General features: G+C 51.3%; 1 protein-coding gene across 3 annotated transcripts; it reads right to left on the reverse strand.

Annotated features, from left to right (window-relative positions):
* Positions 1 to 11,217: 11,217 nt before the first annotated feature.
* PFKFB4 (6-phosphofructo-2-kinase/fructose-2,6-biphosphatase 4) lies at positions 11,218 to 53,313 on the reverse strand. 3 transcript variants are annotated; one of them, XM_003818402.5, is made up of 14 exons: positions 51,441 to 53,296; positions 44,891 to 45,007; positions 44,637 to 44,733; positions 38,339 to 38,405; positions 34,466 to 34,540; positions 34,023 to 34,079; positions 33,265 to 33,386; positions 31,029 to 31,236; positions 30,285 to 30,431; positions 20,299 to 20,403; positions 18,433 to 18,562; positions 18,269 to 18,331; positions 16,714 to 16,778; positions 11,219 to 14,534 (listed from the first exon to the last, which is right to left on the reverse strand). In XM_003818402.5, exons 1-14 carry the CDS (start codon positions 51,535 to 51,537, stop codon positions 14,475 to 14,477), a joined length of 1,410 nt encoding a protein of 469 aa, XP_003818450.1. In that variant the 5' UTR covers positions 51,538 to 53,296; the 3' UTR covers positions 11,219 to 14,474. The 3 variants fall into 3 exon arrangements, with proteins under 3 accessions (XP_054965850.1, XP_003818450.1, XP_054965849.1); XM_055109874.2 differs by lacking the exon at positions 11,219 to 14,534 and adding an exon at positions 15,849 to 16,211 and having other exon boundaries at positions 51,441 to 53,313; XM_055109875.2 differs by lacking the exon at positions 30,285 to 30,431 and having other exon boundaries at positions 11,218 to 14,534; positions 51,441 to 53,309.
* Positions 53,314 to 56,930: the final 3,617 nt, after the last annotated feature.

Raw genomic sequence — 56,930 nt, forward strand, 5'->3', positions numbered from 1 at the left:
TGACAGTTCCCAGGCAGGATGCCCTCTGGGAGGGTCTTAGTGAGGGACTGGAGTCACATCCTCCCTGACAGCCCAGCCTGGTTATCCCACCTCTGCCTCCTGAGCGCCACTCTCCAAAGCTGGGTGCAGCCTAGGTCCCCCTTCTGCAGAATGGCCAGTGTATGCTCCTCATGTCCAGCTCTAGAGCCATCCTGTGTTCCACACCCTGGGTGCCCAGCCCTCTGCCTCCCTAAAGGTTGCTCATTCCACTCTGCACCATCCACAAGCTTGGTTTCTTGTTCCTTGGTTTTCCAGTCCCTGCCCCCTAGCCAAGCTCCTAAGAGTTGTTCTAAGCCTGGGCAACATAAGGAGACCCCATATCTACAGAAAATTTTAAAATTAGCTGGGTATGGTAGCACGCACCTGTGGTCTCAGCTACTTGGGCGGCTGAGGTGGGAGGATCATTTGAGCCCAGGAGATGAAGGTTGCAGTTATGATTGTGCCACTGCACTCCAGTCTGGGCAACAGAGCAAGACCCTGTCTCAAAAAAAGAAAAACAAGGCCGGGTGCGGTGGCTCACACCTGTAATCCCAGCACTTTGGGAGGCAGAGGCAGGCAGATCACCTGAGGTTGGGAGTTTGAGACCAGCCTGACCAACATCTCCATGTTGGATAGACATGGACCAACATCTCCATGTTTAGTAGAGCCCCGTCTGTACTAAAAATACAAAATTAGCCAGGTGTGGTGGTGCATGCCTGTAATACCAGCCTCTCAGGAGGCTGAGGCAGGAGAATTGCTTGAACTCGGGAGGCAGAGGTTGTGGTGAGCCAAGATCGCGCCACTGCACTCCAACCTGGGTGACAGAGCAAGACTCCATCTCGAAAAAAAAAAAATGAAAAAAAAAGAATTGTCCTTTCCCACCTCCTATGCTTGCCTTTGGCTTCTCTACTCTGCTGCCCCCAACCCCAGATCCTTTAGGGGCCTCTCACCTGGCCCCTTCCTCCCTACTTTTTTGGTCTTTGGCTCTCCCACACCCTCTTATCTGCCCACAGCTCATGGTTGAGCTTGGTGGGTGTTTTGGGCTCCACCCAGGGCTGTGCATGGGCAGGAGTGAGTGGAGGCTAGGATCACCCCAGTGGCTTGGAAATCGCAACCATGCATCTCACAGGCATGTGCCCATGTGTGCAGGCATTTTCTGTGGGTCTAAGGGAGGAGACCACCCCTCATATTGTCTTATGCCCCATTTCTGCCTCCAAAGAAAGAAAAAGTAAAAACTAAAAGGCAGAAATGAAATCCACAAGCAGACAGCCCGGCGCCACACCCTGGGTCTGGTAGTTAAAGATCGACCCCTGACCTAATCAGTTATGTTATCTATAGATTACAGACATTGTATAGAAAAGCACTGTGAAAATCCCTATCCTGTTTTGTTCTGACCTAATTACTGGTGCATGCAGCCCCCAGTCACGTACCCCCTGCTTGCTCAATCGATCACGACCCTCTCACGCGCACCCTCTTAAAAGGGACAGGAATTGCTCACTCGGGGGACTCTGCTCTTGAGACAGGAGTCTTGCCGATGCCCCCGGCCAAATAAACCCCTTCCTTCTTTAACTCGGTGTCTGAGGAGTTTTGTCTCTGCAGCTCAGGCTTGCAAAGCCTGGAAATAAAAGTTGCCTGGGGAAAGTGACCCCTCCAAGGCAGAAACCAAACTTGGCCCAGATGCTGTACCAAGGCTAGGACTTGGCCCAGATGCTGTACCAAAGCTAGGTGGCTCCCCAAACCTTCCTACAGCTCTGTAAACAGCAATTTCTTTTGTTTTTTGTTTTTTTTTTTGAGACAAGGTCTCACTGTCACCCAGGCTGGAGTGCAGTCACAGCTCACTGCAGCCCCAATTTCCCCAGGAAACTGGGGTGATCCTCCCACCTCAGCCTTTGGAGTAACTGGGACCACAGATGCACACCACCACGCCCAGCTAATTTTTGTATTTTTTGTAGAAGTAGGGTTTTTGCCATGTTTCCCAGGCTGGTCTCGAACTCCTGGGCTCAAGCAATCTGCCCGCCTCAGCCTCCCAAAGTGCAACAGCACTTTTATCAAACTCTCCTCAAATACCCAGTTTGATAAGAATGACTGTTTTCTGCGGGGACCTTGGTTACAGTTTGTAGGTGAGAACTCTGCATCAGGCTGGTGGAGCAAAGCAACACCCACTGATGCTTGTAAAGCCCAGGGTGAGAGTAACCAGGTGACAATGAGGCCATCAGCCCAGCCCCAGGACTGACTGCAGGACCAGATCGGTGAGTTCTACAGTGGAACGCTTGCTCAAGGATCCTTGCCATTCTTCTTCATTCAGCACCTGGTCCCCTTTCCTCCACATCAGAGGAGGAACACGCTAGATATTATCTTTTTCAGATTCCTTTGCCCCAGGGCAAGAGCTTTTGCCCAGCCCCAACCAATCAGATGTAGCCTCCCTGGAGTCAGTCAGGGGTACTGGCGACCAGCTTTGATGGAAGGCTGCAGCAGTCCTGGCAGAAACATGAGTCTGCACCTGTGGGGAGGGCTGTGTGAGTCACAAAGGCCCCTGCTTCCCCCTCTTGGCAGGAGCAGTGGCATGCTCACCAGGCCAAAGTAGCACTGTGGTTTGGGCTGGAGATGATACTGCTTCGACTTGGAACCTTTCTTTCCAGCCGCCTTGTTGGCTCTGAGGGCTCCACAGTTGCTTTTCATAAATTGGGTTTCTGATTAAGTTGGGCAGAGTCAGTTTCCTCCAACTGACAGAGAAGTTCTCACCAGGGCCGGGCACCGTGGTGACTCATGCCTGTAATACCAGCACTTTGGGAGGCAGAGGTAGGCAGATACCTCTTGAGCGCGGAGTTTGAGACTAGCCTGGGCAACATGACAAAACCCCGTCTCTACAAAAAATACAAAAATCAGCTGGGCATGGTGATGCATGCCTGTATTCCCAGCTACAAGGGAGGATTGCTTGAGCCCAGGAGGCAGAGGTTACAGTGAGCTAAGATTGCACTACTGCACTCCAGACTGGGCAACAGAGCAAGACTCTGTCTCAAAAAAAAAAAAACCTAAAAAAAAAAAAGAAAACATCTGGACAAAGTGGCTCAAGCCTGTAATCCCAGCACTTTGGGAGGCCGAGGCGGGTGGATAACCTGAGGTCAGGAGTTCAAGACTAGCCTGGCCAACATGGCGAAACTCCATCTCTACTAAACATACAAAAAAAATTAGCCAGGCGTGGTGGCGTGCACCTATAATCCCAGCTACTCAGGAGGCTGAGGTGGGAGAATCACTTGAACCAAGGAGGCAGAGGTTGCAGTGAGCCGAGATCGCACCACTGCACTCCAGCCTGGGTAACAGAGCGAGACTGCTTCAAAAAAAAAAAAAAAAAAAGAGAAAACTAGGCTGGGCGTTCTGACTCACGCCTGTAATCCCAGCACTTTGGGGGGGCTGAGACGGACAGATCACTTGAGGTCAGGAGTTCCAGACCAGTCTAGCCAACATGGCGAAACCCCGTCTCTACTAAAAATACAAAAATTAGCTGGGTGTGGTGGTGCATGCCTGTAATCCCAGCTACTGGGGAGGCTGAGGCATGAGAATCGCCTGAACCTGGGAGGTGGAGGTTGCAGTGAGCCAAGATCGTGCCACTGCACTCCAGCCTGGGTAATAGAGTAAGACTGTATCAAAAAAAAAAAAAAAAAAAAGGGAGACAGAGAGAAAGAGAAAAATAAAAAATAAATATTTTTTTTTAAAAAATTAGTCCTCATCAGGAATGGTAGCAGATGCCCAGGGAAATGGGGGTGTCCGACTTGTCATCTGCCTGGTTGGAACTAAAAGCAGTGGAAGTCCAGGCCTGAGGAAGGAAAGGGCTCTGGCAACTTGTGGCAGGCAGAGGAGACCGAACTGGTAAAGTCACTGCTGGTGGTGTTGCACGATAAAAAACTAAATATTTAGTTTTAGTTCTCCATTCCTCACACAGAACTCCTTAACCCCTTAGAATTTACCATCCTTCTGATGCAAATGAGATGACTCCTAGCAGAGGGCCACTAGATAGCTTCACGATATCGGCCTGAAAGACCAAATAAGTTGCCAGGCTCAGTGGCTCACGCCTGTAATCCCAGCACTTTGGGAGGCAGAGGCGGGCGGGTCACCTGAGGTTGGGAGTTCAAGACAAGCCATGGAGAAATCCTATCTCTACTAAAAATGCAAAAAATTAGCCGGGCGTGGAGGTGCATGCCTGTAATCCCAGCTACTCGGGAGGCTGAGGCAGGAGAATCACCTGAACCCGGGAGGCGGAGGTTGCGGTGAGGCAAGATCGCACCATTGCACTCCAGCCTGGGCAACAAGAGTGAAACTCTGTCTCCAAAAAAAAAAAAAAAAAGAAAGGAAAAGAAAAGAAAGAGAAAGACCAAATAAGGATAAGAGTTTTGGAACTTTGAGTCACATCTCCCAAACTCTGGGGAATGGAGGGAGGCTAGAGATTGAGTTCAATCACCAATAGCCAATGATTTAATCAACCATGCCTTTGTAATGAAACCTCCATAAAAATCATTAAATAGTGGGGTTTGGGAGCTTCTGGGTTGGAGAACACATTGAGGTGCAGGGAAGATTGGTGTGCTCAGAGACGACATGGAAGCTCTGTGCCCCCTCCCCTCATACCTTGCCCTGTGCATAGCTTCATTTGGCTTGTTAAAAGACAAAATTACAATGAGTGGTGGTTGCTTCTAATGGCACCAAACAGCTTAAAGAAAGAGAATGGCATGATGAGGTCAAGTTGTTAGCTGCTTGCAACAAGGCACAAACTGAAAACTTTTTCAACTCTGCTAAAATGAGCCTCTTGCAGCCATGGGGCTGAGATGGCTCAATATCTAACCCAAGGGCTGATTCTGTGTGTTCCAGATTAAAATATTGGTTGAATCACAGCCTCACTCAGTCTTTTTCTTTTTTTTTTTTTGTTTTTTGTTTTTTGTTTTTTGAGACAGAGTCTCACTCTGTCGCCAGGCTGGAGTGCAGTGGCACGATCTCGGCTAACTGCAACCTCCGCCTCCTGGGTTCAAGCGATTCTTCTGCCTCAGCCTCCTGAGTAGCCGGGATTACAGGCACACACCACCACGCCCTGCTAATTTTTGTATTTTTAGTAGAGACAGGGTTTCACCATGTTGGTCAGGCTGGTCTCAAACTCCTGACCTTGCGATCCGCCCACCTCGGCCTCCCAAAGTGCTGGGATTACAGGCGTGAGCCACCGCGCCCAGTCGTTATTTTCCTTTCATTGTTGACCAGGCTCACTCAGTTTTTCCTGTGAAAGTTAGGCACTGATCAGGACAAAGCATGCCCCTGGGAAACTGGAGCCCACATGCATGTCTACATCCAGTGGTCAGTTCTCTGTCTACCTTCCCTGACCCTCCAGCTTCAGTGACAGGGTGGGACACTCCCGCTTCCATCACACACTCCTCACACTGCTGCTTCTCAAGCTGCACTTTTTTTTTTTTTTTTTTTTTGAGATGGAGTCTCACTCTGCTGCCCAGGCTGGAGTGCAGTGGTGTGATCTCGGCTCACTGCAACCTCCGCCTCCTGGGGTTCAAGTGATTCTCCTGCCTCAGCCTCCCAAATAGCTGGGACTACAGGCACACGCCATCATGCCCAACTAATTTTTGTATTTTTAGTAGAGATGGGGTTTCACCATATTGGTCAGGCTGGTCTCGAACTCCTGACCTCAGGTGATCCACCCGCCTCAGCCTCCCAAAATGCTGGGATTACAGACCTGACTACTGTGCCGGACCGGGCATTACATCTTGAACCCACCTTCAACTGCCAACCCCAATCCGCAGCTTGCTTCCCCCACGGGCTTCCACATGTCCATAAGTGGCAACTCCAGACCTTGGGATTATCTCTCTCTCACATGCCTTCATCCAAATCGTCAGCCAAACTTGGCTCTACCTGAAAAGTATATGCAGAATCCAACCACTTCTCGGCAGCTCCATCAGGAGCTCATTGTCTCTCACATTGCAGCAGCTTCCAGATAAGTGACCTAGCTTCCACTCAGCCCCATTTCAGATCGAGTCTTGATTCTGCAGCAGCCAGAGGAGTTCTTTTTATATGTTTATCAGATCAAGTCACTGTGCTCAAAACCCTTTCCCGGGCCCCCCATTTCCAAGGCCCCACATATTCTGTATCCCATGACCTCTCTGACCTGGTCTTCCTCCTCCTCGTCTCTCTTCTCCAGCCCCACCAGCCTCTTCTGTGTTTTTTGACTGGGCATAGCCACACTCAGAGCCTTTGCATTGGCTATGGAATGCTCCATGGCCTCCTTCAGCCTTTGGTCACCTTCTCAGTGAGGCCTGCTTGCAACCTCCTCCCATGCCTGTTCCCTCCATCCCAGCACCCTATATACTCTGTGTTTTACTTATTTGCTTACTGTATCTCCTACCACTAGAACATTATCTCTCTGACAGCAGGGTAGTGCTTACTCCTGTATCCCCACTGCTTGGCACATGGTGGGCACTTAATAAATGTGCTGAATCGGCTAGGCATTGTGGCTTATGCCTGTATTCTGAGTACTTTGTGAGGCCAAGGTGGGAGGATCACTTGAGGCCATGGGTTTGAGGCCAGCCTGGGCAACAAAGTGAGACCCCCATCGCTACAAAAACAATATTTTAAATAATAAAAAAAAACAAAAACAGGCGGGGTGCAGTGGCTCACAACTGTAATCCCAACACTTTGGGAGGCTGAGGTGGGCAGATTGTTTCCACCAAGGAGTTTGTGACCAGCCTGGGCAACATGGCAAAACCCCACCTCTACAAAAAGAAAAAAAAATTAGCTGGTTGTGGTGGTGTGCACCTGTAGTCCAGCTACCAGGGAGGCTGAGGTGGGAGGATCACCTGAACCCAGGAGGTTGAGGCTGCAGTAAGCTGAGATCACATCACTGCACTCTGGCCTAGGGAACAGAATGTAACTCTCTCAAAAACAAACACAAAAAACGCAAAGAACCCCCACAAGTATGAAATTAATGACTGAAGTGGAATGAAGATACATGAAAGAATTCAGAGGAATTAGATCCCCACCAACCCCTAGCCTCTTCTGCACCTCCCTTGCCTGCTGAAGCAAGGTGTCCTCCCCTGAAAGACACCATGAACATCATGAAGGAGTTACCCTGTAAGAGGAAGCTAACTCTTCTCATGGCCCCTCCTCCCAATTCCTTATGATTTCCAGAGCTTTTAACTAGAGAGATATTTCAGCATGTCTGGAGACCCTTTCACAAAGTCAAGCCCAGAGCGGGAGGCTCACATATCAAAAGAGTTGCAAGACTGTTATTTTATGTTGGCCAAAATATAGAGAATATGTGTGGGAACAGACTGAAGTCCTAGACCAAGGAGATAAGAACATAAGTTTATATTGGGCTGAATTTATCAATATGGGTGCACTTAGCAAGGATTTGGATTCCATGCACCAGCTCAAGCTGTTGGGGGTTGTTCCACACGTCTATTTGGTTGGCTGAATAAAAACTGGATCCCGGCCGGGCGCGGTGGCTCACTCCTGTAATCCCAGCACTTTGGGAGGCCGAGGCGGGCGGATCACGAGGTCAGGAGATCGAGACCATCCTGGCTAACACAGTGAAATCCCGTCTCTACTAAAAACACAAAAAAATTAGCCAGGTGTGGTGGCGGGCGACTGTAGTCCCAGCTACTACAGAGGCTGAGGCAAGAGAATGGCGTGAACCCGGGAGGCGGAGCTTGCAGAGAGCCGAGATTGTGCCACTGCGCACTCCAGCCTAGGCGACAGAGTGAGACTCCGTCTCACAAAAAAAGAAACACAACAAAACTGGATCCCACTCAATGCAGTTAAGGTGCCAAAAGCTCCCTGATATAACACAGAGGAAAGAATCCAAAGCCTTAAGAAGATGTATTTATTTTTATTCATTCAAAATAAATGTTGAGGCCGGGCGCGGTGGCCCATGCCTGTAATCCCAGCATTTTGGGAGGCCGAAGCAGGTGGATCACCTGAGGTCAGGAGTTCAAGATCAGACTGGCCAACATGGTGAAACCCCATCCCTACAAAAATACAAAAAGTAGCTGGGCATGATGGCGGGTGCCTGTAATCCCAGCTACTCAGGAGAGCAAGACTCCATCTCAAAAAATAAATACACACAGGCTGGGTGCAGTGGCTCATGCCTGTAATCCCAGCACTTTGGGAGGCTGAGGTGGGTGGATCACCTGAGGTTAGGAGTTCGAGACCAGCCTGACCAATATGATGAAACCCTGTCTCTACTAAAAATACAAAAATTAGCCAGGCACCTGTAATCCCAGCTACTCAGGAGGCTGAGACAGGAGAATCGCTTGAACCTGGGAGGCGGAGGTTGTGGTGAGCCGAGGGGAAACAAGAGTGAAACTCCATCTCCAAAAAATAATAATAATAATAATAATAAATACATACATAAATATATAAATGAATAAATGTTGGACTGAATTTGTCATGGACAACTCATCTTTTCCCTAACCAATCCCCTGGATTGAAGGGATTGAAGATTCAGAAGATACTCCTTTCCCCAAAGCCTTGGGAAATTCATTGCTGAGGGGTGCATCTTTAAAAAGTTTTAGTTTTAGTTTGCTATGGCTACCATGACAAAGTCCCACAAATTGAGTGTCTAAAACAACAGAAAATGTATTGTCTCACAGTTCCAGGGGTTAGAGGTCTGAGATCAGGGTGTTCGCAGGCCAGTGTTCTCTCTGAAGACACTAGGTTATATTAGATTAGGGGCCATCCTACTGCAGTCTAACTTTGTCTTAACTTATTACATCTGCAATGACCTTATTTCCACATAAGATCACATTCTGAAGTACTAGGGGTTAGAACTTCAACATATAAATTGGTGGGGGGTGCATAGTAAGCACCATGGTCACTCTTCTCCATAGGTTAGGGGTTCTAGACTCTTCTCCATAGGTTAGGGGTTCTGGACTCTTCTCCATAGGTTAGGGATTCTAGTGGGAGACACTAGAGTTGAAATGGCTCCTTGATTGCTTTTTTTTTTGAGGCGGAGTCTCACTCTGTCACCCAGGCTGGAGTGCAATGGCGCGATCTTGGCTCACGGCAACCTCCACCTCCCGGGTTCAAGCAATTCTCCTGCCTCAGCCTCCACCAGTAGCTAGGATTATAGGCATGCACCACCAGGCCCAGATAATTTTTTTGTATTTTTAGTAGAGACAGGGTTTCACTGTGTTGGCTAGGCTGGTCTCAAACTCCTGACCTCAAATGATCCACCCACCTCAGCCTCCCAAAGTGCTGGGATTACAGGCGTGAGCCACCGCACCAAGCCAGCTCCTTGATTTCAATGCAGATACAAGGAGTCTGGGGTGACAAGGGTCAAGCAGCAGTGTTGAGCTGCCAGAGGAGAGAGAGGAGCAGAGACTGGGAATGCAGGATTTACAGGTTATCTGAATGGTCAGACCTGGAGGGATCTTTAGCAACCTGCAGGAATCTTTAGCAATAGGGACCTGATCACCAGACCCCTAGTACCAAAATAGATGGAGAGGCCAGTAGAGTCCCACCGATATAACAAGAGAGTGTGAGGTCCAACTGACAGAGACTCTACTGCAACAGAGAGGAAACCCTCACTAATTTTCTAGATAAAAATCAGTTTGCAATCCCAGGGGCCCCTGAAGGAGGTGGGGCATGCACCCTTAAGGAGGGCCCTGTAAAAACAGCACAGATTCATCCTGGCATTTTCCTCACAATCTCCCCAAAGAGACCTGTGGCCACCAGCCAGGTGTGGCAGATATACTTGTGGTCTACCACAAAGCCATTTTTCACTTTTCTGTTTTTTGAGACAGAGTCTCGCTCTGTCACTCATGCTGGAGTGCAGTGGCAAAATCATAGCTCACTGCAGCCTCAACTTACTGGGCTCAAGCAGTCCTCCCCCCCTCAGACTCCCGAGTAGCTGGGATTACAGGCACGCATCACCATGCCCAGCTAAGTTTTTGATTTTTTTGTAGAGACAAGGTCTCATTATGCTGCCCAGGCTAATCTCAAATGATTACAGCCATGAGCCGCTGTACCCCACCTCATTTTTCACTTTTAATAAAATAGTTTTGCCAATACAGTGGTACGTGCTTGTAATCCCAGCTACTCAGGAGGCTGAGGCAGGAGGATCGCTTGAAGTCATGAGTTCATAACCAGCCAGAGCTACAGAGCAAGATCCTGTTTTTGTTTTTGCCTTTGAGAGAGGGTCTTATTTTGTCGCCCAGGTTGCAGTGGCCTGACCCCGGCTCACTGCAACCTCCAACTTCTGGGCTCAAGTAATTCTCTTGTCTCAGCCTCCCAAGTAGCTAGGACTGTAGACACGTGCCACCACACTTAGTCATTTGAAAATTTTTTTTGTAGAGATAGGGTCTCATTATGCTCCCCAGGCTGGTCTCAAACTCCTGGGCTCACGCAACTCTCCCACCTCGGCCTCTTAAAGCCCTGGGATTACAGGTGTGAACTACTGTGTTCGGTGCAAGACCCCGTTTTTACAAAAATAAGATAAAATAGTTTCGTTTAAACAATAATGTACCCAGTAATGATCAGTCTAAACCAAATATGGCAACACTCTTCTCTGCAAGTAAGAAGTATTATATATGTTTTTTTAGATATAAATCCAATATTGCTGAAACCTACCTATGTCTTTGCAACAATATTTGATTCTATCCAAATATTATCTGATCCTTTCAAGCTCATTCTTATTGGTGTAAGAAAAAATGAAAATAGCCAGGTGCAGTGGCTCACGCCTGTAATCACAGCACTTTGGGCGGCCAAGGCGGGCAGATCACCTGAGGTCAGGAGTTCTAGACAAGCCTGAACAACATGAAGAAACCCCATCTCTACTAAAAATACAAAATTAGCTGGGCATGGTGGCGCATGCCTGTAATCCCAGCTACTTGGGAGGCTGAGGTAGGAGAATTGCTTGAACTCAGGAGGGGCAGGTTGCAGTGAGCGGAGATCACGCCATTGCACTCCAGCCTGGGCAACAAGAGTGAAACTCCGTCTCAAAAAAATAAAATAAAATAAAAAACAAATATCCTGTGACCCTATATGATGGCTATTATTTCCCAGTAACCCAAAATGCTACTCAACATAATAATATAATTGCCCTTTCTAGGTTATGGTACAACACTGGACCTGAAGAAAAACTCTGATATTGTTATATTTCATTCCTTTTATTGTTTTCTACTAAAATCTTCAAAACCTTCTTCCAAAAGTGCGGAGAGGCCTCAAAGGGAGTCAGGTGTCCACCCTAGGAACTCAGAGCCAAGAGACAGGTGAGGACCCCCGAAGCTGTCCCCCAGGCTCTCACCAGGCAGAGGTTAGTCACCACCTGAATCCTGCAAAGCTGCCTCTCCCTCAGACACCTTGGCATAGTTGGAGAAGGCAGAAACAGCGGCTGGCCACCCCAAACCACCCAGAAGCAGCCCAGCCACAGCCATCCTCTGCCCTGACACACTGGGAGGAGCACAGGCGAACACCCGGCAATGCCCCGCCCCATCTTGTCCACAGAGGAGCCCCTCCCTACAACCCACTTCCCGGAAAGCCAGCTCCAGGGCAGGAAGTATGGACAGCCCATGATGTTCTGAGGCATGGGAAAGAGAACACCCAGCCCCTTGTCTCCACCTTCCCGACCCCAGATGCAGGTGACAAAGACAATACCAGAATAGGCCGGGTGCAGTGGTTCACGCCTGTAATCCCAGCACTTTGGGAGGCCAAGGCGGGTGCATCACCTGAGGTTGGGAGTTCAAGACAAGCCTGACCAACATGGAAAAACCCTGTCTCCACTAAAAATATAAAAACTAGCTGGGTATGATGGTGCATGCCTGTAATCCCAGCTGCTCGGGGAGGCTGAGGCAGGAGAATTGCTTGAACCCGAGGCGGAGGTTGTGGTGAGCCAAGATCGTGCCATTGCACTCCAGCCTGGCCAACAAGAGTGAAACTCCGTCTCCAAAAAATAAAAATAAAAAAAGAAAAAGAAAATACCAAAACACTGGTCAGCATACTGTCACCACAGCCTCACGCAGCCACTACATCCTTGACCCAGCTCCCGGGGCCTCCTCCCCAAGAATGCCGCATTTGGAGCCCACGTTCCCAGGGACCCCAGAATCCTTCCCTTAACAGTGCTCCACTCCAGCTGCACTGCCCCCTCCACATCCGCCTCATGTTCAGGGCCAAGGGCCCCGTACCCCACGTCAGCCCAGGGAAGACCCAGGCCGCCTGCCCATGTATGCCAGGCCAGGACTCACTCCAGGGCAGCATAATTCCTCTTCAGTGAGAGTGAACATGGGGGTGGAAGCTGAACGAAGGATCCCAACACAGACCTGCGAGGAAGACCACAGCACCAGGTGTCGACAGAGCAGGCCAGAAAAAAAACACTTCACAAATGGAGAACTGGCTACCAAATACAACCTGAGATTATTTTTTAAAAAGTATTTATTGCAAAGAATGCTGGACACAGTGTTGCATGTGGCTGAGATTCAATACCATCCATTCTGGGGAACTCTGGAAAATATCTGCAACATGGGCACGCCAGCCAGCATGGCCGAAATGTGGCAGCCAATCAGCTACACCTCAGCCCATGCGGAGACCATGCCAGGGCAGAGGCCGGGGGGTTGCCCCCACTCATGCCCTGATCCCTGGATGTCCCTCTACCCTGTCCCCAGTCCTCGTAATGCATCCAGTCCAGCAACTCCTAACTCCCCTCTGTACACAGAGAGAAAAGGCCTCGGTGGTCTCACCTCAGATGACATCCAGAGGTACATGCACTGTTGCTGACCAAGGGAACCCACTATGGCTAACAAATGAGTGTGTCCAGGTGACAAAAGTCACCGAAACTCCAAAATACACAGAAGCAAAGGCTGCAGTCCTAATGTCCCAAAGGCATGGTCCTTGGGCTCTGGGCCTAAAGGGCTTGGGGCTCTGACAGATGAGTCTGGAAGGATCTTGCCCCGGCTCCGCCTTGGACATCTCTTAGCGGAGCAGCACACAAGGATGAGAGACCACCGGCCAGGGCCAGGGACGCTAACTTCTCTCAGGGACGGGTGGCATCTGCAGGCTGCAAAGCTCTGGGAGGCTGGAAAGATGTGCTACCCTCCAGGCACAGGCCAGGAAAGGCTCCGGACACAAAGGACTTGGGATCCAGGGGCCTGGCTTCCCCAGAGTCCACCTGTGGACAGCAGGGCACCCGATTACAAGTCCAGACACTTTCTGACCCAGCCCCACAACTTGCCAGCCAGTCTGTTTGCCAGCTGTAAACAGACTGCCCAGGCTGCCTCTCTGGGACCAAAAGAACTCAGGGGCATGACAGACACTGGACTTCACAAGGCCATTTTCACCAGACTCACATGCACATGAATGGAAGGCTGTGCTGCGGCCGGGAAAATCCTCCCTTGCCCAGGGACTGCCTATGGGTTCTGCCTTCTCCCTTCCTCAGACCCACAGGCAGAAGTCAACAAACACCAGACAAGTTTTACAGGACCATACAAGTGTTTCTGAATTATTTATGGCAAATGCATGTCTCTGCCACCAGTGTACACTCCTGTGTGGACACGGGCAGCAACAGGGGAGAGGCCGCCTCCCCATTGGCTGCCAGTGTCCACAGCCAGGGAAGGGGAGAGGGGGCGGCAGCCTCTCCCTCGAGCACTTCGGTGTGTGCATCAGGAAGGTAACTTCCTGCCCTGTCTTGAGGTGGTTTCACTGTGAGAGCAGGCCTGAAGGGGCACCCCTGGCCGCCAGCTCCCCTAAGCATACCTAAGTAGCCGGGTACATGCACAACTGGGGAGGGGCGACCACAACTGCCCCCCTGCCCACACGTTTCTGTGCATCCCAATGTGCTGAAGCAAGCGCGTTGCTTTCATGAATGCCCACAACTAAGGGTGATATGGATACAACGGCCTGGCCAGTGGCTGCCCAGGAAGCATCTGCTGTGGTTGGGGCTCTAGTTCCTGGTGGGTAAGGATGGGAAGGGCTCTCCCTCTCACCAGAGGCAGCAGCAGCTCAGGGCCCCATGAAGACCTGGCCTCTGGCTCAGGAAGTGGCCACAGAGAGGATGGTAGAGGCCCTGTGGAGAGTCACCAGGTCCATGCTGGGCAGCTGGGCCACAGTAGGAACATCACAGCAAGCACTTTCCTTTCACATTGTAGGGTTTCACACTTCACAAAGCCAACTGAGCTGGCGAGAGTGAACACCTAAGAGCTGCGCCGGAAGAACCTGGGGCTGGGCAACCTCCGCGCAGCCCATGCAGATGCAGTCTGGTCAAGTGACTCTTAGCAGCAGGTCAGGAGCCATGCACAACCTTGTCGCCGACTGTCAACAAAGAGCCAGGTGGGCTGGGGTGGGGGTTCTGGGTTCCGCCAGCCATGTGTGGCTTCAAGAATATCCCTGCATGGCATGGTGACTATCACACACACTGGAGGGCCTGGAATGACCCCCTCTGCAGAGAGCAGTGCCTGCCTAGTGGTCACAGTGGATGAACATGGTCACTGGTGAGCAGGCACCGTGACAAGGGCTTCCTCTGGAGGTCTCGAGATGTCCACGTTCTGTACAATAAAAACACAGAGCGTTCACTCCATGGCAGGAATAGATGAGATGCCTGCTGTCTGCCGTCCTCATCACTGTGGTTCATCAGGCTTCACATTCTCACTGTAGCAGCCACAGCCGCAAGACTCTAGACCACAAGCTTCCCTAAGAATACATGGCCAAGAGCTTCGTGCCACACAGCGGGTGGATGGACAATAGAACAAAGGTGCGGTGGAGGATGCCACCTCGTTTCCTGCTCCACTGCAGCCAGGTCAGGCAATACCCAAAGCAAGGCCGCTCCCACCTCCTATCTCAGGACTGAGTCAATTGAGGAGGAACCCCTGGCTTGGGGATTTTATCCTCATCTGTGGGGCAGGGAAGGGGTTCAACTCCTGGGGGTGTCTCCTTCCTAGTTTAAAGTGTTGGCACGCAGGTGTCAGAGGTGCCCCAGAAGCCTATGGGCATTTCCTGGTCTGCAGCCTGGTCTGTCCCCTCAGAACTGGGGTACAGGGCCTCCTGAAGCCCTCAGCTATAGAAGGACCCCACCAAACTGCAGAGCTCAGTCCCATCCTTGGCCTGTCGGGCTCAGGGAGTCTCAGGCCTGAGGAATAGGGAATCTGAAACTTCCCTTAGCTCTCTGAGGCTGTCTTATGTGCCCCAGAGCCTGGTGGCTCCTCCTCCCAGCTGTGGGCCCCGGAACCATCACCTGCAGGAGCAGGTCACTGATGACCTGAGCTGCTGCCCCATGCAACATGACATGCCCAGATCTTCAGGGAGAGAGACATGGCCCCCATGGCCCACAGCCTGGGCTCATAGGACCGGCCCCTGGAATTGTAGGGGCAGGTATAATTCTTATTGCTGGGCAGGCTTCCTGAGGCGCCCCTTTTCCACCACAGCCTGCCCCAATGGATGGGCCAGAAGGGAGCCATCCAGGAACCTGGGGTTAGTAGCGGTTTGCCTCTCAGAAGCACCCACCCATAGTGGGCAGAATGACCGCCAGCCACACTATGGTGATGGACTGGTAGGGTCAGCTCCCAAGGGCTGCCAGGCCCAGGGACCTCTCTTACCATCACCCTACCAGCCCAGGGGCCTCTCTTACCATCACTCTGTCAGCACTGGGGGCCCAGTGCCATCTGGGCCTTCCTTGGCCCAAAGGATGCCCGTTGGGAGGTACCTTCCCCTGTGACTTGTGGGTACCAAATTGGGCCTGGGCTGAACTTGGCCAAGACATGCACGGACTATCAGAGCAATGGGAAGAGAGGCCTGCAGGGTAACTGGTCCTGCTTGGGGGCAGTGGTGTTGGGAAGGGACAGGACACATCTACACACCTGTGCTGTGAGGTCCAAGGCCAGATGTCCTGGTCCAGCCCAAGGCGTGCATCCTCAGCAGAGACCCAGAGCCCAAGCAGGCCCCATCATGGATGGCAACAGGCATGACTGAGGCCCAAGAGCCTTCTCCGTGCAGTGGCCTCCAGGAACTGGGACCAGGGCTCCCAGAAGTGTAGGTCCTATCCTTGGCCCCAGTGGGAGAGGGAGCCAACATTGTGGAGGGACCCCACATGGGACCAAGAGTGGTTCTGAGCTACACTCTGAGGAGCTTCTACCTTCCACAAGGCACTTGGGGAGCACAGGTGGTGACTGCTCTTCTGGACCAAGGTCTCCACCCCATGCTGAGGCCCCTTCAGTATCTGCATGGCCCTTTCCCCAAAAGTACATGATCCCATTTTAATTTTTAAAGGTGCTGGGGTTAGGAAAGGGGCTCATGAGGCCTCGGCTGCAGGGATGGGGAGTGGGAAGAGTGCCCACCTGCCCTCAGAAGGCCAGAAGCCTCATTCTTAGCCTCCAGCCTCATTCTCACTGAGCCCAAGGGCCCCCTTGACTTAGACCTCCAAGTTGCTGCCTGGGAGCCCTGTGGCTCCTCAAGTCCTGGGGCTCCAACCACACCCAAGTTCAGGCACTCCTGAGCCTGGTGGCCCAGAGTCAGGGATTTCCCCATCCCCAGGGCAGGTGCCTTGGGAAGGCCTGATGCAGGCCCCACCCAGAGCCAGGGCCCCGCCCTGCTGATGGGACAACAGTCTTGGCAGAAGACTCAAGCTCCCTCTGGCAGGTGCCGCAGCTGGGCCTGGCCCTGGAGGATGTGCAGTCTGGACACCCCCACATCAGGAACACCCCGCTACCCCAGCAGTGACCCCATTGCTACCTGAGGCCTGTCCCGGTGCGTGTTCACAGCGGCCACGTTCAGGAATATGGACTCCACTTTACAACCTGCCAAAGGGAAGATGCAAATCCATCCCCACTCCTGAAAGGCAGCTGAGCTGCAGATGCTAGAAACTTCTCTTGGAGGGGGGTCTGGGCGTGTGGAATGGAGCAGCCATCTCAGCCTCACTCTAGTTCTTCCACTTTAGGCAGCTCTGGGGAGCCCCGGGAGGAAGGATGAGACACCCTTCAGACCCACGCATATCTGTATGTGACGGCCCAGACAGGGCCACACAGAGGCCCCAGGCTCCCCAACCCCAGGACCGAGAGGGATCGGGGGAACAGCAGGCCTAAGTTGAGGTTACTGACTCTCAAAGTCTTCAGGGCCCCCAAACCACCCACATTCCAACTCTACCATATAAGGCCCAGTCAACCGTGTGCCAGGTGCACAGTGCAATGGGGGATGAGGCCATTGTCACACACTGGAGTGACATCAGCTGCCACTGGGCTTCACAGCCATTCCCCCAAGAGCACCTGTGTTAAAGGTGAAGAGCTAAGTAAGACCTGAGAGATGAAGAAGTTGCCTGAAGTCTCTGCTGGTATAGCAAGAGGCAGGGTGGGGACTCACACTGCCCTGCACCCAGAATAAAGTCCAGGCCCTGAGGACCAAGGGGCCTTGTGGGGGTTCAGAAAAATCAGTAGAAAAGCCCCTCATGCAGGTAGGCAATGGTTAAGCAAAGTCACTGGGGAGGTCTTCTGTGGCCACATAAACTTTTTCACAACAAATTTTTTTTTTTTTTTGAGACAGGGTCTCGCTCTGTCGCCCAGGCTGGAGTGCAGTGGCGCGATCTCGGCTCACTGCAAGCTCCGCCTCCCGGGTTCACGCCACTCTCCTGCCTCAGCCTCCCAAGTAGCTGAGACTACAGGTGCCCGCCACTACGCCCAGCTAATTTTTTTGTATTTTTAGTAGAGATGGGGTTTCACCATGTTAGCCAGGAGGGTCTCTATCTCCTGACCTCGTGATCCACCCACCTCGGCCTCCCAAAGTGCTGGGATTACAGGCATAAGCCACCGCACCCAGCCCCAGAACAAACTTTTTAAAAGCAAATTAGGGCTGCTGATGGTAGCTCATGATGGTAGCTCACGCCTGTAATCCCAGCACTTTGGGAGGCCGAGGCAGGTAGATCACCTAAGGTCAGGAGTTCGAGACCAGCCTGACAACATGGTGAAACTCTGTCTCTACTAAAAATACAAAAATTAGCTGGGCATGGTGGCAGGCGCCTGTAATCCTAGCTACTCGGGAGGCAGAGGCAAGAGAATCATCTGAACCCGGGAGGTGGAGGTTGTAGTGAGCCTAGATCACGCCATTGCACTCCAGCCTGGGTGACAGAGCGAGACTCCGTCTCAAAGAAAAAAAGCAAATTGGGAAAGGTAGTGGGGTAGTAGGTGGAGGAATGGGCTCCTAACACAATTTTCAAGGAATTCGGAGAAAATCATGGAACTGTGCAGAGATCCAAGGTCATGGCTACCCATGGTCAATGTGCAGGAAGCTTCCTTACCATATGCCACAGGAGTCAGCTTCAGGACTGTGTGCAGCGGACACTTCAGGTAGGGCAGCTGTTCTGTAGACACAGAGGGGGATGGCTAGCACACCAGAAATGCCTGGTGACAGTGCCTACCTTCTCACACAACCTTCCCACCTCCCCCGGGGCACAGCCCACACCTGCTGCCTTGTCGAGGAAGTAGGCCAGCAGGCAGCGCATCACAGCCTGGTGGCAGATGACCAGCACATTCTCTTGCCTCTCCAGCTCCATGATGACAGGCTCCAGTCTCTGGACCAGGTCCTCGTAGGACTGCAAGGGCAAGCAGAGAGGGGTCCCTCAGGCCTGGCTCCGGGGGAGGGACAGACACATCCTGGACACTGGGCCACCTTCCACTCCTGCAGCTACTCACCATTCTGGGAAGCTGTGGCTGGGCCTCCTCCAGCCTAGCCTTCTGAGGCCATGGGGGTAGGCAGCTGAGGAAAGGGGCCACCTTTCCCACCTCAGGGCTAGGTCCTGGTAGGATTGAGAGCGCAGAGCTAGGCCTCAGGCTCCATCCCAGGGTCCACCTCAGTGCCCACCCATGGGGCTCTGCACTGAATCCTCAGCTATAGAATTCATGTGACTGGTGGAGAAGACCTCGCCTGCTTCCAGCCCACAGCAAACAGAGTGCACTGACAAGAGCGAAGGGGAAGAGAGCAAAGACCTGGAACTTTCTGGAGTGTGACTCATCAGAAACAGCTGGGGTCCCCAGGAACTATCCTCAGTCTACCTGCCCAGTATCTTCCCCCTATGCCTGCCGTGATGTACGGTTTAGGCCCCTGCTGGGCCTCTCAACCTGGCAGGTTTAGAGATTTTCATCAGTTTCATCCTTCTGCACACAATGAGTGGTCCTTCAAAAATGGCCTCCAGCAGTCAGAACTCAACGTGCCCCAAGCTTTGATTAGGAAGCAAATATGACACGCTGATTTGTGCCAGTTCCTGGTAGTTCTGAGAAAATCCTAGACCGGTTCTTTTGGTAACATGAATTTCTCAACCAATTCTCCTCACTGTATTCTCAAGTTTGAGCAGCCAGCTGCTTTGTTTCTCCTGACCGTTATCTGGGTTGGTTCTAAATCTGAACTTGGCCTAACATAATGTGGGGAATAATTAATGTTCCCAAGAGCTATACTATCCTGAGGATGGTACAGTGTAGAGACCTGTCAGCCTGGCTTCTGGGTGGAGGTGCTTCTACATGTGTATATATATGTGTACATATGTGTGTTGACGGGGTGTATTTTTATTTGGCCCCTGCCCCAGGCCACCTCCTGGAAGTGGAAGGAGATGCCTCAGTCAAAGGTGACCCTCAGTTTCTGACCTGGGGCCTGGGCTGACCTGTGTCAGAGAAGGTGACAAGTGCAGTGGCTTGTGGTAGCCAACTCATGTGTGGAAGGTCTCCCTGGGTCTGGTGCCAGGGCTGGGGGTGGTGCCTGGAGCCACAGGAAGGACAGGATGGGCTCAGCCTGTGACAAGAGGAAGCATCCAAAGGAAGGATGAGGCCCGAGACAGGGACTCAAGTGAGCTGAGACCCGAGTCCCAGGCCTGCCATGGTCTCCCCAACTCCCCAGCCATTTGAGCGCCCCGGAAAGGGCTGACAACTCGCTGGGAAAGGAGCTGGCCTGGGAATGCCAGGGGACCGCACACTGTCTACAGGGGTCCCAGGAAAGCCTAACTCCGCAGATCCCCGACCTCAGGCCCCGCCCTTCCGAATTCTCCACCCCTGGGAAGGGGAAAGACAAGAATGGAGAGCAGGGAGCCAAAGGTCTCCGGGTTGAAGGCCTGCCCTACACGGCACTGCCCACCCCACACCTGAGGAAGGGACTAAGGCCTGGGCTGCATAGCTGGGAAGGGGTGGAGATGAACCACACACACCCAGGCTGGCAGGCCTCTGAGACCAGGCCCCTTCTGCTACCCACGCAGCCCCTGCAGAGCCCCACAGGCCCTCAGCCACAGGTGGTACTCCCAGACGGGCAGTAGGTGGCTGGGACTAAGCCCCAAATCCCACCTACCTCCCCTTTAGGGTACCGGTACCGGTACTTGTCCTGGTCCCGCAGGGCGAACTCCAGTGGATAATTATCCTGAATTTCCTCGTAGGTCATTTCCTCACAGACGCCCTAGGGAGATACCACAGTCATCACACCTCCTACAGGCCCAGAAGATGAGCCTTGGGGACATGTGGGGTGAGGCAGCATCAAGCAGAAGAGACCAAGTTCACGGGCATTTCCTGGGTGAAGGGAACAGAAACCTGTCTAAGGAGGGGAGGACCTCTAGGAACACTGATCATTGGTGGTTCCTTGCTTGTAAAAAGCTACCAGGATGGTCTTGTCCACCTATCCATAACCCATCCAATACACACAGAGATGCTATGTGTTTTTTCTTTTCTGTGCTGTCGAAATAGTACTTGTGAGTGTAGGTTGTTATGCAAACTATGAAGGAAAACTTCACTTGTGTTATTTGGGATACACACACACACACACAGAGCATAGATCATCTTCTACAAATGCCATTAAAAAAAAAAAGCTGGCTGGGCGCGATGGCTCACGCCTGTAATCCCAGCACTTTGGGAGGCTGAGGCAGGCGGATCACTTGAGGTCAGGAGTTCAAGACCAGCCTGGCCAACATGGTGGAGGCAGTGGTTGCAGTGGGCTGAGATTGTGCCACTGCACTCCAGCCTGGGCAACAGAGAGAGACTCCCTCTCAAAAGAAAAGAAAAAAAAAGAAAAGTTGGCTGGGCGTGGTGGCTCACAGCTCACGGCCTGTAATCCCAGCACTTTGGGAGGCTGAGGCAGGTGGATCACCTGAGATCAGGAGTTCAAGGCCAGCATGGTCAACATGATGAATCCCCGTCTCTACTAAAAATACAAAAATTAGTTGGGCGTGGTGGCGCATGCCTGTAGTCCCAGCTACTCAGGAGGCTGAGGCAGGAGAATTGCATGTACCCAAGAGGTGGAGATTGCAGTGAGCCAAGATTACGCCACTGCACTCCAGCCTGGGGAAGAGAATCTCAAAAAAAAAAAAAAAAAAGAAAAAAGATGGGGACATATTGGATTAGAGTGGGTCCTAAATCCAGTCATTGGTGTCCTTTTAAGAACGCCATGTGGGCCGGGCACAGTGGCTCATGCCTGTAATCCCAGCACTTTGGGAGGCTGAGGCGGGTGGATCATGAGGTCAGGACTTTGAGACCAGCCTGGCCAATATGGTGAAACTCCGTCTCTACTAAAAAAATACAAAAATTAGCCAGGCGTGGTGGCTCACGCCTGTAGTCCCAGCTACTTGGGAGGCTGAGGCAGAAGAATCTCTTGAACCCGGGAGGCAGAGACTGCAGGGAGCTGAGATCATGCCACTGCACTCCAGCCTGGGTGACAGAGCGAGACTCCGTCTCAAAAAAAAAAAAAAAAAAAAAAGAACGTCATGTGAAGGCACAGACAGACATACATAGGGAAGAAAGCCATGTGATGACCGTGGACAGAGGTGGGATTGGAGTGATGAGGCTATGAGCCAAGAAATACCAAGGACTGCCGGCAACAACTGGAAACTAGGAAGAGGTGAGGAAGCGTTCTTTATTAGCACCTTCAGAGGGAGCATGGCCCCGCTGACGCCTTGATTTCAGACTTCTAGCCTCCAGAACTGTGAGAGAATCAATTCATGTTGTTTTAAGCCACTCATCTGTAGTGCTTTGTTATGGCAGCCCTAGTAAACTAATACTTTTTTTTTTTTTTTTAACATTTAGTGGTTGTTTTTTTTTTTTTTTTGAGACAGTCTTACTCTGTCACACAGGCTGGAGTCCAGTGGTGTGATCTTGGCTCACTGCAGCCTCAAACTTCCCAGGCTCAGGTGATCCTCCCACCTCAGCCTCCCAAGTAGCTGGGACTACAGGTGTGCGCCACCACACTTGAATACTAACACATATTTTGGTACCAGGAGGTGAAGTGCTGCTGGCTGCTGTAATAAAGAACTAAAAATGTGGAAGTGGTTATGAAATGGGATAGTGGGTGGAGGCTGGAAGAATTTTGTGGTGCATGATAAAAAGCTTAGACTGTCTTGAAGAGACTGTTAGTAGAAATTTAGACATTAAAGATTATTCTGGTGAAGGCACAGAAGGAAGTGAAGAGGATGACAGAGAAAGCGTCCATCATCTTTTTTTTTTTTTTTTTTTTTTTTTTTTGAGACAGGGTCTCACTCTGTTGCCCAGGCTGGAGTGCAGTGGTGCAATCTCAGCTCACTGCAACCTCTGCCTCCCATGTTTAAACAATTCTCCTGCCTCAGCCTCCTGAGTAGCTGGGATTACAGGCACAGGCCACCACGGCTGGCTAATTTTTTGAATTTTTAGTAGAGACGGGGTTTCACCATGTTGACCAGGCTGGTCTCGAACTCCTGGCCTCATGTGATCTGCCCATCTCGGCCTCCCAAAGTGCTGGGATTACAGTCATGAGCCACTACGCCCGGCCAGCTTCCACCATCTTAAAGAGCACATATATCATCATGAAAAGAACGTTGATAGAAATATGAACATTAAAGGTGCCTCTGTGAGGCCACAAGGGGAAATGAGGTACCTTTTCCTGGACCCTAGAGAAAAGGTAATCCATGTTATAAAGTGGCAGAGAATGTGGCTAAACTGAGTTCCCATGTTGGACGGCTACAACCAAGACTGATGGTAACAAGCACAGGCGGGTATGTGGAGAAATCAGAGCCCTCACACACTGCGGGAGGGAATGTGAGATGGCGAAACAGTGTGGCAGTTTCTGAAAAGGTTGAATGTATAATTACCATATGACCCAGCAATTCTACTCCTAGCGTACAGTGAGGAGAAATAAAAATATAAGTCCGCACAAAAACTTATGCCGGATGCGGTGGCTCATGTCTGTAATCTCAGCACTTTGGGAGGCCAAGGCAGGTAGATCTCTTGAGCCCAGGAGTTTGAGACCAGCCTGGGCAACATGATGAAACCCCATCTCTACAAACAAATACAAAAATTAGCTGGGTGTGGTGGCGAGTTCCTGTAGTCCCAGCTACTTGGGAGACAGAGGTGGGAGGATTGCTTGAGCCCAGGAGATGGAGGCTGCAGTGAGCTAAGATCGTGCTACTGCACTCAGCCTGGGCAACAAAGCAAGACCCTATCTCAAACAAACAAACATAGAAAACACCTTGGACATGAATGTTCACAGCAGCATTATCCACATAGCCCAAAAGTGGCAACAACTCAAATGCCCATCAACTGATGAATGGATACATAATGTGTGGTATATTTATATAATAGGATGTTATTTGGCAATGTAAAGGAATGAAATACTGCTACATGCTACACGAATAAACCTTGAAAACATTAGTGGTAGCTTAAGGCAGAAGGAAGGGTTAGAGGGAAATGGGAAGTGACTGTTGATGGGCACAGGATTTCTATTTGGGGTGATGAAATGTTCTAAAACTGATTGTGGTGATGGTTGCACAACTCTCAACACACTAAAAACCACTGAACTGTATACTTATTTATTTATTTATTTATTTATTTTTTAGAGACTGAGTCTCGCCTTGTCTCCAAGGCTGGAGTGTAATGGCACGATCTCAGCTCACTGCAACCTCCACCTCCTGGGTTCAAGTGATTCTCCTGCCTCAGCCCCCCGAGTAGCTGGGATTACAGGTGTGCGCCACCACAAATGGCCTGAACTGTATATTTTAAATGGGTGAATTCTATGGTATATGAATTATATCTCAATAAAGCTATCATTTTTTTAAAGGAACTATAAGGCAATAAATTGTGGATTAGACTAAGAAAAAGTCATAATGTTGGAATAGAAGACAAGCCCAAGGCTGTTTATCAGAAGATAAACATGGAAAGATGATTAATGGATCATAAAAGCTGTAATAGTTTCAAAACTTGAAACATAAAGAAGGAAATCCACAAGAATCTTGGAAAATAATCAGATTAACTTCAAAGGAAAAAAACTGGGGTGGCTGCAGGCTTCTCTGCAAAACTGAATGTTAGCATCAAATCTATATATTTGGAGGGAAGACACTGTCCTATAACCTGCCTCAGGTAGCTGCTGTTTGTGTGAGAAAGAAATCAGTGGCTGGATAACCCCCACCAAGCACAAAATGGGTTAAATGAGCTACAAAATGAGTTATAAAAATTGCTTACTTTTTTGAAAGAGATTATCAATTCTGAAGAGAAAGAATAGATAAAAAATAAAACCACAACTTGAGTTCAGGAGTTTGAAACCAGCCTGGGCAATATGGTGAAGCCCCATCTTTACAGAAAATACAAAAATTAGCCAGGCGTAGTGTTGCACACCTGTGGTCCCAGCTACTCAGGAGGCTGAGGTGGGAGGATGGCTTGAGTCCAGGAGGCGGAGGTTGCAGTGAGCTGAGATGGTGCTACTGCGCTCCAGCCTGGGTGACAGAGCCAGACCCTGTTTCAAAAATAAAATAAAATAGGCCAGGCATAGTGGCTCACACCTGTAATCCCAGCACTTTGGGAGGCCAAGGCGGGTGGATCACCTGAGGTCAAGAGTTCAAGACCAGCCTGGCCAACATGGTGAAACCCTGTCTCTACTAAAAATACAAAAATTAGCCAGGCATGGTGGCTCACAACTGTAGTCCCAGCTACTCGGGAGGCTGAGGCACGAGAATCACTTAAACCCGGGAGGTAGAGGTTACAGTGAGCTGAGATTGCGCCACTACACTCCAGCCTGGGAAACAGAGTGAGATTTGGTCTCAAAAAATAAATAAATAAATAAAAATAAAATAAAATAAAACCATGATGCTGTACTCTGCCCAATTACATTGAAAAAACAGAGCAAAAAGGAAACGAATGGCAATAATACAATATCATCAAGGTCAAAAATTATTTTCCTGTGACAGTATGAGCTTTGTTAAGTATATTTCAATTATGTGCATCCAGCCTGAGAATGTCTTTGAAAAGTTTTAAGGTAAAGACTATTGGAATAAAAACATTGCCTACCTTTCAAATAACAAAAAAGATCATATCTACACAGAAAAATTGGAATAAAGAGAAAATTCCAAGGTATTGAAAACAAGATCAAACATACCAGTAATGATAATAATAAACCTAACTGGTTGCAGATGCCTTGATGAAAAAAGCTCTTGGGCTAGGCTAAAACTCAAAGCAAGTATATGCTTTTGTTTTGTTTTGTTTTGTTTTGCTTTGTTTTGTTTTGTTTTTGAGACAGAGTCTTGCTCTGTCACCCAGGCTGGAGTGTAGTGACATATCTTGGCTCACTGCAACCTCCTCCTCCTGGGTTCAAGCAGTTCTCCTGCTTCAGCCTCCCACGTAGCTGGGATTACAGGCATGCGCCACCATGCTCAGCTACTTTTTACATTTTTAGTACAGACAGGGTTTCACCATCTTGGACAGGCTGGTCTCAAACTCCTGATGTCAAGTGATCCACCCACCTCAGTCTCCCAAAGTGCTGGGATTGCAGGCATGAGCCACTGCGCCTGGCCTATGCTCTTTATTCTAAAGAAAACGATACAAAAATGTTAAAAATAAGAGGGAAAAAATATAATAAAAAAATATGGACAGGTTGGGCATGGTGGTTCATGCCTGTAATCCCAGCACTTTGGGAGGCCAAGGAAGGAGATCACTCAAACCCAGGAGTTCAAGACCACCCTGGGCAACACAGCAAGACCACATCTCTAAAAATTTTTTAAATTTAGGACAGGGGCAGTGGCTCATGACTGTAATACCAGCAATTTGGGAGGCCGAGGTGGGATCACCTGAGGTCAGGAGTTCAAGACCAGCCTGACCAACATGGAGAAACCCCGTCTCTACTAAAAATACAAAATTAGCTGGGCTTGGTGGCTCATTCCTGTAATCCCAGCTACTCGGGAGGCTGAGGCAAGAGAATCACTTGAACCCGGGAAGCAGAAATTTTTTTTTTTTTTTTAATTTTGAGAGGGAGTTTTGCTCTTGTTACCCAGGCTGGAGTGCAGTGGCGTGATCTCAGCTCACCACAACCTCCGCCTCCCAGGTCTCCAACTCCTGACCTCAGGTAATCTGCCCACCTTGGCCTCCCAAAGTGCTGGGATTACAGGCATGAGCCACCGCACCCGGCCAAAAAAAAATTTCTTTTTTAAATTTAGCTGGGTATGGTGATGTGTGCCTGTAGTCCTAGCTACTCGGGAGGCTAAGATGGGAGGATTACTTGAACCTGGGAGGTCAAGGCTGCAGTGAGCCATGATGGTGCCATTGCACTCCAGCCAGGACAACAGAGCAAGACCCTCTCACTTAAAAAAAAGAAAAAATATATGGACAGAAAGCAGGAATAACAAATCAAAACCAAGAGGCAATACCACACCCATTAGGATGGCTACTATTAAAAAAAGAAAAGAAAAGAAAAGAAAACAACAAGTGTTGACAAGGATGTGGAGAAATTGGAACCTGTGTGTACTTCTGGTAGAAATGTAAAATGATGCAGCTGCTATGGGAAACAGTACAGCAGTTCCTCAAAAAAATAAAAACAGAGGCCGGGTGCGGTGGCTCACGCCTGTAATCCCAGCACTCTGGGAGGCCGAGGCGGGTGGATTGCCTGAGGTCGGGAGTTTGAGACCAGTCTGGCCAACATGGTGAAACCCTGTCTCTACTAAAAATACAAAAAAAATTAGCTAGGCATCGTGGTGTGGGCCTGTAATCCCAGCTACTCAGGAGGCTGAGGCAGGGGAATTGCTTGAACCAGGGAGGTGGAGGTTGCAGTGAGCTGAGATCATGCCACTGCCCTCCAGCCTGGGCGACAGAGCGAGATTCCGTTTCTAAATAAATAAATAAATAAATAAATAATAAAAACAGAATTACCATAGGATCTGGCAATTCCACTTCTAGGTCTACACCAAAAAGAATTGAATTGAGAGCAGGGTCTCAAAGAGACATTTGTATCCATGTTCACAGCTGCATTATCCACAATAGCTAAAAAGTGGAAGCCGTCCAAGTGTCCATTGGCAGATGAATGGATACACGAAATGTGGTATACAATAGAATCTTATTCTGCCTTAGAAAGGAAGAAAATTCTTAAGGCTGGGTGTGATGGTTCACATTTGTAATCCTAGCACTTTGAGAGGCCAAAGTGGTAGAATCGCTTGAGGCTAGGAGTTTGAGACCAACCTGGGCAATATAGTGAGCCTCCCTTCTCTACAAAAAATAAAAAAATTATCTAGGCATGGTGGTGTGCACTTGTTAGTCCCAGCTACTAGGGAGGCTAAGAGTCCCAGCTACTAGGGAGGCAAGAGAATCGTTGAGTCCAGGAGTTTGAGGCTGCAGTGATTTCCACATTGCACTGTAGCCTGGGTGACAGAGTGAGATGCTGTCTTAAAAAATAAACAGGAAGGAAACTCTTGCACAAGCTACAACATGGATGAACCTTGAGGATATTATGCTAACTAAAGTAACCAGTTACAAAAAGACAAATACTATATGATTTCACTTATATGAGGTATATAAAGTAGTCAAAGTCATAAAGACAGAAAGTGGTTGCCAGGGGCTGGGAGTAGCAAATAGAGTTATTGTTTTTCTTTTTAAAATTTTTTTAGAGATGGGGTCTCACTATGTTGTCCAGGCTGGAGTGCAAGGGCCAATCGTGAATGAAATCATAGCACACCACAGCCTCAAACTCATGGGCTCAAGCAAGCCTCCCACCTCAGCCTCCCAAGTACCTGGGACTATAGGTGTGAGTCAGCACATCTGGCTTGAGTTATTGTTCAGTGGGTACAGAGTTTCTGTTTTACAAGATTAAAAGAGTTCTGCAGATGCATGGTGGTGAGAGTTGCATAACAATGTAAATGTACTTCATACTCCTGAAACGTACACTTCAAAACAGCTATGATGGTAAATTTTATGTTATGCATATTTTACCACAGTAAAAAAAAATGGAAAAACAAAAGCAGGGGTGGTAATATTCAAATTAGTCAAAGTATATATCCACAGAAAAAGCTTTTCATATTGAAATGGGAACCACCCATAATAAAGACCAAGCCATGATGGAGCACTGGTACCAGATTTGCTCTGGCCCCAACAAAAACAACTATTATTAAAAAAGGACAAATTGGCAGGGCGCCGTGGCTGACACCTGTAATCCTAGAACTTTGGGAGGTCGAGGTGGGTGGATTGCCTGAGGTCAGGAGTTCAAGACCAGCCTGGCCAACGTGGTGAAACCCTGTCTCTACTAAAAATACAAAAATTGGCTGGTGTGGTGGCGGGTGCCTATAATCCCAGCTACTCTGGAGGCTGAGGCACAAGAATCGCTTGAACCTGGGAGACGAAGGTGGCAGTGAGCCGAGATCGTGCCATTGCACTCCAGCCTGGACAACAGGAGCAAACCTCCGTCTCAAAAAAATAAATAAATAAAGGGACAAATCAAACAACTGTTTTTAGACATGAGACTAGGCAGGACTGTGATCCTTGAGAGAAGGGAAGCAAGCTGAGGGGAGGAGGCAGCAGCTTACTGCCCAGAGGCACTTCCTGGACTGCAGAGCCAAGCATAATGAAGAAATAATGGAAGATTCAAAAAAGGAACAAAATGAAATTCCTGGAGCTTCAAAACACCACATCTGATATGAAAAGTTCACTGGATGGGTTTAATAAAAATGCAGAAGTAAAGATAAGTGAATTTGAAGACATAGCAGTAGAAACTATCTAAATTAAAGCTCGGAAGGAAAAAAAGACAGAGAAGAAATGAACAGAAGAAATAAAAAAAACCAGAAGTTCAGTGACCTGTGGGATGATACCAAACAGTCTAACACACATAGAGTGGGAGTCCAGGATGGGAGAAGGGGTGGCAGAAAATACCTTTGAAGAAATGATGGCCAACAATTCTTCATATTTTATATTTAGAAACCCAGAAATCCGAGAATCTCAATAAACCCCAAGGATGATAAACATAAAGAAAACCATACTGAGATACATCATAATCAAATTGCTAAAAATCAGCAATAAAGAGAAAATATTCCAGCCTAGGCAACATCATGAGACTCCGTCTCTACAAAAATTAGAAAAGATTAGCCGGGCATGGTGGCAAGTGCCTGTAGTCCCAGCTAGTCAGGAGGCTGAGATGGGAAGATGGCTTGAGCCCAGGAAGTTGAGGCTACAGTGAGCTATGATTGCACCACAGCACTCCAGCTTGGGTGACAGAGTAAGATCTTGTCTTGAAAAAAAAAAAAAAAGAAGAAAAGAAAATATTAAAGGCAGTCAGAGAAAAAGGAGATAACATTATATCCAGAAGAGCAAAGATGAGAATGACAACAGACTTCTCTTAGAAACAATGCAACCCAGAAGTCAGCAGAAGAGCTTTTTTTTTTTTTTTTTTTGAGACAGAACATCACTCTGTTGCCCAGGCTGGAGTGCAGTGGCACAATCTCAGCCCACTGCAACCTCTGTCTCCTGGGTTCAAGCAATTCTCCTGCCTCAGCCTCCCGAGTACGTGGGATTACAGGTACCCACCACCATGCCTGGCTAATTTTTGTATTTTCAGTAGAGATGGGGTTTCACTATGTTGGCCGGGCTGGACTCAAACTCCTGACTTGAGGTGATCCGCCCGCCTCAGCCTCCCAAAGTGCTGGGATTACAAGGGTGAGCCACCGCACCTGGCGAGAACAGCATCTTTAAAGAGACAAAGGCCGTGCTGGTTCACCTCATTTGTGTCTCCAGATCCCTGGGAGGTTGGCTATGGCTGACTGCAGCTACCAAGCTCCTGTGGCCGCTGATTTCTTGTTGAGCTAGACCATGAGGAACCCTAGCAGGAGGCCACAGGGAGGGAGGAGAGTGAGGTTGAGGTGTCAATTCCCAGGCTCACTCCTGAGAATGGTCTAGGGCTCACCCAAGGTCCCATCCTGTTAGGCTGCCTTTTCCTCTCTGCTCCCAGCCCCTAGGTTCCTGTATCCTTTCTCTCTCCTCTCCTTTGCCCAAGGGGAGCAATGGTCACTGTTGTTACAATATGATGCAGCAGCCCTGCGGTATCTGGGAGGTAGACAGGGAGGGAGGGACGGTAACTACCGCATCGATCTCGTTGAGGACCTTCCACTGTTCATAGGGCACACCCAGTGCCTCAGCCGTCTGGATTGTCCTCTTCATCTGGCTTGTCCAGACCTTCAGATCCTTGATATTTTGGTCACTGATGAACTGGGCTAGACTCTTGGCAAACTGAAATACATCATAAGCAAACTCAGACCCACAGGTCCTGGGCTGCCCTTAAAGCATCCCATAGCCGCAGGGTCCATGAGATCACCCTCGCCTTGAACACTCGCTACAGGTTTGGTAAAAAGCATGAACTAACTTGTCGATGACACACATGCTGGCACACAAGAACACAAGTGCTGTTCCTGTGCACCCTCCCAGACCCTGAGCACAGCAGCACAGTTACAGCTGAGACTCATCAGGGCCACTGCCTCCCCACAACCAGGTGCCCTGTGCTACGTGACCACTGAGGTCTCCCCTGGACTGTGGCACAGCTATCTGCTACACTGTATGGACTCAGGTCGCTCTAAGGGTGGCGTGCCTCTGACAAAAGGGGCTCAGTGAGTGACAGCTCACATGGAAACCAGAGATCCAGGCATTTGCCTGTTGCTTGATGACCTTCCCTACATGATGGGAAGATTCTAGGTTGAATGAAGGTCATTCACCTCGACTGCACATTAAAAGAATGGGAGCCTAGCCCCAGCGCACTCACACATGCATATACCCAGCCACGCAGGGTACAAATGCAGGCCCGTGTGCACACGCAGGCACACATGCACTGACCTCCCTGCCCCGAGGGGACAGTCCTGGGTCCCCGCCAATCCGGCCCTTGAGGTTGAGCTCGCTCTCCCCGTGCCGGCAGAGGTAGATGGAGCGGGGGGTCACGTGGATGTTCATGAGGTAATATACGATGCGGCTCTGGATGTGGTCAGCCACACGGTTCACCACGTAGCTCTGGCCCACATCCATGATCTTGATATAGGACAGGTCCCTGTCCAGAGAGAAGGTAGAAAGAGGCCTGTGAGTGTGGCCAGGGTTCTCACAGAGCACATCTGGCCAGCCACGGAGTCTAGCTGCGAGGCCTTGCACCTCCAACCACCAGAGATTACAACCCTCAGGACCGTCAGCTGGTGTGCGAGTGATGGGGGTGAGGCGGGAGCAACACAGTGCGTGTGACGCACAGGCAAACCCTGTGGGAGACGGGAGATGGGAGGTGCTCGTCACTCATCATGCTTCCCAAAGGTGACATCCAAAGTGGGGGGTCCGCCATACCACATCGTGACTTCCTCCGCTGCTCATGTGTCCCTGGGGCCCCTGTTGGCCTATCTCCGCACTCTCAATACACTGTCTGTAAGTTGAACCAAGAGACAGTTTTCCCGAGGGTTGTTGACTTGGGAGTAGCTGGCAAACGCTCCACGCCCTCACTCTTCCTGGTCAGCTGTACAAGGACCTGGCCTTTCCTTCCCCAGTGACCTCCTCCCACTAGAGCCCAGTCCTGGTCATCCAAGTGTGCTGAGCAGCTGCCACACCCCATCCTGGGCAGCTGGTGGATGAGACAGGAAGCACAGGAGGATGGTGCTGGTGGTGGCAGCCGATAAGTCCAACTCAGCCACTTTCCCCACTCTGGACCTATGTGGCACTGCAGCTTGGACAGCACATTGATCAGTCTCTGGGTGTGGGGGTGCAGGGTGGGCTCTGGTTCAGGCTGAGAGTCCTCTGGATATTCTCAGTTGAGCTCTCACTGTCTGGACCTTGGGACCTTGGTTTGGGGGTGTTACGATGACACCACCAATAAAAGCAAGAGCAATGCTTACTGACAAATCCAACAGAAGCCGCTCCAGACAAATGGATCACATCACAGAACCATGAAGAGAAATGCTGTGCTGGGGGACCATGAAAGCCATAGAGAGGCCCAGGTGGCAGGTGCCATTCAGCTCAGGCCCGGCCTGGGCTGGCTCTAGAACCCAGCTGAGGACACTGCTCTATGCACACCTCAAAAGCATTCATCTCAGAGTTGCTTGTGTTTCTTGGTTCATGTGCATCCTTTTTTTTTTTTTTTTTTTGAGACAGGGTCTCACTCTGTCACCCAGGCTGGAATGCAGTGGTGCAACTGCAACTCACTACAGCCTTGACCTCCCTGGGCTTAGGTGATTCTCCCACCTCAGCCTCCCGAGTAGCTGGGACTACAGCTGTGCACCACCACACCAGGCTAATTTTTGTATTTTTTGTAGAGACGGGGTTTCACCATGTTGCCCAGGCTGGTCTCAAAATCCTAGGCTCATGCAATCCTCCCGCCTCAGCCTCCCAAAGTGCTAGGATTACAGGCATAAGCCACTCTGCCCGGCCTGTATTACACAATCTTATAGAATTACAGAACCTAAGCACAAGTTTGTATTCCAGCCTTTTCACTGAATGCAATATTGTATTTTCCCATGTCTCTCCACAATGACGAGTTGTAATGATGACTGTAATACTTCACCAAGGGCTACATTATTATTTACCCAGCCACTGCCCCATGTGTTCTGTAAGACAGGATTTGGTAAACTGTGGCCAGTCAGTCGAACTCAGCCGTGGGCTGTTTTTATCAAGTTTTACTGGAACACAGCTATGCCCATTGATTTACATATCATCTATGTTTCATTGGTACTGTGACAGCAGAGTGAGTGCCTGCAACAGAGACTGTACATCCTCCAAGGTCTAAATAAAATATTTACTCTCTGATCTTTGACAGAAAATATTTGCCAACCCCTGCTTTAAGACCCCCTGCATAGAAATTCGGCTTGATTTCATGATGGAATAGTATAAAATCCTGACTCGCAGAGTTTTGGATGAGGTAACCAGTGTTCTGCAAGTCACCTCTGACCAAACATTTCTGCCCCAAGGAAATAAACAAGAAAGGTCAGACCATCTCTGCTTTTTGGTCCTCCAGCCACCACCATGGGGAGCCATAGGAGGCAGCCAAGTATGACCCCTGCCGCCCACCATCACACCTGCAGGGCCTGGCGCTGCCCTGACTCACCTATCCAGGTCCTCATCTAGCGACTCGTAGGAGTTCTCATAGCACTCAATGCGCCTCATGAAGTCCTCCGTAGCCTCATCACTGTCGCGGTTGACATAGTCAGGGCTGCCCAGTTTCACTTGCTGCCGGAGCCAGGCACAGAGCAAGGACATATCAGGGTCAGGAGCCAGGCGGGGCCAGAGACCAAGGAGACTGCTGGGCAGGGGGCTGGAGGAGGTTGCACCGGAGACCAGTGCGGGAACCTGAGGCTGGAAGCTGAGGTGGGGGCTGGTCCAGCAGCTCCCTGGTCTGAGTTCTCACACCAGTGCCAAGAGGGTATCACTGAGGGGCCAGGGATTGAAGTCCCTCATCCTTGTGGTACAGGGGGAGGCCTGGAGGCCGTTCCCCACCCTGAACTCTCATTTTCCCAGACCCAGATGGCCATTCCTCAGATAAACTGGGGGAGGGGAAGGAAAGAATGAGTCTTTCTTTCTCTGAAATATAAAACATGCCCCTCACCCACCCTTCCACCCCTGCTGAAGGTGCTCTCCTAGTGTCCAGGTGGTTACGAGGGGGAGGTGGGGTGAGTGAATGTCCACCAGCCACCCAGCCTTCCACACAGTGATCCACAGAGGGCGAGGCATACCTGACCCAGCATTTGAAGTTACACTTCCTCCCTACCCCCACAAGGTTCAAGATCAAATTAAAGTTAGCCAAAACCTGAAAAGGGATGTCCCTGTCACACACGACCTTCTGACAAGGTCAGATGCACTACTCACCACGATGTTGGCAGCTATGACCTCAGGATCCACACAGATGGACTCGACAAAAAAGGTCTGCGGCAGGACCAGAAGCGCCGGGGTGGTGGGAGGGAGGAACACGGACACATTCAGGGCCTCCCACCTTGCTCCTCGGAGCTCTCCATCCCCTGAGGCCCATGCTGACAAGCAGCCAGGCCCTGAAACCCTGCTTCAGAGGGCTGGAGGCGGGGTCAAGGAGTCCAGAGCTAAAGCAGGTGCTGCCCTCTCCTAGACTCTCCCACGAAAACCCCCTTCCCTCTGGAAAGCAAACCCCAAGTGGAGACAGCCCCTCTCATCCCAAATTACACTCAGGAGCCATGCCAGCCCCATGCCCCTCATGCATAAGCAGGCGGTGAAAGGAGCCCTGGAGGGCAGGGGACATGCCACAGTTCCGCCAAGGAGAGGAGCCAAGGAGGCCTCACCTTGTAGCCATTCTGTTCTCCAAAATTAAAGATGGTCGCTCTCCGTTCTCGGGTGGTGTTTGTGGCATCAAAAACCTAGGACCAAACTAGGGTTAACTCAGCCTCTGGCCCTGGGGAAGGAAGGGGCCAGAGTGGGCCCTGAAGTGGGCAGTGAGGGCCGCAGCACAGGCTCTCTGGGGACTGGATTTCTCATAAGGACCAGCTGCTGCCAGGTCCACCTGCCTGGCCAGTCTCCTCCAGACTTGCAACGGCTGGGCTGGCCCTCCCCTTCCTTGGAGAGAATGCCCCAAGGAAGTTAGAAGGAGAGGATGCCTGTGCTCCCAGCAGGGGAGCAGACCCGTGGCACAGAAGAACCTACTCAGTGCTGCTCTGCACACAGTGGGCACTCAGTTTGTGTTTGACCAACAGGAATTGCAGTGAAACCAGTTAAACCTAGTAAACTGAACCTATGTTTATTTCTACTCCATCCTGACACCCCAGTAAAATGGGAACAGAAGGATAAAGAGAAAAAGAGACGACAGGAGAAAAAGGAGACGACAGTAGATGGAGACATCAACACAATTCTGTCAGAGAGATCCACGGTGACGGACTCAGAGTCATGTAGGAAACCAAACACAGGTGCTCGCCAACCAGAGCACACCACCTGTGCAGGACCAGAGCACTCCAGAGGGTGCAGTGGCATTGCTAAGAAAAGGGACAAAGGTGGGGACGAAATGGGAGGACTAGCTGGCTGATAAAGAAGAGCTGGAGGCCCAGGCCCCCTTCCCAACCCCATCCAGCCAGGCACTGACCCATCTGGAGCTCTTTGAGAAGTACCTGGGGCCTGCACAAGCATCCTCTGAGTAGCCTCCTGAGTAGCTGGGACTACAAGTGTGCACCACACCTCGGTTACAGCATCATTTTTTTGTTTTTATTTAAAAAAATTTTTTTTGAGACAGGGTCTCACTCTGTCGCCCAGGCTGGAGCGTAGTGGAGCAATCATAGCTCACTGCAGCCTCAACCTCCTGGGCTTAAGTTATTCTTTCGCCTCAGCCTCCCAAGTAGCTGGGATTACAGGCATGTACCACCATACCTGGCTTTTTTTTTTTTTTTTTTGAGACAGGGTCTTGCTCTGTCACCCAGGCTGCAGTGCAGTGGCGTGATCTCGGCTCACTGCAACCTCCGCCTACTGGGTTCAAGCGATTCTCCTGCCTCAGCCTCCTGAGTAGCTGGGATTACAGCTACTTGTGCCACCACACCTGGCTAATTTTTGTATTTTTAGTAGAGACAAAGTTTCACCATGTTGGGCAGGCTGGTCTCGAACTCCTGACCTCATGATCTGCCTGCCTTGGCCTCCCAAAGTGCTGGGATTACAGGGGTGAGCCACTGTGCCCAACCACATCTGGCTAATTTTTTTTTTTTTTTTTTGAGACGGAGTCTTGCTCTGTCGCCCAGGCTGGAGTGCAGTGGCGCGATCTCAGCTCGCTGCAAGCTCTGTCTCCCAGGTTCACGCCATTCTCCTGCCTCAGTCTCCCATCTGCCTCCTGGGTTCAGGCCATTCCCCTGCCTCAGCCTCCCGAGTAGCTGGGACTACAAGCGCCTGCCACAACGCCCAGCTAATTTTTTGTATTTTTTTAGTAGAGATGGAGTTTCACTATGTTAGCCAGGATGGTCTTGATCTCCTGACCTCGTGATCCACCCACCTCAGCCTCCCAAAGTGCTGGGATTACAGGTGTGAGCCACCGCACCTGGCCCACACCTGGCTAATTTAAAAATTTTTCTGTAGACACAGAGTCTCGCTATGAAAGCTGGTCTCAAACTCTTGGGCTCAAGCAGTCCTCCTGCCTCAGACTCCCAAAGTGCTGGGATTACAGGCATGAGCCACCATGTCAGCCCAGCATCACTTTTTTAAAAAGGGCATCCAGCCAGGGCTCACTGGACACTCCAGCAAAACCTTTAACAAGAAAAACAGAAACTAAATCAAACAAACAAACAAAAAAAGAAATTTGGGCCGGGTGCAGTGGCTTATGCCTGTAATCCTAACACTTTCGGAGGCTGGGGCAGGCAAATTGCTTGAGGCCAGGAGCTTGAGACAAGCCTGCTCAACAAGGTGAAACCCTGTCTCTGTGAAAAATACAAGAATTAGTCAAGCATGGTGGCACGTGCCTGCAGTCCCAGCTACTCAGGAGGCTGAGGTGTGAGGATCACTTAAGCCTAGGAGACAGGCTGCAGTGAGCTATGATTGAGACACTACACTCCAGCCTGGGCAACAGAGCAAGACCGTGTCTCAAGGAAATAAAAAACAACAACACTCATATACTTGTAAGATAATGTTGAAGAAGTCTTTCTCAAAACAAACAACCAAAAAAAACAGAGAAAATAAAGAGAAAGGCCGGGCGTGGTGGCTCACGCCTGTAATCCCAGCACTGTGGGAGGCCAAGGCAGGCGGATCACGAGGTCAGGAGATCGAGACCATGGTGAAACCCCATCTCTACTAAAAATACAAAAAATTAGCCGGGCACAGTGGCGGGGGCTTGTAGTCTCAGCTACTCAGGAGGCTGAGGCAGGAGAGTGGCATGAACCCAGGAGGAGGAGCTTGTAGTGAGCCGAGATCACGCCACTGCACTCCAGCCTGGGTGACAGAGCGAGACTCCGTCTCAAAAAAAAAGAAAGAAAATTAAGAGAAAAAAGATAAAATCAGAATCTCAGAATCAAGCTAGCATGCAGCCACCAGAAGTTCTAGAAAAAGCAGCTCAGAAAATGGGAGTAGGGATGGAGTGAGTTGCCAGAAAGGGGCAGAGGTGATTTGTCAAAGAAATAATACATGACAATTTCCCTGACTTGGAGAACAAGAGTGTTATGATGAAAAGGGGCCCCCTAGGACCATGTATGGTGGAGAGAAGACCCACCACAAATCACATCACCTTGAAGACCCTAAAGGCCTCCCAAGAGGAAGGGGCATGAGAAACTCTCAGCTCCCTCTAAGAGATGAAGCTTTTAGGAAGATCGGCAAATCAGAATGACATGAGACTTCTCCACAGCCACACTAGAAGCCATAAGACATCAGAGTGATGTTGTAGAAGTTCTAAGGGAAAAGCACTTTCCACCTAGAATTCTATACCCAACCATCAAATGTGAGGATTAAAAAAAGACATTTCAGATGTGCAAGGTCTCACACAATTTACCTCCCCAAGCACCTTTCTCAGGAAGTTACTGGAGGATGTGCTTCAATGAAACAAATCAGTAAGTCAAAGAGAGGATGATGTGGGATCCACAGGCAGAACATTCAACCCAGGAGAGAGAAGGGCAATGGCTGTGCTACAGGCACAGATTGTAGCTGGGGACAGAGAACTCCAGAAGGCATGACTCCAGGAAGAAGAAGGAAGGGAAAGAACAGCCCCTGTGTTTGACTATATAAGGTTGGGGTAGAGCCGTTTCCCACAGACACCCCAGTTTAGCCCTGTTGTGCTCTTCCGTCTGACTAGAAGGGCCAACACACAGATGGAATCCCCTTAATCCAGGATTCAGTGGGTTCCTACAACAACCAGTAATGCTGGGCAGGATTCTCCCCACACCAGGAGAAATCACATTTACTAAAGACTTAGGCAACCTGATACCTGTAACTTCTGGGGTGGCCAAGAATACAAGCATCCAGAGGGAAGTCCTGCAGGGTCAAATGCGGCCACCACATGCCCAGAGGGAAACTCCTGGCCCATATCCAGTCTCTGGCTTCCTCCTGCATAGCTGTTGCAGACTTCCTCCCAAGGGCTGGCACCCAGAGCAGCTGGGGCACACACACCCTGCCTTCCCCTCCAGATGCCTGATGAGCAAAGGCACAGATGTGGATGGGCTCCCATGTGTCACTCCCAGCTGTCACCAGGGTGTCACACTCACCGCCACATGTCCCCCCTCCTCACTAAGGAACCGCCGGACATCACGGAGGGCTGCCAGGGCACACTGCCTTCAGGAGAGAAAACACAGGGTCAGCCCAGCACCCGACCCTGGCTCCAGGAGGGTGGCCAGGGACACACAACAGGAGGAGACATGACAGGAGAAGGAACAGCCCCGAGGTCTCTTGCTCTCTTTTCAAAGTTTCTCTTCTCTTTCCTTAGGATAATGTTCAGTGTTTGGCTAACTCTGCTCCTGTGAGGTGGAAGGCTATACACTCTTGGCTATTAGGAACATTTTTTAAGCACTACGTTTCTGTATTTTCCCTCATCCTCTCATTGTGCACAAATCCATGCTGTCATTGTGCCACATTCATGATTTCTAATTGTCATATATTTTCCCTGATTATCAAAATAAGCCCCCCCCCCACCCCGCCCGCCTTTTATTTATTTATTTATTTATTTGAGACTGAGTCTCACTCTGTCACCCAGGCTGGAGTGCAGTGGTGCGATCTCGGCTCACTGCAACTTCTACCCAGTTTCAAGCAATTTTCGTGTCCCAGCCTACTGAGTAGCTGGGATTACAGGCGTGCACCACCACGCCCAGCTAATTTTTGTATTTCAAAATAAGCATTTTTAAAAGCAGCCGTTTTCTTGTGTGCATGTCAGGAGTTGGTGGTGGGGATGGGAGGAACACTAGGGCTGGCCCTCGGGCAGTGTTAGGCTTAGTGCTCAACTTTCTTTCCTGAAAGAGAGTTCCCCAAACCACCCCTTCTGAGGGAGGGTTCTGCATCTCTTCTTCTATCATATCCATACCCTCCAGAATGGGAATCCCCCACCTATGACTGAACACTGACTATACAGTTTTCAGATCTTTTTTTTTTTTTTTTTTTTTTTTTTTGAGATAAGGTCTCGCTCTGCTACCTAGGCTGGAGTGCAGCAGTGGGATCATGCCTCACTGCAGCCCAAACTCCTGGGCTCAAGCAATCTTCCTGCCTCAGCCTCCAGAGTAGCTGAAACTACAGGGATATGCCACCACACCTGGCTAATCTTTAAATTTCTTTTAGAGATGGGGTCTTGCTATGTTGCCCAGGCTTACACAATCTTTTTAAGTTCTCAGCTTTTTCATTTATTGCTGCAAAGTGGATTGACACATAAGGTTTGTTTTTTTTTAGACAAGAGTCTTACTCTCTGTTGCCCAGGCTGGAGTGCAGTGGTGCAATCTCAGCTCACTGTAACCTCTGCCTCCCAGGTTCAAGCAATTCTTGTGCCTCAGCCACCCAAGTACCAGGGATTATGGGCACGTGCCACCACATCTGGCTAATTTTTGTATTTTCAGTAGAGATGGGGTTTCGCCATGTTAGCCAGGCTGGTCTCGAACTCCTGACTTCAAGTGATCTGCCCACTTTGGCCTCCCAAAGTGCTGGGATTACAGGCGCGAGCCACTGCACCCAGCCAGGATTATTCTCATCAATTTATCCTATGAGGTCTGGAGATAGATAAATTACCTTTTTATCTATTATCTTCCCTTTTTCTATGTAAGGGTAAAGCTAGATCTCCTAGCTTTGTGTTTTTTGTTTTTTGAGACAGAGTCTCACTTTGTTGCCCAGGCTGGAGTGCAGTGGCGTGATCTCAGCTCACTACAACCTCCACCTCCTGGGTTCAAGCAATTATCCTGCCTCAGCCTCTCGAGTAGCTGGGATTACAGGCATGTGCCACCACACCCAGCTAATTTTTTGTATTTTTAGTAGAGATGGGATTTCACCATGTTGGCCATGTGGGTCTTGAACTCCTGACCTCAGGTGATCCACCCTCCTCAGCCTCCCAAGTGCTGGGATTGCAAGCTTGAGCCACAGTGCCCAGCCCTCCTGGCTTTGTTGATCTTTGGATTTTGTGTTTAAACTCCCAGCATGTCAAAGTCAAAGGGCTCTCATCAGGACGATATGCCTGAAATACAGCGGCAGAAGCTGATCTGAGAACCACAAAGAAATCAGTGGTAGAGCTGAGTCCAGGGCACTGAAAAGAGCTCTACTCTTATGGCTCCTTGTGACATTTCTTTTCTTTCTTTTGTTTTGTTTTTTTTAAGAGACAGGGTCTCACTATGTTCCCCAGGCTGGTCTTTAACTCCTAGCTTCCAGTGATCCTCCCGCCACAGCCTCCCAAAATATTGGGATTACACACGTGAGCTACTATGTCCAGCCCTTGTAACCATTTCTGTGCCCCAATGGGTCTTCCAGTTAAAGCCTCAAAGTGCTTTCTTCCTCATGCCAAAAACATCTGAATTCTGAGAGTCCAGGTAACTGGCATTGGTGGGGACATTTCTCCTTAGAGCCCCACGTTCTGGGCTAAGATCTCTTTTGTGGGCTGCTCTGGCCATGACACCACCATGCAGGAGAGACCTCAGGGCCCCGGTGGAGATGCTGAGGGAAGAGCCTGGGAGCCTGTGTGTGTGCGTGTGTGTGTGTGTGTATAAGAGAGTGCAAATGGGGTGAAGAGATGCATATGTGCATGAATCCACACGTGTGGGTGGTTATGTGTGAGTGTGTTGTGCCCAAGTGTGTACATGTAAATCTGTGAGTGTACCTGTGTGAGTATTCCCTGGGCCCATGTATGAGCACAGGTGCACACACACATGAGCGTGCACAATCCCTGTGTGCAGTATGTGACTAAATGGGCACAGGTATGAATGAGTGTGCCCACATGTGTGCACACAGGATGTGTGTGCATGCACCCATGTGTATAAGTTTGTGTGTGTGTGTCCAAGCATATACAGAGTATGCATGTGGGGGTGACCATGTGTGTACACATGGTGTGTGTGTATACATGTCTTCATGTGCCATGTGACTGTGTGAGAACATATGCGATCATGCTTGGTGTGTACATGTGCACAGATCCACATGTGCATACAGGTGAACACAAGCGTATATGTGCCCACACACATGCCTCTGAGGTATGCATGTGTGTGTGCACCCACCTTCATGTGTAGTGGGTGACTGCATGTGTGTGGAAGAGTTAACACAGCAGGTATGAGAATGGTCCCCTTTGAAAGGCCTGCTTGTGAGGTTGGCCCTTGGCCAGGGTTGGGGAACTTGATGGTAAACAGTTCCCTCTAGTGATATGAAACTTTCCCTGAATTATAAGAGGAGCTCACTGTGCATAGACTGTTTATACAAACAACATGGTTTATGTTATTATCTGCTTTCCTTCTGGGAGTCTGGAATTTTGGTACATGCTAGGCACAGGGTGCCTATATGACCAGCCCCCAGTAAAAACCTTGGTCGTTGAGTCTCTGATGAACTTCCCTGGCAGACAACATTTTACACATGTTGTCAATGTTCAATGCAGGAGGAATTAAGTGCGTCCTGTGTGACTCCATGAGGAGAAAATCTTGATGCTCGCTCCTGGTTTCCTCTGGACTTCACCCCAGGCCCCTTTTTCTGATTTTGCTTTGTGTCATTTTGCCGTACTAAGTCTTAGCCATGAGTCCAGCTATATGCCAAGTCCTGGGAGTCACCCTAGCAAATCACTGAACCTGAGGGCAGTCTTGGGGACCCCCTACACACCATGTATGAGCGTGCTCAGGTGTGTGTGTATATACAGGGTGAGAACATGTGCGCCTTCGTGTGTGTAATGGCCCTTGAATTATGTGTGGCTTAAGTGAGCCCAAGTATTTATATGTGTAGGTGCCCACACATGTACATATACCCTTATGTATAATGTGACTGTATACACAGGGGGTGTGTATGTGTATGTACCCTGTGCATATGGTATACGCATGTCCGGATGTGTGCCTATGAGGTATGCACATGCATGCATGTGCCCATGTGTGTGTGTGCATAGGGGGCTTGTGTGTGGTATAGGACTGTGTGCAGGAGTATGAGTGTGCCTGTTTAGAATATGTGTACTTATGCCCTTGCATACACTTTGTTTTTGAGACAGAGTCTTACTCTGTCACCCAGGCTGGAGCACAGAGACGCAATCTTGGCTCATTGCAACCTCCACCTCCCAGATTCAAGCAATTCTCATGCCTCAGCCTCCTGATGTAGCTGGGATGACAGGCGCCCCACCACATGTGGCTAATTTTTGTAATTTTAGTAGAGAGGGGGTTTTGCCATGTTGGCCAGGCTGGTCTCAAACTCCTGGCCTCAAGTGATCCACCCACCTCGGCCTCCCAAAGTGCTGGGATTACAGGCGTGAATCACTGCACCTGGCCTTGCACACACTTTTCTAGATCTTCTGCTGTGTCCAGTGTCAGAGATGGACCTCAACACTGTGTGAGTAACTGGGCCTCTGGGAAATGCAGCTGTCTCTTCCCAGGTTTTCCATTTTAAAAACTCTAGTCCTTTTATTTTGCTAATTGGGAAATTTTGGGCTGATTAATAGGAGATGGCCCTGTGGCCCAGCCAGAGCCAGGATTCGGATACAGGAAAGAGGGTTTCTAGGGCAGCCAGAGGGTATGCCTGCAGAAAGGCAGCAATTAGCCTGTCCCCAGCTTCTGTTGCAGGGTGACCTTGGACTAGCTTCCCAACCTCTCTGAGTCTAGGTCTCTTCATTTGAATTAATCCCAAATATCCCTACCTTAGGGGGACAGCCAGAGTGGAACGGCTGGCAGACTCTCCCCACAAACACTATGGATTCAGGCAGGACGGACTTCAAATTCAAACCCTGAGTGACCCAAGGCACCCCCATCACTTTCTGGCCTTGGTCCCAGCATCTGGAAAAGTGAGGCACCGCCCACCACAGAAGCTGCTGGGAAGATCAGACAGGCTAGGCTATCAGCGTCCACAGCTTGGGGTTGTTGGCTGAGGCAGGAGAATTGCTTGAACCTGGGAGGCAGAGGTTGCAGTCAGCTGAGATTGCACTACTACATTCCAGCCTGGGCGACAGAGTGAGACTCCATCACACACACACACAAATAATAATAATTTTTAAAATAAATAAATAAAATTTGCATTTGATGTTCCTTGACCTACCTATTGAGGAATATTGGAATGATGGACACTTTTTAGCGGTGGATGGGCTTAGATTCAAGTCTGGACGCTGATGTAAACTTGCTATTTTGTGCGAGACTCCTGGCCTGTCTGAGCCTCAGTTTCCTCATCTGTAAAAGTAGGGGGTGACAATGGGCATCAAGAACCCAGCACACGGTAGGTTCAGACATTAGTCCCCTACTTTTTATCTGGCTCAATATAACCAGAGGGTCCAGCCTTGATTTTTACCCACAATTTGGCCATAGAAACCTGAATATCAGGCTCCCCTTCCCTTCTTGGTGCCACAGCCTGGCCCAGCCACACCGATGCAAGAACAAAGGCAGTCTCCAGTCTGAAGGTCCAAGCCCCACAGCAGGGAGTTCCTGCCCCCTGGTGGTCAGAGAAGGAACGGGTAGCCTAGTGTGGACCCCAGTGGCAGCCTGGTAGCAGCCACTGGGCTTGATTTGGGGAAGTCACTAGAGCTGGGTCAACCTCTGCTCACTGCCCTATCCTGATGGCTGGGCCAAGAGCAAGTCTCTGCCACCCTAGGTTGATAAGGGGCTTCTCAAGACCCCAGCTAACACCTCCTGAGAAAAGCACAGCATGGCTGCTCAGACCACCAGCTGGTGCTCAGTTCCTTGAAGAAAGGACTCAGTTCAAGTCTGAAAGTTGAGGGTGGGGGGGTAGCATATACATATTTCTATCTCCAGAGTAACAGCAGAAGTGTGAACGACTCACCCAGCAGCATCTAGGAGATGTCAATGCAAAGCCAATCGCACCAGCAATCACACACCAAGAACATGCTCCAAATACATAGGAGAGAGCTTATCCTGGGGCAAGGGAGGAAGCCCCCCACCCCCAGCTCCATCCCTAAGGCCTGTATGCCTGCACTCACTCAGGTTCCCTTCCCCAGCAGCAGCCATCCCCACGGGGGGCTGGGGTGAGCGAGCGTGACCTCCAGGCAGCAGCTCCAACGACCTGCATGGGCTGAGCCCCTCTTACCTCCCTGAAGCTCTGTCCTTTCCAAGGGCTCCTTAACCCCAGGGCAGGAATGGCCCAGCCACCAGGAGGCCACACAACACACCCTCTCCTCTCATCCCCAAACCCATCACCTCCCACCCCCACCACATCCTGAGAGATCCAGAGACCAGCCTTGTCACACAGCCCTGTCACACAGCCATCAGGGCTGGGCAAGGCCAGGGCTCAGGAGTAGCTCAGTCATTCACCAGCAGCTCCACTCCAGGGGCTTCTCAGTAAATGGTCAGTAATGTGTTAGCTTTCTCCACACTGGGTCCCCCAGCAACCTCTCCCCCTACACCCAACACATATACTTACTTCCTGATTTTCAGGCCCTCTTCATTGTCGGGGAGAAAAAATTCAAAAGATTTGTAGGTCTTGACCACGTCCCGGCGATACTGGCCAACATTGAACTCTGGCGGGAAGGAGAGGCTCAGCTTTCACAGCAACAGCAACCCCTACCAACCCTGACCTTGACCCAACCCCAGGCCAAATAATAGAGAATAGGCCTTCTCTATTCTCTTTGTCATGCCCCACAAAGCTCCCCTTAGACAGCTGGGGCCAAGCCTCACCCCGAGTGGGCACACCAATCCAGTTCAGGTATCGAGTCAGCTTCTTGGAGATGTAGGTCTTGCCCCTGGCGGGCAGGCCCACCATGACAATGAGCGTTGGGCAGTTGGTCATGCACACTAAAAGGCAAGCAGCACAGTGTCAGATGAGGGCTGGGACCCTCCCAGCGCACCCCTCCCTCTCAGCCTGTGGTCTCTCAGCCTCAGGGCATGGGACTGGCATCAGACGTATCTTCTTGGCTTCCTAGCATCCCCACACAGCTCCCGGAGTGGCCCCAGATGCTGATTTCAAGCCACCGTTGGCATGTCCCCCTTCCCCAGGCCCGCCTGGGCTCTGGCAGACACAGTGGGATCTCTCCAGCCCTTTTCATCCTGATGTGCACCACCAGGCATAAAGTCAACCGAACTTGCCACTGGCTAAACATGGCTAGGGGGGTCCCCACCGCATGAAGGACAGGACCAAAACCCAGCAGGGTAATCAACACCCTGCCTCTGTCATCCAGGAATCCATACCCTAACCTTTTTACATCTTTCCCACCCCATCCATCACTCAGTGCTCCCAGAACACATAGCCCCACTGCATGCCCTCCCTGTGGTGAACTTCTTTTCATCATACAAAGCCCAGCTCAAAAGTCACTTCCTCAACGAGTCCTTTCCCCAAGGCATCTCCATGGCTACCGGGAACACCCCTCACCCTCAATCCTGGTCACCTCACTAATGACACTCTTCTCTCTAGACTGATCACTTACAGCAGAAGAAGCCCTGTGGTATCTGAGCCCTTTAGGGCCCTGGGGCCTGGCACAGCGCTGGGGCTCGGGAACCGTGGGCAGGATCAGGGAGGGAGGCATCTAGAAGTCTCTCAGGGTAAGGACCACAAGGGGTTGAGACCAGAGACCCAGACTGATGCCCACAAGGACAGTCCCTCTGATAGCCCACCCACCACCATCCATGTGCCACAGGTCAGTGTGCCAGCCAGAGAAGATGCCAGGCTAGAGGCACGGAAGGATCTGAATACAGCCCCCTATATTCCCAGCTGGCTAGAACAGATACCAAGGCAGCAGAACTGCCAGCTTCATCTTATGGGACCTAGCTCAGTTTTCTTTTTTTTTTTTTTTTTTTGAGACGGAGTCTCACTCTGTCGCCCAGGCTGGAGGGCAGTGGTGCGATCTTGGCTCACTGCAACCTCTGCCTCCCAGGTTCAAGCGATTCTCCTGCCTCAGCCTCCCGAGTATCTGGGATTACAGACACCTGCCACCACACCTGGCTAATTTTTGTATTTTCAGTAGAGATGGGGTTTTGGCATGTTGGTCAGGCTGGTCTCAAAACTCCTGACCTCAGGTGATCCGACTGCCTGGGCCTCCCAAAGTGCTGGGATTACAGGTGTGAGCCATCACCCCCAGCCTTCTTTTTTTTTTTTTTTTTTTTTGAGAGGGAGTCTCGCTCTGTCGCCCTTGCCCAGGCTGGAGTGCTGGAGGACACTGGTACCCAGCTCACTGCAACCTCTGCCTCCCAGGCTCAAGCAATTCTCGTGCCTCAGCCTCTCAAGTAGCTGGGATTACAAGCACATGCCACCACACCTGGCTAATTTTTGTATTTTCAGTAGAGACAGGATTTCATTATGTTGGTCAGGCTGGTCTCGAATTCCTGACCTCAGGTGATCTGCCTGCCTCGTCCTCCCAAAGTGCTGGGATTACAGGTGTGAGCCCAGCCCTCAGCTCAGTTTCCAATGCCATCAAACGCAGTCTCATGTCAGAAGCCTCAGGAAGCTTCCTTTTCCTCATCCTTAGGACCTGGGTCAGGTAAAACCATAGCAGACAGGCAGATGAACAGATGTGGGGACCTGTCACTGCCCCTCTTCTTGGTTCTGCAAGTGCCTTCACCTGGTTGCCTAGACAGACTGTCCCCACCAACAAGTTGTTTCCCTCAGAGCACAGAGGCCCCAGAAGCACTTCCGCAGGGGGTCAGGAGTCAAGCCTGGGTTGCCATCTTGAGTCTGACACTCATTGGGAACTCTGAGCCTCGGTGTCCCCAGCTGTAAAATGGGGCAGTCATCCCTCAGAGAAGCCTAGTGCTATCCAAGAGCCTGGGCACTTCTGGGAAGCTGTGCCCTCTGTCCTACCCTGGCGGATACTGAGCTAAAGCCATAGGTGTACCTCGGCACCGACTGCCCTTGGGACTCAGGGCATGGAGGCGGTGGCCTGGCCCCAGGCAGGCCCTGCAGAGAAACAAAGGGCCTTGCTTGCCAGTGGGGGCTCCATCACTCCTGTGCATTCCCCTTGTTTAAAGGTGACCCAAATGGTGAGCCTCAGGGGCGGGAAGGAGGAGACCCCATGAAACAGGCTGACTGAGTGAGAGTGGAGAAACTTGCAGAGAACTCTCAGTATTAGCTAAGGTGAGAGGAAAACAAGTTAGGCAAGGCCTTGCCTCCTCAGGGCCGGTGGACAGCTGAGGCCCGCATTGTGCATTGTTTGCATAGTTCCCGGCCAGGTGGCCGGGCTCTCAGGCAACCAAGGGCAGTGCGACAGCTGCTAAGCAGGAGGAAATCCTGCATCTACCCTGCTCCCGCTGATGGGGCCACCCCCCAACTGCTCCTTCAGGGACTCCCAAAACCTCAGGACTGGGGATCTGCACCCCCTCTCCACATCTCCTATTTTCCCAGAGACAGCTCCAGCCTCCTCCCATGGCATTTGGTGGCATTTCCCTTCCCGCCTTCCACCCACATGCGCAGCACAAGGTGGGCAGGCAGGGCAGCAAATCAGGCCTGGGTGCAAAACAAGGCAATAAATTACCTATCTCCTCTGCTCCCCAAGATAAGCTCCCAAGGAAATGACCCAAAAGAAAACCAAAGTTCAAGTGTATCACAACAGCTCTGCTTACCATAGCAAAACACTGGGAAATTCCAGCCATGAGAAATTGCCAACTGAGGCACAACAAGGAGGGAACACATTGCAGCCCTTGAAACAGAGCACGTGGACCAAGCGGGCTGGGTGTGCGGCTGCACCTGTGGCTCTGAGCCCACAGGACCCTGACACTGAGCAAACAGGACAGTAGAACACACTGTTTATAGCTGGGCGTGATGGCACATGCCTGTAATCCCAGCACTTTGGGAGGCCGAGGCGGGCAGATCACCTGAGGTCAGGAGTTCGAGACCAGCTTGGCCAACATGGTGAAACCCTGTCTCTACTAAAAATACAAAAATTAGCCGGGTGTGGTGGTGCACACCTGTAATCCCAGCTACTCGGGAGGCTGAGACAGGAGAATTGCTTTAACACAGGAGGCAGAGGTTGCAGTGAGCCAAGATTGTGCCACTGCACTCCAGCCTGGGGGACAAAGCAAGACTGTCTCCAAAAAAAAAAAGAACACACTGTTTATAACATTGAGCATGTGCGGAAGGAAATGTGAAGACATGTCAGCCCAACTTCCCTCATGGGTTCCTTTCCTGTAAATTCGCTGCAGGCCCCATGAGCTCTAGGAGCGAAGGGGCCCAAGGGGCCTGAGACGTGCCTGGCAATGGGCAGTGTCTATGTTCCATTACTTCTACCCAAGGAGCAGCCACAGGTCCCTGGAGGGGGTGCCAGAATTGACTCCTGAACTGCAACTGCTCTCACCTCCTTAGGCCAGGCTGGGGAAGGAAGAGCTCTTTAAAATAAAGTAACGTGCCATGGAGGCCCTTTTCAGAGGGGACTGAAAGTCATCTCTCCTGTTGCCCTGTGCACACACCAGTCATGTCCTTACCCAGGAAGAGTTTTGCCACCTTTCAGCTGAGAAAAGCCATCAAACACCGTCCTTTCTGCAGTCCTTCCTGAGTCAGCTCTTGCCCCACCTGCCCTCAGAGTTCCTCCAGGTCTGAGCTCGGAGGCCAATGATGGGAAAGGTAAAAGCCTCCCAAGCCCTCAGGTGTGGCTTTAAATTTTATCAAGTGGGGGCGTGCCTGTGGGAGTGGAGGAGGTGCAGTACATCCCTCAGTCCACCAGCCCCTAGTGCCCTGAGGAGCTGGGGACTAGACTCCAGAGAAAACCCAGTACAAAGCACAGACCAGCAGTGGGTCCTGCTTCTTCCTGCCCACAAAGCCCTGGGACCAAATCCGCTTCCATCCCCACCCACACCCTCCGGGTCCAGACTGTCCTTGCAGTCACTCAACCTACAAGTCTACTGTGCAAAGGGTAAAGTGTTGCCCAAATGCAGGCACTGGGAGCTGGAGGTGCTGCATGGGCGGGTTCCATGTTCATTCACTGCTTACCCACTCCCTGCTGTGAACCCTGAGGCCCAAATCCCCAAACAACCTGCAGGTCTCATCTTTGGCCTCTCAGGTGCTACCTCCTCCTCCAGGAAAAAGTGCGGACCTAGAACCCAGCCTACCCCAACACCCTGAGACACCGTGATGGCACGAGCCCCTCAGCTCAGGCCAGAGCCACATTTCAGTTCCACACTTAGAGCCTGGAGAAACACAAGCTCTGCCTCAGGAGCTATGAGACCTTCCCATTGGGCCTCAGCTTCCTCTCACCTGTAACGGGGGTTGGCTTGGAGCTGATGCATCAATCCCTGACTCAGACGTAGTGAGAAGCAAAGAAAGAATGGTAGTGATGACAGAATACCCTGCCTCTGCTTATTGAGGACCTACTCCTTAAAGGCTCACAGACTTGGCTAGGCATGGCAGCTCATGCCTGTAATCCCAACACTTTGGGAGGCCAAGGGGGGCAGATCATTAGAGATAACGAATTCAAGACGAGCCTGGCCAACATGGTGTAACTCCATCCTACTAAAAATACAAAATTAGCCGGCCATGGTGGCGCATACCTGTAATCCCAGCAACTTGGAAGGCTGAGGCAGGAGAATTGCTTGAACCCAGGAAGTAGAGGTTGCAGTGAGCTGAGATAGGACCACTGCACTACAACCTGGGCAACAAGAGTGAAACTCCGTCTCAAAAAAAAAAAAAAAAAAAAAGTCCAGGTCCTCACTCCTTTCCCCTATGTAGTAATAGCAGCCACCCCCCTAAGTCAGGACCACACAGCCCTAATAACACAGACTGGCTCAGCCTCCCCGCCTCCAGAAGAGTCTCAAAGGAGGGGTAGCCATAGCCCTCAGGACTGAGTGTGCATTATAGACAGCCACAGCCCCACCAGGACCTACATCACAATCAAAGCCATGAGTTACCACGACTTGGTCTGGTCAGAAACATGGCCTTCCCCTGCCAGGACTCACAGTGTGGCCAGAAATACACACACCCTTCCCCCAGGACTCATATCATGATCAAAGCCATGGCTCCAGGCTGCTGCAGCAGGATGAGCACAAAGAACTCTCCCCTTGCTTATCATACATAAGCAGAGGCAGGATCACAGGGAGACCCAGGCATGTCACTCAATCTCCTGATCTCCATTTCACTGTCTGTTAAACTAGATGTTCTCTGAGGTCCTGGACAAGCTGCAAATTCATTACAATGTTTCAGTTACTCCTAAAACAAATCTTTCTTTTCCTGGTAATAAAAAAGTTGCAGGCCAGGACCCACGCCTGTAATCTCAACACTTCGGAAGGCCAAGGCCAGAGGATCCACTTGAAGCTATGAGTTGGAGACCAGCCCAGACAACATAGCAAGACCCTGTCTCTACAAAAAAAAGAAAAAAGAAAAAAAAAAGCTGGGTGTGGTGGCGCACCTATAATCCCAGCTAATCGGGAGGTTGAGGTGGGAGGATTGCTTGAGCCCAGAAGGTCGTGGCTGCAGTGAACTATGATCACGCCACTGCACTTGCTCCAGCTTGGGCCACTGAGCGAGACTCATCTCTTAAAAAAAAAAAAAACTGCCAGCTCATTTAAGGACAGGCAGAAACTCAAGGAAGCGGTTTAAACACCTGGGACCCTAGGAGAGGTGAGCCCCTTAACAATTCCATGAATTTCAGCATTCTCCTAGCTGTTTCACTCTCCAGTTTTACTGTACACCCATGACCCCAGGTGGATACTTACATGTCCCGGGACACAGACACAGGCCCACACGGCATACTTTTCTGTCTCTATCCTGAGCACATCTCTGCTGAAGTTCCTGCCCAAGCTCAGCTTTAAGGCCAAGAGGCACCCTTCCTCCTGTTGGAAAACTAGCCCACCTTTGAAAGTTCTGGGCTCAGAGAGGCCAAGTAATTCACCTAGGGCCACACAGCTCAGTTCCAGTCCAACAACCCGGCCCACACTCCTTGGCCAGGAGAGAGGGAAGGGCCTGGGGTGCCCACAGGGTCCTCCCCAGGCTGGGGGCGATGGGGATTGGAGAGGGAAGCAAGGGGGCTAGAGCCCTCCCCGAGGTGATGGTGGCCAGACCTAGCCACCGCCAAGCCGATATGCCCCCACACACCTGTCCCCGCCCCCTGCTCTGCCACACCTGTCTCTGGCCCACCACTGTCACGACCGCCTCACCTGTCCCCAGCAGCCTCCCCAGTCACGGCAACCTCACCTGTCCCCGGTTCCCCATCTGTCTCCCGCCCCTTCTCCATGCGAGACCCCCGCCCAGGCCGCCCTACCCACCCATCCCGGTGCACCTCCCACCTCCTCCCAGAGGACCCCGCCTCACCACCGCGCTGGCAAGCGTGCAGAGCGGGCCGCCCATTGCTGTATGGCATCCAGATCTTCTTCAGGGGGTTCTGTGTCAATTCCCGTGGGGACGCCATCCCGGGGCCGGGATGAGTCGGACTGCGCCGCTTCCAACCCAGCAGCCGGGCCACCTCGGGCCACCCGAGGTCCCGCCCCTTGGGCCCCGCCCCTCCTCAAGCCGCGACAGCCCATGTCTATCTTCCCGCAGGTCCCGCCCCAGAGTGAGTAGGCTCCGCCCCAGCTGAAAGGGGCCCGGCCTCCGACCACGCATGCCCAACTCACCTACCCGCCCGTTTTGGAACAAGTGGGCCCAGTTCTTTAGGCCAGGATCGAGAATGCGCATGCTCAACTCCGGATTGCACTGGCCCCGCCCCAGTTCAAGGCCCGGATTGTGCAGGCCCGCCCCGGATGCGCAAACTCAGCGCTCCCAACCTGCCCGCGCTGATTTGCATAGGCCCCACCTACGGGCTCCGCCCTGGCGCTGCATCCCTGAGCAGCGGCACGCGTGAATTCTGCTACCTCCTTGCTAGGGAGCCCAGGGCCCCCAGGAGGGAGGGGTTTTCATGCAGTGGGACGAGGCCTACGTGACCCGCACGGCCAGGTTGGTCAGAGCCGACAGGGGCCAGTAGGCCTGCAGTCCCAGCCGTCAACTCCGCTGCGCCCTCCTGCCCCTGCTCGGGGTCCCCCTTGACTGCTCCGAGCCCCGGGACTCTTCCGCCGTCCATAGGAGCATGCTCAACCACGCTGGAAAAGCTCTTTTACCTCATGGATAGAGACTCAAAACACATTTCAATATTGTTCCTCTTTCTTTGCTTTGGCTGCTGGGAGCAAATGCGTGGGACTTTTTTTTTTTTGAGACGGAGTTTCGCTCCTGTTGCCCAGGCTGGAGTGCAATGGCGCTATCTTGGCTCACTGCAACCTCCGCCTCCCGGGTTCAAGGGATGCTCCTGCCTCAGGTTCCCAAGTAGCTGGGATTACAGGCGCCCACCACCACGCCCTGCTAATTTTTGTATTTTTAGTAGAGGCGGGATTTCACCACGTTGGCCGGGCTAGTCTCGAACTCCTGACCTCAGGTGATACGCCCTCCTCAGCTTCCAAAGTGCTGGGATTACAGGCGTGAGCCACCGCGCCCGGCCGTGCGTGGCACTTAGTAACCAAGTACTTTGGGTACTCACTGAGCCCTGGGAGTATCTTAATTGTCTTTCCAGAATTTCATTTTTTACAATTTTTTTTTTGTTTTTTAGTATTTTGGTTTTTTTAACTAAAAGTTTTACATATTTTTTGAAAATAATATGTTAATAACATTTTCTCTTCATCAGGAAAATGGGATGTGCACATTGTCTATCTTACAGTATTACAGTATAAATTAAGTATGTCAATCTCTAAGAAATTCATTTTAAAATACGTTATGGTTGCCTTTTACTATATTTGTATCTCCCTCTTGTCTTTGAAAATGCACTGGGGACAAGGAACAAGGGAGAGATCCAGAAGTTCGTAAACCCCTGGCTCACTTTCTTGTTTGGCCCCCACCGGACTCCTGCAGTTTCCCGCCTCCTCGGGATCCCCAGCCCCGCCTCTCCAAGCTTTGTACACTCTCTGCCCCAGCCCCCACCAACACGGCTTCAACCTGAGCCACACTGCCCTCTAGCGATGTCATCCACAACACCCCTGGCAGGTGCCCTGCATCCTCAGGTTCTCTCTGCCCAGTGTGTACCCAGCCAGGAGCCAGGTGTTGAGGGCATGGGACTGGCAACAAGACTGGCCTCGTGGGCTATAGGTGTAGCACCCACTCCCATGCCCTCCCTGCCACAGCCCTGCCTTGGATCAGTCCAAGTCCACCCAGCTCTTTAAAGCTTGGCAAGGACCCTTAAGATGACTGACACAGATGTCTTGCCTACTTCATAGGAACTGAAGATTCCGAAGGTCCACATGCTGGAAGCCCATCTGGACCCTCCCCCAAACCAGCTCTAGCTGCTTGCCCTGGGAACACCCTGCCCCAGGCAGGGTCAACAACTTCCTCCTTCCTCATCCTCCTTTTGCGGTATCTACCCGCTTATTCCTCCACCCCAGTCCCAGCAGATCTGAGCACATCCATGGGCGGCTCCTGATGAGCTGGGTGCCCCTCGTGACCTGCTCCCTACTTCTCCAAAGCCACTCATTCTGTTCGTGACACAGCCAGCCCTCTTGTCTTCTGGCCACTGCCAAGGCCATCTTGGGGCCACCGTGGCCTCTGAGACCTCATTACCACATGCCCACACCCTGTCTATCCCACAGCACTCATTGCAAAAGCTATCTCCTCTGATATCTACAGACACCCAGCACCTCCTCCGGCCTGTCCATTCTCTTCCCAGACCTCCTGGGATGCTAATCAAGGGCTGGGGGTAGAGGACAGCTGGCCTGGGCAGGGGGCCAGGGCTATCTCTGGGAAGGCATCCTCACACCCAGAGAGGATGAGCCTGGTTCCCAGGAAATGCAACAGCTCTGCACCTTCCTCTCTTCCCCAGAAAGTCTACCCGTGGCTGACCCAGGCACCCTCCTTCAAGGCCCTATGTCCAGCTGGAAGGCCACAGGTCAACATCAGGAGATGCCTGGGGTTCCCCCCCAAGGCCACCGTCCACATCTGCTCTGAGGATATTCTCCATCTCCCCTCCCATGGCCCTGTTTGTCAGGTGGGAAACTGAGGGTCAGGAAGAGGGAGAAGGGTCCAAGATCACAAAGCGAGTCCACAGTGCAGCATGGACTCAGCTCAACCCCCAGCCTTCCAGACCTTGCCTGCCACACTACAGTGGAATCGCACAGTCCACCTTCACATGTGTGCTCCCACTCCCCCGTGTCCTCTCCATGGAGATGCTGTCCCAGCGTCTGCTCTCTCAGCATCAGCGGATGCCCGGTAGAATCCCTGGCCCTCATGGCTTTTTCCTCCTCAGTATATCCCAAAGTGAGCCAGCTGTTCTGTCCCAGGCGTGGGAAGTATGCTGGGATGTCTGTACACACATGTGTGAACATGTTCTGCTCAGCCTCTGCCCACCATAAACCTGGCTGGCCTGACCCTGGTTGGCTCCCAGGGTGCCCTCTGCACTGACCACTGGATTTCCTCCCAGTGTCCCAGCCTAGAAGCCATGTGGTGGCCAGTTCTCAAAGCTCAAACTCTTCCCAGTCCCTGTATCTACTGGCCAGCCCTGACAGAACTGCCAAACCATCCCACCACACACACACACACACACACACACACACACACACACACACACACACACACACACACACACACAGTCTCGCTCCTGTTACCCAGCCTGGAGCACATAGTGCAATCATGGCTCACTGCAGCCTTGAACTCCTGGCCTCAAGCAATCCTCCCGCCTCAACCTCCCAAAGCCCTGGGTTTATAGCCGTTAGCCACCACATCTGGCCCACAAACCACCCTTTGCAGCATAAAGACCCAGGGGTTTCAGTGCATGCCACACAGGCCCACACACTGATGCACACAGAGACACTAGCACAGCTGCACATGCACACACAGATGCACACACACTCACAAGTCCTGCACCCCAGCATGTGCAGAGACAGGCAGGCTGCAGTGGGGCCTGCTGCTCTCTGCTGCCTCCCTTCCCACATATATCTCTCCACCCCCAGCCCTGCTGTCCACTGGGAGGTTCAGGAGTTTCCAGGAATTCCAGCTTCCTCTGGCCATTTCCAGCAAAGGATTGTCCCCTGTGTCTCCCTGGGCCCAGGGCTCACAAGGAGTGTGAGGTTCTAACTTCAGGTTATAGAACCATGTCACCAAGCAGCCTGGGAACCCTGATCTGCACTTCCTCCTTCCAGCCTGCCACAGGGCGTACAGTAGGTGCTTAGGGATTCAGGACCAGCAAGGGCACACAGAAAGGGTTCAGAGAGGTTCATGACCAAACTGAGTACACAGCAGGTGTTCAGAGAAGCTCAGGACTGGCACAGGGCACACAGCAGACACCCTAGAAGTGCTGGTTTAAGGGCTAAAGCCACATCATGTGAAACCCATCCTAAATGAGCCTCTATACTTCCCCAAACTGGTGTGACCCCAAGAGGAAACCTGGACAAACATGATCCCTTGGAGGCCAGCAAAGAGCAGAGCAGGAGGGCCTGGGCAGCTCCAGCTGGCGGTCCCTCCCCCTGGGCTGGAGGAAGACAATATTTATAGTTCCCCCTTGGCCCAGCCCCCTCTCCCTTGCAGGGCGACAGTTTTCCCCCTCCTTCGGGCCACTGACAGATGAATGCCCCTCAGAGCACCCCTAAACCAGGAGAGACCCCCCAACACTCTCGCACCCCTCCAGCACCACCCTGACTTCATCCAGGTCTTTCCCTAACCCTCCACCCTCCCCACGCTGTCCCGTGCCTACCCCGCCTGCTGCTCCCCGGCCCCAGGTCGGTCAGGGAGCTGCCTCCTAACGAGCCTCTGTCCATCCTGCAACCAAACTGGCCAGGGCCACTGCCCCCTGCAGCTCCAGAGTGGGGTAACCCCACCTAGCACTCTGAAGAGAGAGAAGCGACTCCTGTGGCTCCTGCAGCCCCGCTTCCCCAGCCCACCCTAGGCCCGCCCCCACAGGGCTGCTTACAACTGTGAGGGCAGCGCCAGTGCCCCCACTCCAGTCAGCCGGCCACGCTCTGGCCAGTACAGTCTCCCTCTCCCGCCAGAGCTGCCCATGCCACCCAGCGTCTGCCTTCATGTCCACCTAGAGTTGTCTGCACAGCCCAGAGTGCCTGCCCCCTCTGCGGGCAAGCCCGTCCACACTGCCCGGAAAGTCAGTTCTGTCTCTGGCCCAGCAATGGAGTTGGGCTGTGAAATCAGGCAAAACCTAGTCCTTCCAAACCAAGGGACCAGGTCAGTTAACCGGGGAGCTAGGGAGGAAGGCAGAGAAGCCAGGTATGACTCACCCACCATGTGTCGCGGCCTGGGTGCACACCACTGGGATTCTCGCACATCCCATCCTTCAGTCGCTTTGTGTTTATTGAGCACCTCCTGCTGCAGGACCTCCATGTCTGCTATATACACAATGCTCACAGGCTTGCTGGTGTCGCTTTGCTTTACAGATAAGGAAACCGAGGCTCGGAAAGGTGAACACCTTTGCCCAGGACAGTCCATGCGTGAAGTGGGACAGAGTTTGGTTGGAGCTCCGGCAGCCTGAGCCCTGTCTCCTGTGAGCCCTGCATGTCCCTGGGTCGAGGCTGGGGTTGCAGGGGTACGTGGGGAGGACAGGGCCTGGCCAGGAGTTGTTCTTGCTTCATGCAGGTTTGGGGGACAAGCACCCACTCCTCTCAGACCCCTCACGTACCTTTACCCTGCTCACACACGCTCACAGCTGTCAGAGACTCAGCCACACACGCACATATGCGCCCATAAGACAAGGCTGCCATGGTCACAGGCTTCCTGTGTTCGGGCCTTTGTGCCTGGAGACACCCCTCACAGCCCCGTCCATCTGGGGCAGGTGCTGCCTCATGG

Source organism: Pan paniscus, chromosome 2 (assembly GCF_029289425.2).
Source record: "Pan paniscus chromosome 2, NHGRI_mPanPan1-v2.0_pri, whole genome shotgun sequence".
Lineage (NCBI taxonomy): Eukaryota > Metazoa > Chordata > Mammalia > Primates > Hominidae > Pan > Pan paniscus.

Excerpts from the sequence above, each read along its gene's own strand:
- PFKFB4 (XM_055109874.2), bottom strand. The coding sequence starts at position 51,537 with ATGGCGTCCCCACGGGAATTGACACAGAACCCCCTGAAGAAGATCTGG. Across the intron at positions 20,404-30,284 it reads TCCTCAACGAGATCGATGCG|GGCGTCTGTGAGGAAATGAC; the intron begins GTAGTTACCGTC and ends GTATCTCCCTAG. Across the intron at positions 16,779-18,268 it reads GCTGACTCCTGTGGCATATG|GTTGTAAAGTGGAGTCCATA; the intron begins GTAAGGAAGCTT and ends TCCCTTTGGCAG.